We start from the raw sequence: 69,360 nt of genomic DNA on the forward strand, positions 1-69,360 counted from the left end.
AAGGGGCTAGGAGTGCGCCCCCCACAGGAGCTAGAACGAAGACTTCTCTAGAGAAGAGGCAGAGGCAAAGCCAGGCCATTGTTGATTGGCTGTAGTTAGGCTGTTGCTTTATTTGGAATGCTCACCACTATACCACCAACGTGCTGTTGCGTCATTTGGGAAAGCCAGCTTGGCTGTAGGTGATTCATGGTCCTTACGTTTCAATCTCTTAACCTTGAGGCATTTACAGGCTTGGGTTTGCTTGCGCAGGCTGCTGAGGCCTTAGAACCACCTCAGTTAATGGCCTCCTTGTGTAATTAACACTCGTGTGTACCAACTTCTGTGCTAGCCTTGTCCAGTTGATGCATTAGTGAAGTGTTCCCAACTACTTCGTATATTTGACTCTAGCCATTGTCACAGCGTCATCACCTTTCCATCTGTGTCCTCTATTAGATACCGTGAGTTTCTCAGAGCCAGGACTGTTATCATGATCATCATACTCCCAGCCGAACTTAGTGCCTGGCACCAAGCAGGCTCTTAATAAGTGTTTGCTAAATGAATGATCTGGTGAACGACTTTTTCCTGAATGTCTTGCCTTCTAGAGCCCATGGTGTCCTTTTCTCACCGTATCTAAATGACAAGGGCAGAACAGAAACAGTAGTAAATCTGGCTCTGGAAGATCTGGATTCTGGCCCTGTCTCGTGTACTAACTCTGACTGTGGGCAAAATGCATATATTCTGAGACTTAGGATTCTCATTTATAAAACCAGAATTAAAAAAAAAATCCTCATGTCTCAAAATAATGTGTGAAAGTATTTTGTAGCACTGCTCAAATATAAGTTGTTTCTATGTTTCATCTTTCTTACAAATTAATCTGTGCTCAGTCAGGGGGGAAATAGGTTGAGCCCAAAGTTATTGTTCCAGGGTGGTAAAAATGCTAGTGTAAAATGTATTTTTCAACTAGCATTCATGTTGTCCTACTGTATGCTGTGAATTACATCTTGTTTGTTCCTTACTCACTCCAACTCATTATACTCACCTTCTTGCCATATTTTATTTTTTTAAATGTATTTTTATTGACTTCAGAGAGGAAGGGAGAGGGAGAGAGAGATAGAAACATCAGTGATGAGAGAGAATCACTGATTGGCTGCCTCCCACACACCCCACAATGGGGACCGAGCCTGCAATGTTGGGCAATGTGCCCTGACCGGGAATTGAACCCTGACCTTCTGGTTCATAGGTCGGCACTCAACCACTGAGCCATGCCAGCTTGGCCTTGCTGTATTTTAAACATGCCAAGCTCATTCCTCTCTCAGTGCCTTTACACTGTTTTCCATCCAGCAAGGTATACTCTTTCCCCCGGATAGCTACATGAATATCATGTCTTCACTTCTTTTCGGTCTCTGCTCAAATGCCACCTCACGATGCCTTCCCGAAGTACTTTATCTAAAATAGCATCCACTCCTCTCCTGCCATCGCTTTCTACTTCCTTCGCTTGCCTTAGTTTTTCTTTATGACAATCATCACAATCATGTATTTGCTCATCCTTTGTGTCCCATAAAACCGTAAGCTCCATGAAGGGAGAGTGCCTCACAGCTGTATCCAAAATACCTAGAACAATGCCTGGCACATAGAAGATACAGCCTTTTGCTAGGTAGTTTCCTAAGTAACATTTGGTAAATGTTTTTCATTGTAATCACCTGTCATCATATGGAATTAAGGACTTGCAAAATACAGTAGAATTGTTAGATTAGTCTTGCCATTTACAAGGTATTTGCCCTTGGAAAGCCATTTGTTTATGAGCCTCAATTTTCTAACCTGTAAACTAGTAAGAGTATTATTCTCTACTTTGCCATTTTACAAATCACATTACTATTGTGGAATAGGGTCTCATATAGCATTTTATTTATTTTAATATATTTTTATTGATTTAAGATAGGGAGAGGGAGAGATAGAAACATTGATGAGAATCATTGATCGGCTGCCCCCTGCAAACCCCCTATTGAGGGTCGAGCCCACAACCCAGGCATGTGCCCTTGACTGGAATCGAACTGGGACCCTTCAGTTCGCAGGCCAACACTATCCACTGAGCCAAACCAGCTAAGGTATAGCATTTTATTAATAAGGTATGTTAGTCTTTAGTGTTAATTCGTCAAGAGCATGTACGTTATCTTACTCATCTATTACAAGACTCAGCACAGGGCCTAAATCTATAAATAATTGCCACAAGAATGGACAACCGAGAAGGTTGAAAATTTCCTTTGTGAAATGAACTGAGCTTCAAATATTCATACTCTTATTTTTAAATAGTTGCTATAAGTGTCATTTTATTTTATATAGCAGATATAGTTAGCAAAGTGTCTAAGCAGCTAGAAACATTCCCATTTAGTGTGGTTTTTGTTCAGAATAATGAATATGAATGCTTGTTTTGACTAAATCAATGGTTCTCCTGGGTCAGTGCTGAATAAATGCTTGTGCTACTCTGATGATTCTGATCCAGGCAGAAGACATGTGCTTCCATCAATCCCTGGATGACCCCTCAACACAATGGAGAAAAGAAATGCTGTGTAATTTGTGGGCATGAGCCAAACCTCCACTCATTAGAGTCAGCTAATTTATGGCAGGATTACACAAATACAAAATTGTCAAGACGGAACCAGACATCTGAGAATCTTTACAGACATCTTCATGTATAACTACCACCATTTCAAAGAATCAGATCGAGATCAGAAGGAATAAAGTTAATAGTAACAGGTAGTTAAAACAATTATTAGTACAAATCCAGGTTCTTTTCCTATATCCATTAGGTTGAGGGGAAAGGTTTAACTCTAGACTCAAAAAGGAGTTTTTTGTGTTTTTTTTTAAATATTTGTATTGATTTCAGAGAGGACGGGAGAGATAGAAACATCAAAGATGACAGAGTCATTTGAATGCCTGCACGCCCCACACTGGGGATGCAGCCTGCAACTCAGGCATGTGCCATGACCGGGAATCGAACTATGACCTCTTGGTTCATAGGTCAAGGCTCAACCACTGAACCATGCCGGCCGGGTACTCTCTGCACCTTTTAAGAAATGCCTAGCCCTAGCTGGTTTGGCTCAATGGATAGAGTGTCGGCTTGCAGATTGAAGGGTCCCAGGTTCGATTCCGGTCAAGGGCATGTACCTTGGTTGCAGGCACATCCCCAGTGGGGCGTGTGCAGGAGGCGGCTGATCGATGTTTCTCTCTCATCGATGTTTCTAACTCTCTATCCCTCGCCCTTCCTCTCCGTGAAAAATCAATAAAATATATTTTTTTAAAAAGAGAGATGCCTATAGTTCTTTGGTAGAGAATTTCTTGCAGGGCAGGACCTGGAATTGAAGTTCCCTTCAAAGACCCCAACAGAACTCAACTGACTTCTAAGAATGTTAAGGGAATTCTCTAAAACATGAAAAATGTTAAGTCTTATTTAGAATATTAAAAGTAATCTTAAAGGTCTCATAGTGTAAGAATGATGCATTTACAAGGTTAACTTCCTTGTAATTTCAATGTAGTTATGAAGAGTAAGCCACAATAAAAATGTTGAAGAAAAGAAAATTAATAATATGACTATTTTTAAAAAGGTTGGAATACCAAAAAGATAATTATATTAGGATGTTAAACTTCTGTTACCCACCCCTTTCCCTGCCAGTTCTACCAAAAACATTTTAATTATTATTATAAAAGAATGAAAAAATGAAGTTAAATGACATGGCTGTAAGGTCACTAGTGAGCAGTCATATACCAAGAGACTACAAGATAATACCTAACATGGGATATAAGGAAGTCACAGTCCTCAGTTGTCTGTTATTTTCACAAAAACAGCAACCCATGCAAAGCCAACATTCTTTCCTTTTTTCTAATAGCAGGTCTCAAAAGATATCCATCAAAACACTGCTAGTAATAGCATTCTTAGTTACGATAGCCTACAGACATCTTGTTCTCAGAGGCATTTTTAGGCATGGCCTGACATACAATATACTACTCTGGAGGGATTTTGTTTGTTATTGTTGTCTACTGTGAAAGAACAATGTTGTTCAAATACTCATCTTTTGAAATCACAATCAAAAAATCAAACTCATATATTACCATTGCAAGTTAGTGTTAGGGAATCCCCAACCTAATGGGCTATGTTAAAAAAAAAAAAAAAAAACACAACGTTTTAAGGGTGATTGGTTGAAACTCAGAAAGCATTTTTACCCCAGAAATACTGTAGTAATAAGGGAAACGGATCTGCAAATCCTCATTTCCACTATCTGTCCCTTAATTTCCTGGTCTGAGATTAATGGACACTTAGGATGCTTCTTACACTTTCCAGGAGCCTCTCGTGCAGGTCTCTATTTCTATTATGGAATTTTCATAATTGGGGTACTTTTAAGCTGGGAAATGTCTTGCTAACAATCTGTTTTTTAATCACCTAAAATCTACCAACGCTCATTTTTACGATATAAACACTGAAATTCTAAATGAAAAATATTTTTAGTATCAGAAAATTAAAAACAAAGGGTCAAATGTCCTAAGTTTATAGACCTCAAACATCAAAAGCAAAATGCTATTTTAAGATATGTAATAATTCAAATTTAAAAATGGATGAATTTAAATGTAATCCCTTTGGTATAAAACCAAAAGGTAATCTAATACCACTGGGACTAAGTGTTGAAAAACTAAGCTATAAAAGAAATACCTGTACATGAAACATGATTATAATTTAAATTCTTTGGATTCTTTATCTTCTAAGCCCCCATTAATACAGAATTAACTTTGCCAACCTAAACACAGTACTGGTACTTAACAATTCATATCTAAAATCTGTACGTTAGGAAAATTTTGTGGGTTTTCACAGCTATCGTGAGAGCTTTAGATGGAAAAAGTGAGGGTTAAAAGATAAGACTGCTTCTGGCAGTAGCATAGTATAACTGGAACAAATACTGGCTTAGACCTTATGTGTCGGACCACATTCCTGTATTTTTCTAAAAAAAACACACAAAAAACCTTTTAACATCTGAAAGTTTACTCAGCCCTTCCATTTTCAAACAGCCCTTCCACTTCCTAAACGTGGGCCCCAATTTCTGAGTCCCCTTTATACATAAGTAAACATTTATCTTCATTCGTTGGAACAGGTAATAGGCTCCAAACTGAACTTTCACGGGCGTGCTTAGGATGCTCAGCATTTGTCCAAAGCTCTCTTCTGGTCCATTCAGAACCACCAGCACGTAAGAGATGGAAGTGGCAGACGAACCGGAGCATACACTAGTCATGTTTGCGTCTCTCCGCCCGGGGTTCCTCCTTGTAATGGGAAATGATCTGAATGAGGATGCAACAGTTGATAAGAAGGAAGAACAAGCCAGCTAACCAGATAAACAAAAAGGTGTTCTTTCCTTGAAACTCGAGCACATAGGCCGGTGCCAGCCACAGGGCCTGCCCCGCGAACCACAGCACCAGGAGCACCACTGCCCTCCTCCAGGGCATTCGCACCAGCGGCATCACCAGGGGCAGCAGGCAGAGGTACCACAGGAAGTACTGCGAGGTGCAGACTTTGTTAAACGTCACAAAAATGGCCGTGTGAAGAAAGCAGCAGAAGGCAAGGTCCCTGTGGTAGGCGAAAGACGCGGCCGCCAGCAGGACGGCCTGGGGCAGGAAGGCCGCCAGGCCCAGGGCAAGGCCGCCCGCGCTCTCGGCGGTCAGGTACAGCATGTAGAAGTACGGGGAGAAGTTGTGGCGGATGTCCCGCCGGGTCAGGTGGTAGAGGTAGGTGTGCTCCAGGAAGTCCCAGCCGTATTTACAGTAAAAACCGACACTCAGGGCGGCGAAGGTGAGCCCGGCCACCGCTGCGAAGAGCAGCACGGCCCGACCCCACAGCCGCGTCAGGACGGCGCGCAAACCCGCCCGGAGGGAACGCCGGGAGGCGCGGGGGCTCGGGTCGCGGCCGCGCTCTGGGGGCAGGTGGAGGATTATGGGAAGGATGTAGGTCACGGGGTAGATCTTCACGTGCACGGCGAACCCATAGGTCACCGCGGCCGCCGCGACGCGCCCTTTCTCCAGCAGGTACAGCGTCGTCAGCACCAGCGAGGCGACGATCGAGTCCGCGTTGCCCCGGCTGGACACCGCCATGGGGAGCGGGTTAAGCAGCCAAAAGGCGCAGTAGCCGCACGCCTGGCGGCGCCCCAGCCCCCTGAGCAGCAGCAGGCGGTATAGGAGGAAAGCCGTGAGCAGGTCGCAGCTGATGAAGAGAAACTTCCCGAAGAGTTGGCTGAGGTAGATGTTGGGGGTGAGGAGCCACCCGAGCAGGGGAGTGTAGCGGTAGGTCGCCCGCAGGTACGGGGAGCGCCCCTCGGTGACGAAGCGCGCGGCGTCCGTGAAGACCTGGTAGTCGATGTCCGTGTACCTCACGAGCAGCGTGCGGTCCTGGAAGACCCCGTAGAAAACCAGGGCGACTCGGGCGAGGAAGGCGACGCCGAACACCCCGGCGGGGGTCACCCGCAGGCTCAGGAGCCGCTCTCCCCACGGCTGGGTCGGGGCCATGGTCTGACGGCGGGCAGCCGCTCCTCCCCACAGCCGACCTGCCTCCGGACTGCGGACCTCCGACCCGGCTCCTCGCCTGCGGCCGCCCGCGCATCTCCCACCACCTAAGCGGTGGAACCAGCCTGGCGGCGAGCACTTCCAGCGTGAGGCCCGCCCCCAGGCTGCTTCCGGTCGCGAGCCCCAGGCCCAATTCCCTGTCGCCTCAGTCGGAGTATTTCCTTCCTTTGGATTGGCTGTCTTGCTTTTAGGCCCTCCTCCGGAAGGGGCGGGACTTCTGGTCCGGGGAAAGGCGACTTCCGCTTGCTTGCCGGTCTGTGCGCTTGCTGGGCTGTCCTCTGGCCGAGCGGAGTTGGTGTTTCTTGTGTGAGAGAGCCCTTCTCTCTTCCCGCCCTGACTCCGTCGGCGGAGCCAGACCACCGAAGCGGAGCGAGCTGTGAGCTAAATTCCTCGGGCCTGGGCGGAAACCAGAGCGTGAAAGATGGAGTGAGGGAGAGTTAAACCTGTGCTAGTTCCTCGTGCTTTCCTCCGCCCGCTCGCGGGTCCCAGGGGTTGGTGAGCCCCGGGACGGGCTAGGAGGAGGTGAAGGGAGCCCGGAGCGTTCGTCCCACGCAGTGTTTGGACGTACTTATAAGTATTTTGAAATTACCAGTTTTTTTAAAAAAATCTAAATCCGAACTTAGGCAGCCCTAGGCGGAGGGATGGGAAGGATGGGGAGTCCTAGTCCTTCCTAAACTGTCAGGCTCTTACCCGCCACTGTATTTGCTCTTCTTTCCGCCAAGATTGCCTTCCCCTCCCCGTCCCTACTCCATCCTTCAGTCCTCGGCTCCAGTGTTGGCGCCTAAAGGCGTATCCTGGCACTCCGCCGGGTGATGTTTAAAGGGCAGGCCCCTCCGTTAGCTGAGGGTAGATGGACAAGGGCAGGGGGCGCTAAGCTCTAGAAAATAATTTGCACAGAAGGGCCTGCCCTGCTCCATGAAAGCCTGCTGTCCTGTCCCAGTGCTCCAGAACTCCACGTTGGAATGACCGTCCTTCATTGTATTTGTCACATTGCTTTGTGATAACTGGTTTTTTGTGTTTCGCTTTCCTAGTTTTCCATCGGGGCACCTTGAGTTCTTTGAGGTCAGAGGTTGTTTTGTCCTTTTCTGTCCCTCAGCATCTAACACACGTTCCTATTACCAAAATCCTTCTGGAGTGGCATCCTCGAGGTGCTCCCAACTCCCAGTCCTTTTCTCGGAAATATCCTTTACCTAGCTCCGGTCCTGCCCCCTTCACCCACCCACTTCAACCCTACTTCTGTGAATTTCTCACTAAGGACTTTAATCCTGTAGCTGTTTCCCTTCTGGGGGCACTTACTCCACTTAAAGTCTGTATTGTAGAATTTCATAATTTACTTCAGATTGTATTCATAACCCTATCAATGAGATTGTAGGGGTTTTGAGGTTAGAAATTATATCTTATCCTTAATTTTTCAATTAATCATTACCGTCTCAGGCATATGGTCAATGTTCAGTGAATACTGATTTACTTGATTTTACAGGCATCCTATTTCCTAGGGCAAGTCTTCTAAACCAGGGTAAGGAGAATAGAAGATTCTATCCAGTCTAAGCATGCAGCTCCCAGGAGTACCCTCCATTCATCCATCATACAATTTATACTTTGGAAGAGCCATGCTACTCTTTCATATTCCATATTCATATTCTTATTTCTCTGCCCTTTTACTAGTATGTGCCTTTGTGTAATCATATGCCCTATGTTGATAATTACTTTTAACCATTTTTTGCTTTATAATAGCCATATCTATGAGGACAGCACATCACCATTTAAAGGATAATAATGCTGATGATGATTTCTAATAGCCAGGAATTATTTGCAATGTGCCAGGCATTGTGCTAATTACTTAAAATGTATGAAAGATATTTTGGCCTTTACAAATGAAGAAATTAAGGCTTATGGATATTAAGTAATGTCCCTAAGTCACATAATGAGCTAGTGACAGAGCGGGGATTCAAAAGCAGGTCAGTCTGGCCCAGACTTTTTTTTTTTTTTTGCCCAGACTATTTGTAATCAATATGTAGCTAACCTGCAAATAAAATGTTGATGAATTCTGATTTTCTTCACTGCCTCCTCTCATTGATCTCTTATCTGAATCTTTTTAATAGTTTCTCTGTGACTCTATCTCTGGTTTATTCATTTTCTCTGCCAGAAAAATGGGACTTAGTCCCAGAAAGTAGAGGATGTGGAAAGTAGATGTCTGAGGGTTAAATAAGTAAGGGTTCCACTGGCTGGGTTGGTTAGGTGGTATGGTAGAAAGGCCCCCACCAATTTGTCTCTCTAGAGCTGACAAAGAGTTGGGAGACACCTAATTTGGGCAGATAAGGAAACAACTAATCAGAAGAAACTAAATTTGGGATCACTGAAATCTAAAGATGTGAGTTGTAGATAGTAGTGGGAATGAAGAAGAGACTGGAATCCAATTAAATAAATTGGACAGGGCAGCTTGATTTTCATTACTATTCCTAGGTAAGAGACATTCACAGAGGCTAAGGACCCCATATTAAGCTTTTTGCATTGGGCTTAGAATTCTGTTTTCTTACCTCTCTCTGAAAAAGCTACATTTTTTCGTATGCTTAACTGTTCATTGGCTCTTCCTAATTCCACCTTCACTGTCTGCCTCTAGGCTTCCATTCATTTAGAGTGAATGGCTAGGGAAAGCACAGACATGGATAGCTCACCCCTAGCACCCTTAGCCAGGACCTTGACCTTGGTCACTGCTGTATATGCTCTCATTACCTTTTCAGATCCACTCTCCATCCTTCTGCCCTCTCTGCTCTACGTGGCTAACCTCTGTGGGCAGCATCACATAGGCTTCCTTGCGCTCTGGCTCCCTATTAGGACAGGTCAATCAATGGGAGGCACTAGCAGATCTTTGTTAGTGGCTGAGTTCTCTACCTAAGGCCATGGCTTCCACTGTGGCTATAGCCCTCTCCCTTGGCTACAACTCTCACTCTTCCAGTAACTGTCCCTTTAGGTTTAAAACAGGAAAAGGCTTCCTACTGTTGTGAGTCCCTGCATGCTTCACTATTCCTTTTTTGGTTTATTAACCCAGGCCGCACCTTTGTAAATAATCCCTTCATTAAACCATGTCCAGTTAGCCCTTTGAGTGTGCCATCTGTCTCCAGCTAAAATCCTGACTAATTAAATCTCTCTCTTTTTTTTTTTTTTTTGCTAGATCTTGCTTACATTTCCTACTTTGTAATTTCTTTTGAATCTATTTCTAATTTTTATGCTCAGCATCCTTAGTCCAGGCCTTGCACAACTCAATGTAATGATTGAATACCTATACTGTCGTAGGATCTGTGACAATTACCTTTCCCCCCAATCTTTTGCAAGTCTCTTAACTGGCTTAGTGTCTCCTGTCTCTAAATTCTACTGCCAGATTGATATTCATAATCAATACTTTAATAAGACTCCATCCTTTCTCAAAAATCTTCAATATCTCCCAGCTGCCTATGAATAAATAATAAACTATGTAGCCTGACATTTAATCCTTCCATTATCCTACCTTTTCAACCTATTCATCTATAAAACCCTTAATTCTAGGTTTATTAGCTACCCATTAAATATGCCTTGTGCTTTCTTCCTACAGTACTTTTGCTCATGCTGTACCACCTACAGGGAATTGTATTTCTCTTCACTTATTTAAATACTATTTGTCCTTTAATGCTAAACTCTAACCTCAACTCCTCTCTAAACTCTTCCCAGACCTTAACAAGTGGAAATGATCTCTCTCCCAAACAGTGGTGTTATTGTCTGTTCTATTTTTTTAATAGCTGATTATGCCATGCCTTATGAAATATATAAATCTTTTATGTTGTTTAACAAATATACTGACTCTGTGGTGTACTAGTTGTGTGCACTTTAGGCAAGTTCCTTTCCTCCCTCCTCTTCTTTTGCTGCTTTTGTTGAGCATCATACATGGCAGGTGCTGTGCTAAGTGCTGGGCTTGGTCACTACTAGGTTCATGGTGATCAAATACTGACATGAATCCCAGTTACATGGCATTTAATGTCTGAGCAAGACAAACATCAGGCAAATAAATTTATAAGTAATATAAAGTTGCAGCTTTGGTAAGAACTATGAAAGAGGAATACAGGGTGTAATCATAGCTTTTTTAATGGGTTTGGTCTAAGATGGGCATAGTAAGAGTTACCAAGGTTGGGGGTTGGCAAGCAGTAGGGATCATTCCATAGAAGCAGGTGCAAATTCTAATATGATTATACATCCATTTATGGTGTGTATCATGTCTTTTATTTATTTATTACTTGAATGGTACCTTCCACCTAACAGTAACTCAGTATTTGCTGATTTTTCTTGAATCTTATGTTAAATGTATTCTAACCAGAACTATTAGATTGATACCATCTCTTTCCTAATACCTGTCCCTGTGAAATGTTTTCCATAGAGATCTCACTATTTGGAACATGTTGTTAATGGTATATCTGGCCCTTAGTATAATGCTACTTGCTATTTTAGCTTGCCCTCCTCACAAGTTTGTTAGTTTCTTAAACTTTAAGGGATTGTATTTCATATATCTTATATATCACATATGTCGTATGATTCATCTGTGAACTAGTGTTTTCCAAATGTAGATAAGTATTTTATTGATGATGATGATAAGAGTCCCAATTTTCTCCTCGGTCTTTCCATTTCTGGGGAACAAGAGTCAGTGACTGGTATCTGTTGCTCTTGTCGGAGAGAATTTAGGACTAGATATTGAACCAGGCCTTTTTCAGGTTAGTGACAAATAGGAATAGGAGGGAAATCCATTCCTTTGAGAGGTGGGGGAAGAAATACCCAACAATTAATTGATTAGACTTATAGAGCCTTAAGGAATGTCTCTGTGGTAACATGGAAGGGAAATTGGGCATGTGATCACTGGCAAAGAGACGATGCCCAGTATCCAAAGCTACTTGACTTTCCTAGATTAAGCTGAGCCAATTTTCAGATTTCTGGGTCTTAAAAAAATCTTGTCCTTTAAAAACTGAATTTGAAAGGTGTTTACTAAAGGACCCTAAAGTTAATGAGGGAAGGTATAGGAAAGGTGTAGCAGGAGTGGATACTAGCAATGAAGGGAACAGGTGAGACCACATGATCATAAGTTCTTCCAGCACAGCCAAATTCAGTCTTCTTTCCAGGTAGGCCTGTGAGTTCAGGCCTTAATCATAGATTGGTTTGGATTTCCAAAAGAAGCTAGAGTGAAAAACAGAGATTCATCCATTTTATTTAGTAGCTTGTTCTGAACAGACAAAAATAAACCAAAAAAATCTCACACATCTCTTTTCTAGGTAAATTTGACCTACTTTAGTCTTGAATGCAATGGCTGGGAAAACTATCCCTAGATACTTTTGCTTCAGTAGAGTTGGCCATTACTGAGCCTGGAGGCCCATGCTAACTTTACCGCAAACATCGTGTGTTATTTTACAAATAAATTAGGTTAAATAGCACAGGTAAAGGACCAGGGTAGCAGCCTTGGGGAGGGGGCAGTGTCCCTGGCTTGTAGCACTAGTAAAACTGTCTTCCTTTCTTTGCTAAGGTCTTACGGAAATCCCAGGATGGTCTTATTAGCTGACAGAGATTGAGAGAATAATGAGGTGAAGCACAGAGTAGGGATCTCAGAAGCCTCTCATGTAACTGCACAATCCCCTAGGGCAGCTGGTACCCCACTCATTTTCATACAGAAGCATCAAAGCCAAAACACTCTGCCCCCATGCCCAAATGCCAGGACCGGGACTCAGGGTACCTCTACCACAGGCAGCATTCTCTTTGGGCTTCTCGCAGCCACATAGAGGGCGAGCCTCTGCCTTTGGAATATCTTGGACCCAACACCTCTTTGATCCTGGCCTTTAGATTCTAGGGTCAGGGCTCCTCTTTAGTGTCTCCACACACCAAAGGGTTCAGCTTCGCAGTTGAAGAGCCATGGCCTCCAGGGACTGGAGCTGCATTTGCCCCACTCTTGTGGAAAAAGAGGAAATTCAGTGTACTTCAAGAGAGGGAAACAGAGGATGCTTTTATTTAAAAATTTTAAAAGTGCACAATGACAGGACACTTCTGGGGATAGGAGCACACAGTAAAAGTAGGGATTCGCCTAGATTTCTATGGATGGAGTGTCTCCCTTTTCCTCCTGTGTCCCTGGTCCTATCAGCAACACAGGCTTTATGAGAAGCCTCAGTGGATGCCTCTTATTTCTGAAGAGAATCTTGCATCACTCTGCCATAATCACACCTGAAAGCCTTCTTCAGATCACTTTCATATTAAAACTAGCATCACTGTTAAGCTTGGAAATCTGGGGAGCCCTACCCCAAAACCAGAGCAAGATATTTGCCCCGTGCTAAAATCTCTGAACATTTCCTTTCTGTACATTCAATATATTTGGTCCTATATACATCTCTCTATATACATATATATATATATGATCTGTTTCTCTAGATAAACCTTTCATATATATCATATCCTAATTCCTGAGCCTCCACCTGCCCCTTGTTTGCTAGCTCACGTAAAACTCAAGGGTTTCATCAGTTTCACTAAGTTCCTCAATAGTGCACTTTCTCATCTTTTGTTTTGCTCCCATCAGTTGTTTTGCCCATCTTCTGAAATCTCCCCCCTTAACATCTGTGCCTAGTGCTCTCCTGACATGCCAAGTCCATGGTTGGTGTGGTTAACGGCTTCATTTCTCACCAGACCTGGCTGCTTCTAAAGCCTAAGAGAGGATTTCAGCTCAGAAGAGAGGGGGCTATAGTCTGAAGAACTATTTAGGGTTAACCATAGGGGTGTTGTTCTGGAGGGCAGAAGAGGGGGGCTTATGGGAGAATAAAGCAGGTTGTATTAAAAGGACAGTATGATTTAAAGTGCAATTTAGAGCAAAGTCTGGGATCATAGAGGAGAATCAAAAAGTCAGAAAATATTCTCATTTTGTTATCCAATGAGAGGAGAATCTGGGGGCTTAGAATAGACATCCGGGGGTGGGAAGAGAGCAATTCCCTCAGAAGGGAAGCAGCTGTGTGCAGGAGAAACTGGATGGAGGCTAACTTGCTAATGGATAAGAAGACATATATATACACACGCAGTACTTTTTGCCCTTACCCATTGGAAGAAAGCCAGTAAGTCTAACATTGAATAAAGTTGAGAGCCCAGAAACTGGCTCTTTGCCTTCTATTCTGTTTAGACTTTCAAGTTTTTCTGGTTCTTTCTTTCTTAAGAACAAGGGAGGGGGAAGGGGGGAAGGGGGTTTACAGTAAATGGAGAACAAAGGGTCTTCATTTTCAAGATATAATTAGAGTTCAAGAAGAGATCAGTGTAAGAGAATCTTGTGCAGTTGTAACTGGTGACCATAAGTCCACCTCAAAATTTTATGAGTTTCTCTGCAAGGCTCTGCACATAGATGTATATACATATTCTGTAGAAGTATGTAGCTTGTACAGTTGGCTGAGTCCACCTTAAATAAACTGCCACTTGATTCATACAGGGATTCTATACCAAACCATTGGGGTTGGGGGTGGGGTTCCTTTGTACCTAAATGAGACCAGGAAGCACTCTTGGGATTTGGGGTATTAGAAAAAGTTCTGGTGCCCTTATGCCCTTCCTGACCCCTGCCACAGTTCCCAGCAGGAAACAAGGAATGGCCTGAGTCTGATCTCTGAAAGTAGGCCTTTTAACTTGTCTGAAACTGGCCTCGTAGCCAGGAAAGTAGAAATGAGATTGATACTCATTTTATAACACGTCTCAGGAATGACTGAGGGAGACCGTGGTTATTTAACCAGGAGGTATGATTTCCTTTCCCAGCATTACCTAATGAAATAGTTGGCACTTTGCAGATGGGAACTGGGAGGGGTAACTGCCAGCCAGAGTTGTGCTTCTGTCCAGACTTAAACAAAGCATCCCCAATTCCCAGAGGCTCTATACAACAGTCTGAAAATCTGATAATTTACTCATCCTTCTTGGTCTGGTTGGCTTAACTTTCCTGGGAACTCTGCTCTGTGAGTGTAGTTTTAGTCAAACATCAGTGTTAAGAGAGGGAGGCTCTTGCATTTTCCCTCCCTCTGAAGTGCTGGGGTTAAGGGAAGAATGGGTTGGGCTGGAAAGGAGAGAAGCCAAGGACAGTGTAATTTGGAACACCATTTCCAGACCTACCATGGAGTCTAGGCACTGGCATTTTTCAGGGGAGCATATTGGTGAGGGGCATCCCATTCATAGGACACAGAGAAACCAATCCTCTTAGGGCTACCAGAAGGACAGGTTCAAGGATTTGGACAATAGCTTCGCAGTGGTCACTCCACACTGAAGAGTTCAGAATCCAGGATGGGTGCAGGTGTGGTGGTTGTGACTATAGGTTTTCTCTGTCCTGGGTCATCCCAATTCCCTGGGAGCAGAGGCATCTATGAAATAACTGGGTATCCTGATGGTCCACTTTAGAAACTAAAAAAAGCAAAACGGTTGTGACCAAGGTCCTAGGTTAAGGGAGGAGTTTCCAACAGAAATTCACCAGGAAAAACCATGACCTCTTTCAACAGGTTGGTGGAGACCCCATTATAAATTGATTCCAGATTCCTATATTTCTGAGGACACAGACCTTAAGGGGACCATCAGAGTATTGCCTTGAGGAACTTGTTAGATAAAAGTTAGAGAAGGAGGGGACTCCAGCCTCAAATGACCAAAATCTCTGGTGGTGGTGGTGGTAGGTCAGGCGAATCTGTCCATCCAACTGCCTGGTCCTTCTGATGTGAGTCTCCAAGCATGCCAGAAGCCTCTAAGCCTTTCAGCCTAATCTTCCCTCTCTTTCCTGCATCCTGGCTTACGGAGGGTGGAGGGGGCGGTAATAATGCAGTGGGAGTGGGTGAGGTGAAAGGGGACAATGGAAGGAAAAATTGGACTCCAGTTGGCCAAGACTACCCACAGGCCACTGGGTTAAAGGAGAGGGAGTGGAGAATGGGTGCTTCTGGAACTCTTCAGTAAGCCTGGGTAATATCCTCACCCAGAGTGCCAAAAAAGGAAGCGAGACTAGAGGGATAGGGAGGTGGGAAACCAAGGTATCAGACGTTGCTGATACGCACACTAAGGGCACTGCCCTCCTTCTCAGCTTGTTCTCTGAATGACTCCTCCAGCTTGAGCTTTTCAGGGTCTCCATAGCATACAGTGCTGTCACGTAGGCCACTAGGAGGGGCCACTTTCACAACTTGGTCAAAAAGGCTGAAGTCAGCTATATATTTGCCACTGGCTGACAGCGAGATAGCAGGTGTGAACTCATAGCCCCAAAGGATCTCCTCTGGCAGGTAGGAAGTGCGCACTTGGCAGGTGGCACTGGTGGATTCCACTGTCCCACTTAGGATCAGCACCAGCTCGAAGTCGCCCTCACCACTGCGGAGGGGGAGGTCTTTTAAGGGACTGGTCTCATCTACCACATGGTAGAAGGTAAGGGGTAGAATGAGGAAGGGGCTGTCAGAGGCCGTGTCTACTTGAAAAGTCACATTGACCTGGTTAAGCCGGATGTTCTCACCCTCCTTGGTCTGGTGGGTCTGAAGCAGTTTGCCTGTCACCTGGCAGCCAATGAGAAGGCTCTTACGCATATTGGCAACTCGAATCATAAGGCAAGGCTTCCCATTGTGGGCAGCTACAACCGCATGCTGGCTGAAACGGATGGTCTCAGCCCGCTTCTTGGGCCGAGCAATCTTTGCCAGGAAGGTGCCTGTGATGAAGATTTCCAGGATGGTGGTGAGCACTAGCTGGGCAATCAGGAGTACGATGGCCAGTGGGCACTCCTCACTGATGTAGCGGAAGCCGTAGCCAATGGTGGTCTGGGATTCAAGGGAGAAGAGGAAGGCCCCCGTGAGTGTGTGCACCTGAACCACACAGGGGGTATGATTAGCTGGGGGGCCCAGCTCCAGCAGGTCCCCATGGGCCACAGCTACCAGATACCACACCACGCCAAAGAGGAACCAGGTGCCTGCAAAAGTCGCCGAGAAGAGCAGAAGCTTGTAGCGCCACTGCATGTCGATGAAGGTTGTCCACAGATCCTTGAGGTAGAGGAAGCGCTTGTCAGCAATGTGCTCCATTCTCACATTGCTGCGACCATCTTTTGTCAGAACTCTTCGCCGCCGTATCCCTGGGCCCATTAGGGGCCGGCTTTCTGTCTGAGTGGTCTGACTGTAATATACCTTGGCAACTGATGTCATCTGGAGGGAGCAAGACAGTATAATGGAGGTTACTGCAGCAATCCAGCCAACTCCTAGCCACCACCCCATGGGAAGGAAGAAGTAACATTTGGATACCACTGATTTGTTGTCTTATTAGCAAATATTTATTGAGCACGTGCTATATGCCAGGCACTGTGCAAGATGCTGGTAAGCCAAAGGTGAAAACAACATCATCCTTGCTCTCCAAGAACTCGCAGTCTAGTGAGAGAGATGTGTTCAGTAAACAATTACAATACAGTCTAATATTTGTAATTCTTAGGGAAGACAGAGAGGAAAGAGTAGTAAGTTCACAGTTCCTCAAAGATGGGGCCAGAGTAAAGAGGGCCTCTACTGGTCTCCATCACAAAACCAATTCTGTGAAGGTGTCTAATTTTGAAATCCCTCCTCACCCTCATGAATAACATCAGCAAGAACAACTACTCTGTTGATCCTTGCAGGCCAATTCCCCTTAACACACACCCTTAATCTCTCCATTATTTTTCTCCTAGCCCCAAGTCAATATTGATACTAAGATATTCATCTGCCTCAGAAAATAACAGAAACTGCCCATTCTTCTACCCTTCAAGATGTTCTCTAAGCACCAAGCCCATTTCACTATGTATTAGTTACTAGTATCATCACCACCATCATTTATTTGCATCATCTGGGGAACTTTAGTCTGGGCTGGGGTCTGGGGTAGTATTAGGAAGAACACAGGGCAGAAAGAGTAGAAGAAATAAGCAGTGGCGGAGGAGAAGCAACAATCCATTTTTCCAAGGACTGGGAGAAATGCCAGATTGGAGGTGGCAAAATTGCCTTGACTGAGTGAGTAGGAGGATTAAGAGTGTGTGTTAGTGGCTATGTCTGCACAAGCTTAAATTCGGGATTACTATATGTCCAATAGTAGAAAGTGGGGCAGGCTCTGAAATGAAGCTAGCTCACTTAATTTAAGGCGTCTAGCACCCCTGCCCCAAAACTAACTTGGGCTTTTCCAGCACAGAAAGAATTTTTTAAAATACATTTTATTGATTTAAGAGAGAGAATTTTTTAATCACATGAACCCTTTGACTCTGAAGCTGATGACCAGATCTTCTGGAATGAGAAAGTGGTCTCTGCAGAGTTTGGTTCTTCTTAGAGAACAGAGAGACTCATCACATTCTCCTCTCTGAGAAGTCTGAGCCATTGCATTTTATCATTCTTCACTACTCTATCTTCTCCATGGTCTTATGCCTTGAGAACCAATTACTTGGGTCCAGTCATATATCCACCTAAGTAGGCACTAAATTAGAGATTATAATGAATGAAAATCCCAGAATGTTCAGAAGCAATCAGGAGCCCATTTTACCAGCCCCCACTCACTTGACACTTTTGCCCAAGTGACACTACTCAGCAAGACCTGCATGTCACCCACTTCCCCAATATCCTTAGCTACTTTGGAGCAAAAGGGAAGCTCTATAATTCTGAAGTTTGAAGAATTCTTATGTAGAGCCCCAGTAAAGTCCCATTCAGTACTCAGTAGTAGTAATAATAAACAGTCATGCCCTAACTGGTTTGGCTCAGTGGATAGCGCGTCAGCACTCAGACTAGGGGTCCCAAGTTTGATTCCAGTCAAGGGCATGTACCTTGGTTGCAGGCTCGATCCCCAGCAGGGGGCATGCAGAAGGCAGCTGACCGATATTTCTCGATGTTTCTAACTCTCCCTCTCCCTCTCTGTAAAAATCAATAAAAATATATATTTTTAAAAAAAACAATTACCACAATGCCTGCATCTATATATTTTAAAGTTTATACATTAGTATGCCTTCTCATTTGGTCCTCAAACTCTCAAAAAGATGGGAAACCTCTATAAGAGATTTTTAGGAACTCTTATTAAAGAACAGAGGAAGTGGTGGAAAGCTGTGGATGAGTGAACATTTTAATTTTCAGTAAGAAAAATGGGGGGTAGGGGGAGGATGGCCAGTGTGGCTCATTGGTTGAGCATTGACTTGTAAACCAGGTCATGGTTCAATTCCTGGTCAGGGCACATGCCCAGATTGCAGGCTTGATCCCCAGTAGGAGGTGTGCAGGAGGCAGCCAATCAATGATTCTCATTATTGATGTTTCTATCCCTTTCTCTCCCTCTCTGAAATCAACAAAAAAAAATGTATTTTAAAAGACAAATGAGGTACATTTCACAAACTACAGACAAACAGGCGAGATATTGATCCTAGACAAGATTCTAGATGGAGCATTAAGATTGTGAACACTTGGGTAGGGTGGAGGAAAGGCAGTTATCAGTAGGACCCACCATGGGTCACTAAGAACAAGTTACATCAAACCAACAATTTCCTTCTATAGCAAGGTTACCAAATTGGCAAATTAGATCAATGCAATAGATAAAGCATATCTAAGCAAGATTTTTTACAAGATCTCTCATGTCCTTGGGGATATGACAGAGAAAAATGAACAGTATACTAGTAGGTGAGTTAAAAATAAAAAATCAAATGGTACTGGTGAGTGCATTATGATAGCCTGGAATCAGTTTTCTAGTGATGTACCAGAAAACTTTATCTTTGGACTTGCCCTTTTACACATGGCCATCAATTATGTAGATGACACAAAGCTGGGACAGATCTCAAGTGCAAAGAATAAGGATCCAAAAGAAGACAGATGAGTGGGCCAAATCTAACAAAAAGGATAAGTGTTGGGCTACATATTTGTGTCCAAAATTACCTGCACAAGTTCTGGACTGGAAAGCAGAACCGTGGAAATAAATTTTGGCAGAAAATAATCATGTATGAACTACCTATGTGTTTTGGTTGCCAGAAAAGCAATGCAATCTTAGGCTACTCTCATTGAATTAAAGTATCTAAAATAAGGAAGTAGATGATTCTGCTCTGCTCTGTTTATCCCACACTTGCACTATCGAGTACCAAGGAACAGTCAGGATAGGAAAGGATTCAGAACTGATAATGTAAGAAATGGTTAAAGGAAATGGAGGTTTAATTAGGAAAATAAATTATCTGAGGGATATGATGACTGTGCAAATATTTTGTTTGAGCGGCTACGTGAACGGGTTTGGAGTTTTCTTTGAGCTCCAAGAGAAACAACAGAAGCAGTGAGTTCAGACCACAGGGGGAAGGATTCTATATTGGTATGACAAAGAACAATCAGTGCATCCAAATATGGAAAGGGCTTCTCAAAAGGTAGTGATTGCACTATTCCTGGAGGTGTTCGAGGATATGTTAGCTGAGTGCTTTAGAGGAGATGAAAGCTTTTGTTGGGAGATTGAAAGATTGTCTTTAAGCTTCCACTCACGGAGGATCAGGATGCCTGCCCATCTCTACCCAGACACTTCCTATGGTGACATTTGGGGATTCTTTATCAAAGTCCAGCTTTATTTGTGCTGAGCAGAGATTCTACGTATCTGGGGGAATGGAAGCTCCTGGAACTCAAGGAAAGCCTTGCTTATTACCAAAATAATGGTCTCTGATTACAGAGCACTTTGCAATTTATAGAATATGTAATTTGATCCGCCCCCCACCCCCCACCATGAGGTAATGGGAAAGGCCTCATTAGAAACTAAAGCTCAGAGAGATTTGCCCCAAGTAGGTTAATGGTAGAGTTGATCTTCTGGCTCCTGGTCCAGAACTTTGTCATAGCAACTGCTTCTGCGTTCCCCAGGCTCACTCTTATGGGTCTGTGTTTTCAGGAGGTGCCTCTGTGGTACCCTGTATGGATGATCACAGCTGAGATAGAGAAGACAGGGCCTGGAGCTTCTAGAGCAGCCGTGGGCAAACTACGGCCCACGGGCCAGATCCGGCCCGTTTGAAATGAATAAAACTAAAAAAAAAAAAAGACCGTACCCTTTTATGTAATGATGTTTACTTTGAATTTATATTAGTTCACACAAACACTCCATCCATGCTTTTGTTCCGGCCCTCCGGTCCAGTTCAAGAACCCATTGTGGCCCTCGAGTCAAAAAGTTTGCCCACCCCTGTTCTAGAGGCTAGTGTTAACGGCCACTGACTTGTGGGCACTGGAGATGTGGGCTACTGGCTAAAACTGTTGTGATTGCCACCTCCAGCTTTGTGCCTGCTGTTGCCAGCCTAAGATCTGCCTCCTCCAGCTGTTATCTGCAGCTGCCAGCTGTTGTGCTGCCAGCTGTTGTGCCACCACCCACAGCCAAGCATCTTTGTTCTCAGCAGTGAGAAGCGTCAGAAGCAGATAAACAGTCAGCTACACTCCACTCCCGGCTGGCCAGACCCCTGGGCAGGGAGCAAGCCAAAGCTCCGGAAATGGTGGTTACTGTCCCACCTGAAACACCTGTACTCTTTCCTCTAGAGCAGTGGTTCTCAGCCTTCCTAATGCCGCGACCCTTTCATATAGTCCCTCATGTTGTGGTGACCCCCCAATTTCATTGTTACAAATTGAACATAATTAAAGCATAGTGATTAATCACAAAACAATATGTAATTATATATGTGTTTTCCGATGGTCTTAGGCGACCCCTGTGAAAGGGTCGTTCGACCCCCAAAGGGGGCGTGACCCACAGGTTGAGAACCGCTGCTCCAGAGGGTGCTGTTTCCCCCAAAAAATGGTCCCTGTCAGATGCCAGAGACAGATCTGAAGAATTCTAAAGACAAAGACAAAAAGAGATTAGTTCTTCCTCTTCTACAAAATGAATGAATGCGTCTTTCCCTGAAACAAAGGCCAGTCATGTCTACAGTGATATCTAGCATGTTCCCTCAGCAGATACCATCCCCACCTATTGCTTCTCACCTGTAGATAACCCAGAGCTCACTTTCTTTACCTGAGAGCTTGTGAGTCATTTATGTTCCAGCATGAATGGGTTAATCAACCTTTCCTGAGTACAGGACTGCTCTGGGGTAAGAGCACTGCTCTCATGCCTCGTGACTAAAAGTGACCCAAGGCTCTCCACTGCTTTTAGGATAAGCTGCGAGCCTCTGAGCATAGCATCCAAGGCCTTCTTGATTCCGTCTGTACTTTCTGGCTTTACCACTGTCCTACATGGACCCTGGACTCCAGCCCTGTAAAGAGCATCACTTTCATCCTTTCTGCCTCTGGACCTGCTTTCACATTGCCCCGGTTCCTGCCTATCTGATGACCTCCAATTCATCTTTCAAAACTCAAGTGTTAGTTGCCCCTTTGAAGTTTCCCCTGAACATCAAAAAAAGAGTTTGTCCTCTCTCTCCTCACCTCCAGCCCAGCATGGATTTACTAAGCAGGGTCTTGTACACATTCCTATTTTAAAACATCATCATGGACCCAGCAGTTCCACTTCTGGGAATATATCCAAAGACACATGAAACACTAATTCAAAAGAATATTTGCACCTCTATGTTCACTGCAGCATTACTTACAATAGCAAAGATTTGGAAGCAGCCCAAGTGTCCATAGGTGGATGAGTAGATTAAAAAAACTGTGGTACATTTACACAACGGAATACTACTCAGCTGTAAAAAAGGAAATCTAACAGTCTGTGGAATCTCAGAGGGAAGGCGGGGGAGGGTGGGCGAGTGGGAAGTGATCAACCAAAGAACTTGTATGGATATATGCATAACCCATGGACACAGACAATAGGATGGTGAAGTCCTGGGTGGGGGTTGGGGGCAGGCTAAAGGGGGCCAATGGGGGAAAAGGGACATATGTAATACGTCCAACAATAAAGATTTTGTAAAAAAATGAAATCTGGCCATGGTCTATGGTGCTCAGTGGTAAGAGCATTGGTCCATGCACTGAATAGTTGCAGGTTCAATTCCTGGTCAAGGGAAAGTGCTTGGGTTGCGAGTTCACTTCCCTACCCCTCAGTCCTGGCGCTTTTGGTTGATGTGTCTTTCACATCAATGTCTCTCTTTCTCTCCCCCCCCTCCCAACTGCCCTCCCACCCTTCCACTCTCTCTGAAAAGCAATGGGAAAATGTCTTCAGGTAAGGGAAAAAAAGAAGAAATACATTTGACCCTTGGACGAGAAGTTGAATTGCATAGGTCTACTTATGTGTGAATGTTTTTTCAGTAAATACTGTAAATGTAATTTCTTTTATGATATATTAACATTTTCTTTTCCCTAGCTTATTTTATTGTAAAGATACAGTATATAATACATATACAAAATACGTGTGAATCGGCTGTTTATGTTATTGGTAAGGCTTCCAGTCATAGTTCAAGGGTCAACTGTATATCCAGCTACACTGTTTATGGCATATCTATTTGGCACATCAGGCATCTTCTACTACAAATAAGCATATTGAAATAAGGATTCATGTGTACGTTTTGATTAGCCTGATGTATGATTAGCACTAATGTATGACACCTAGTAGGTGCTCAAGTAGTATTTTTTTTTAATATATTTTATTGATTTCTTACAGAGAGAAAGGGAGAGTTAGAAACATTGATGAGAGAGAAACATCGATCAGCTGCCTCCTGCACACCCCCCACTGTGGATGTGCGCAACCCAGGTACATGCCCTTGACCGGAATCGAACCTGGGACCTTACAGTCCGCAGGCCGATGCTCTATCCACTGAGCCAAACCGGTTTCGGCTCAAGTAGTATTTTATGAGTGAATGAATGAGCAGAAGGGGGCTCCCAAATGACTCCAGCTGTAGGGGCCAATCTAAGAGACTTGAGAATGGACTTTGCCTCACAATCGGGCAAGGGGGTGTGGAAGCTCTTGTCCTGGGGAGGACGAATCAAACTTCCCTCTAGTCCAGGGCTGCTCTCACTCTGGGCCTTCTCACTCCCCCTTTTTGTGTGTCTTCTCTTGATTTTTCTTACAATGTTTTCTCTTTTTCCTTATATACACGGAAACCCAATAATTAATTATCAACACTAATAGATATACAAATGAGCCAGATGTTCTCATTTGTCATGATGTTTCCTACCACAAGGAAAGACCCATGCAGTTTCAGCTGTGTTTTCATAAACTTTTTTAGCACTTACTGTTGCCAGATTCGAAACAAGACACTGGAGTATGGAGATGAGTTAGATATAGATTCTGACCTTGAGGACCTTCTAATCCAGTGGTTCTCAACCTTCTGGCCCTTTAAATACAGTTCCTCATGTTGTGACCCAACCATAAAATTATTTTCGTTGCTACTTCATTACTGTAATGTTGCTACTGTTATGAATCGTAATGTAAATATCTGATATGCAGGATGGTCTTAGGCGACCCCTGTGAAAGGGTCGTTAGACCACCAAAGGGGTCTCAACCCACAGGTTGAGAACTGCTGTATCTAATCTAATAAGGGAGGCAACCATGAAAGAGGCATGAAGTGATAAGTGCCGTAGAAGAAGTGCTAGGGAAGTTTGCAAATGGAAAGGCGACATCTAGCTTAAGGGGGAGGGCTGGGAAGGAAATTAACATTCCTTCATTGGACACCTATTTTGTGCTAGGCACTGGGCGAGGTTGTTGGTGATTTTTTTATGCTAATTCATATAATTCCCCAAACAACCCACTACTTATACCAGGAAACATGGTAACTACCAGGAGTTGAGTTTTTCCTGCATATCTGACTGTCTCACGCAGGGAAGACTTTATAGAGAAAAGTGGCAATGGGACTGGGCCTGAAGGAGAAGCAAGATTTGGACCCTTGGAGATTGGGGCTTAGGGGTCAAAGAGAAGGCCCTTCCAGGGAAGAGAGCAGTGTGAGCAAAAGGGATAATGGAGAAAATCCAGGGCTAGTCAGGGGGCATGAGAGAGAAGGCGGGAAATGCCATTTACTGATGTCTGCTGTAGACCAGCACTTCATATTTCATTGCTGCAACAACTGTAGAACAGTTTTACTCTTCGTGATTACTGATGACATCGTGGTTCAGAGAGCCCACATGACACAACTTACAAGTAGCAGGGCTGAGATCCCTACCCGGTTCTGGCTGCGTTCCAAAGTCCTTTACTACGCCTTCAGGTGAATCCTATGGTGAACTTGCCTTCACTGAGCAAATCCAACACTCAACAACCAGAGATGACACCCAGCACTCAGGGAGGGGAGCGGGAGCCAGCCCAGTGTGAAAGCTCAGCAGCAATGCCGCCAGGCTGTCTGATGGTTGTGGTGAGGCTCTTTGCCATTGCTTTATCCCGAGTTCCTTCTCCTGGGTTTGCATGGCATGTCTTTATCCTCCCTATTTCCCTCCCTTGGGCTCAGCTCCCAGCTCCCTTCCCACATCTCCAGTCATCTGTGCTGCCCAGCTTGCCCCCTCTGATAGTTCATGCTGTTACTGAAGTGTTTCCCCCTTCTGTCCTCCTTTGCAACTTCCTCTTTGTCTTTTCATTCCCTACTACACATTGGTCTGGACTGTCCCTTCTTATAGTTTCCTCAGTCTCCTGTGTTGCATCCTGGAGAGCTGATTTTTGAAGATGGTGATATGGAGGAATAGTATGCTATCCATCTAATCACAACTCTGACCTTCAAATCCTGTACCAAGCTGTATCTCCATCCGTGTGTCTACATCAATAGAGGCATTCTAAGCCTTGCAGCCTTCTGTTCTCCCTAATTCTTCCCTCTAGCAAACAGCCTCTCAATTTATGGTAGGAACTTGGAAATAGAGCCAGATAGGCAGTTTTCACTATAACTATTAACTAATTCAACCATTGTAGGCTGGAAGTATTTCTGAACCAATCACTGTGAAGGATAGATAATGAATAATAGGTGGATAGAAACAGGGATGTCCCAGCTCACCCTCTGTGCCAGTGTCTGCCCATCCTGCTCAAATGCTATGTGTTGGGAGAGCCCTGTGTACAAACAGAGGAGTCTGAAGGACCATCAGCCTCAGAAGCTGAGGCCAGGCTGGTCTCTGAGCCCACCCTCGTCTTAGACAGCGGAGCAAGGTACATGCCCAGCATAACATTCGAGATGGAGTGAGAGAATCAGGCACAAGGATGTTTGAGGACCCTGCCAGGAACTAAGAGGCAGCATTGCCTGGTGGAGAGTGGGCTGGACTAAGAAGCAAGAGTCAGGAGCCAATCTCAACTCTGCCAGGGTCTAGCAATGACCTTGGGCAAGTCTCTGAACCTCACAGGCCTTTGTTTCCTTACTTGTGGGTTAAGGGCATTGGGTTAGTTTCACATGCCTCAAACTAGTGTGCCAGGACGTACTCAGAGCCGCAGGATTCAATTTCATGTGTTCCAGAAATGTCAATTTTACTCAAAGATTTTGAAGTAATGCCCTAACCGGTTTGGATCAGTGGATAGAGCGTCGGCCTGCGGACTGAAAGGTCCCAGGTTCAATTCCGGTCAAGGGCACATACCTGGGTTGCGGGCACATCCCCAGTAGGGAGTGTGCAGGAGGCAGCTGATCGATATTTCTCTCTCATCGATGTTTCTAACTATCCCTCTCCCTTCCTCTCTAAAAAATCAATAAAATATATTTTAAAAAAAGATTTTGAAGTAGAATCTTATTTTAATATTAAATGATATATGATGGAGTAAAATAAAAAATTGCATAATTTATAAGGCGAAACAGATTCTAAAGATGTCCAGTTTGTGGCGCACCTCTGTATCCTTTCGAGTATAATTCCCTCCCCTCTGCCTTTCAGAACGAATTGCTGGGTCAGTTTGGGAGACACTGTTCAAGGATTATCAAGGTCACTTCCTGCTTTAAAACTCTATGCCCAGCCGGGCCAGTGTTGCTCAGTGGTTGGGTTTCGACCCATGAACCAGAAGATCACGGTTTGATTCCCAGTCAGGCCACATGCCTGGGTTGTGGGCTCAATCCCCAGAGGGAGGTGTGTAGGAGGCAGCCGATCAATGATTCTCGTCATTGATGTCTCTATCTCCCTTTCCCTTCCTCTCTCTGAAATCAATAAAAACTTATTTTTTAAAGATGAAAAATAAAACACTCTGCCCAGCCTGGGTCCCTCCCTCTGTACTTTGGTCCCATCCTTCCCACTGGCCCCAGTAGAGAGAGGAAATGGCTACTCAGCCTCTCACCACCCATGTATCTCTTCTTTAGATATGGAGCCCAACTTGAACAGCAACCTTAGAAGCCTCCAGAAGGAGGTCAGCTTGCATTGCAGACTGAAAAGAAGCATTTCTGGGGTTTCAGGTGTTCTCAGAGAGAGGGGGGGAGGAAGAAATGAGAACGAGGGGTCTAAGAGGAAGGCGGTAAGAAAAGCTCTGCAGGATTATGTAAGCCCTCAAGGTTGGAAGATGAATGGAGTTGGGTTTGGGGTTCTTTCCAAACTTGATGTCTTTCTTCATTAATCTCCCTCCTGTCCTGCCCTGAAGAGAAACAAACAAATAGAAATAAGGCCAGATGCACACACATCTTGAGGTGGGGAAACAGGGCAGTGTGTGTGTCCAGGGCCTGCCTTGCCAGCTGAGTCACTGTTGCCTCTGCCCCCCACCCTCAGGTCTCCATCCCCGTCCCTCCCGTCCTCTAGCCTCGGCCTGACACCAAGGCCCTGGCCCAGGGAAGAATAGGCTTTTCTTTCCTTGTGTCAACGTTTGGAAAGTTCTCATAGTCTGATCAAAAGAAAGGATAAAAGCCTTCAGAGCATTTCCTGGGAGCCGTGACCTCCATCTGGCCCTTCTGATCCCCCTGCGCATTTTCCAGCCATGCGAGGGAGGGACACAGCGATGGGGCCATGTCAGATGTTCTCCTCTGTCCAGAAACCACGCCTGCCTGTCTGTGGGCTGACCAGGACCACTGCCCCTTCCTCTGCCCCAATCCCAGGAGTGCCTTCAGAGAATTGCCCAGAGGGGCATCTCAGGACCCCCCCCCACCCCCCCCACCCCCCCCCACCCCCCCCCCCCGTCCCCAGCAGAGAGAGAGGATGACTTCCTGGCACATGAGTACTGCCGCTTTGATGCATCTGCCCACTCCCTCCACCCCACTCCCAGCAAACCCCACCCCGAGTCATCACTGGGCCACGGTGTCTGCTCCTACCCGCTGTCTGGGGCAGCGGGCTGCACATCCTGGTCCTGTGCGAGGCGCTTGGCACCGGGCAGAGTTCAGCTTAGGACAAAGGATGCACCACGGCCTCCCTAGCCCCAGCTCTGACGATTCTGAGAGCCTTCTGACCTGGCCCCATCTGGGTTCTCACCTCAGAAGAACATCTGCCCGATGTTACCCCATCCCTCCTTCCCTCCACTGAAGAGCTAGGAAAGTCCGTATCAGTGCTATGGTATCGCTGGAGGCAATGACATGAATAGTAACAACCTCTATTGTCATTGTTATTCTATTGTTATCAGTAAGACAGGAGACACTGAAGAGGTTCCCAAGGACACGGGGAGACCTCAGAGGGTCTGGGCTGAGTTAGGTGGAAACAAGGCGATGACCAAGATGTCTATTCAGGATCTCTTGTTCGTGTGCCAGCCTTCCCTGGCCCTCTAATCACGCGTCATCTGGCCTCAGCTCCTGAGACTCTCCGTAGAGGAAATCTATATCCAACGGATCCCCAAAGATACTGATGGAGGGGCTCATACCAGTTTAGAGATTAAAAGTATTCTTCCGGACAGAGCCCCCTGGAGAGAGCTCACCCCCGTCCAGCTATTACGGCATAGGAGGCTGATAAGATTACAGATGGGGCAGGGGTAGCCAGGAGATGAGGGGAACTCCTACAAACTTGAAGCTTCATCAGGTACCTGCCCCTCTCTGCTCAGCTCTGAAGATTTACCTCCCTACCACCAGGGGGCAGGGCTCCCCAGCCCCACAGGGCAGGCCTTGGCTCTGTAGCTGGCCTTCTCTCATAGACTCCCCCACCCCAGCCTACTCCTTTTCCTATTAGGTTGAACCACATGAAATTGCCAATTTAAAAACTTGTATCCCACATCAGCGATATCAAATGGTTCGATCTGCTAATATTTAATAACAGTAAAAATAGGAGTACCAGCCACTTGTACACCATGAAGCTCTGCAGTCTACAGAACACATCGGAAATAATTCCACTTGATGCACACAGCCAGGTCGGGTGGCAGTTGAACAGCACAGAGCTCTCTCCAAGGTCACAGCTGACCTTCCAGTCATTAAATCCAAGGTTGTTTTCTCAGTCCTTGGTCCCAGCAGGCTCTTTACAGCATTTGAAACTGATGACCAACCGGTCTGTTCTTGACACTTTTATTTGGCTCATCCTGCGATGTGGGGGATCCACTGATTTCGTAGAACTTGAATAGACATTACGTAGCCCTGCCACTTCGAGGCTGCGTGATTTGGGGCAAATCACTGAGTTTCCATTTCCTTCGTTTGTAAAAAGGACCTAATAATACCTTCTTCACAATGGTACTGGGAGAATGCCTTGAGAGCATATATGTAAGAGCTTGGTGAAGCACTAAATATGAGGAGAGTGTCAGTGGGACTCTCTGACCTTGTCCTCCGCGTTCCCTCTCTATTACTTTTTAATTTAAATATGTTTTTATTGACCTTTTAGAAAAAGAGGAAGAGAGAGAGAAAGAGAGAAACAGTGATGTTTCTCCATCGGCTGCCTCCCGCATGCAGAGCCTGCAACCTGGGCATGTGCCCTGAATGGGAATCAAACCAGTGACCGTTAGCTGCACAGGACAACGTTCAACCAACTGAGCCACACTGGCCAGAGCCCCTCTCTATTACTTTTGCTCAATCTCTCTTGCTGTGGTCTTTCCTCTGACCCTTACCTGTTGGTATTTCTCAGGAATCCACCCTTGGCTCTCATCTCTAACTACTCTACTCTCCCTTCCTCAGCTGTTTCAGCCCCACCTCACCTCTGCCTGTCTGTCCAAGTACTGACAGGCTCCCTCTATGTGAGTCATTCCAGTTTGAATGTGTTCAGACTCATGTCCTCTCTCCTCACATCTCTTCTGCTTCCCTTCTTGTTCACAGCATCACCATCCGTTCAGTTCCCTGGCTTTCCGTCTTGCCCCTCATCGAGTTGGTCACGAGGTCGTGTCAATTCTGCCTCTAAGGGCTCCTCTCCACCTCCTTGGAGGCTTCCCTCGTCCAGCCTCATCTTCTCTGTCACCTGAAATGTTGCAATGGTCTTGCGCTCGTCCTGCCCCCGCCTCACTTTCCTCACCTCCACCCACTTCAGCTGCCATAGGGCCTTTCCACTGCTCTTGCTTTATATCCTTTAATGAGTCCCACCGCTTTTGTGATGAAACCCAGACTCTTGGCATAGACCCCCCCACCCTCTGATTCCAGCCTAATTTTCACGGCCTCTCCTTTGATACTTTCATTTGTTCTTCCTACGTCGCTGCACTCCACTTGCGTGTCCCAGGGCTCCGCTTGCGCAGTTCCCTTTGCCCAGAATGCCCTCCGCAAGGACTTACTCTTCCTCTGTGTTGCTAGGACATTTTGCCACATCATCAGGATAGCACCTTTGTCCTTCTCGAAAGACTGTGAGCTCTTTGAGGGCAGAGACTACATCTTAGTTTTCTTTTTAAGCTGGTACCTTTTCATTTAGCTTGATGGATTAGTATTTAAAAAAGGACTTGGGCCCGGTCGCTGTGGCTCAGTGGTTGAGTGTCGTGTCCACCCATGAACCGAGAGGTCCCTGGTTCGATTCTCAGCCAGGGCACATGCAGGGGCTGCGGGCTCGACCCCCAGTAGGAGCCAGGCAGGAGGCCGCCAGTCAATGTCTCTCTCTCATCGACGTTTCTATCTCTCTATCCCTCCCCCTTCCGCTCTCTTCAAAATCAATAAAAACATTTTTTTAGAAAGAAAAGACTTGGATTTGAAACCCCTGCTGTAATTATGGGCTAGGAATGTCTAACAGACAGCACATGGGCCACCACTCACCCTGTCCCTTGCCCTTTACAGATATCACTAGTTCATCACAGCCCTTGATTTCTCACTGAGCCTAGAATCTTTCTCACTGTGGTGATACCGAGAGCCATTTTCAATCAAATGGAGTTGGCCTAACAGATGAAACCTGCTTGTTATCCTGGCATGTCTGGGTCACAGCCAAAGGTCCCTATCTATTTTTCTTTCCCACTGTTTGCCATCCTGGTCTGTGTCATTTACTAGCTATGGGAACTTCAGTCAATCTCTTGATCTCTCTAGGGCTCAGTTTCTTCACCTAAGGAGGCAATAAAACCTCCCATTGTGTGGTCAGGGTTACAGGAGAGAAAGTATGTGAAATCTGCAAGGCCCTTAGACAAATATATGATATTACTATTATCCTACTTTGCAGATGAAGGAAAGTATCTACTAAATTAGAGAAACAAGGGCTCGGACAGGTAAAGTGACCTGCTGACAGTCATTTAACAGCTGAGCCAGAACCTCTGTCTCAAATTTCGTGGGTTTTGTCATGTTGCTTTTCCACACCCTAGTGGGATTGATGATGCCTTATTTCTCCTTTCTCTAGGGGAACAGTGATTTGTGGGGTAGGGTTTACCATAGCCCCAGAATTGGAGGAAGCTTCCAACCCCCTATGCTTCAATCCACCTCCCTATAATTCCCAAGAGGAGGCCCCCTTCAAAACTCCCTCCCCCCCCCCCCCCCCGCTGAGAGGGGGTGAACAGTGAGGGGAGCTGCCTGGAGCTAAGTTCCTCTGCCACTGCCCTTTGGCCCTTGCCCTCCTTCTTGTCCCCAGCCTCGGTGGCTCCAGGCAGCTGGCAGGCTTCTCAAAGCCCTGTATGGCCAGGCCTCCGGAGATAAGGTTTTTGGGGTGGAGGCCAGTGAGCCACTGAGCTGTCACCAGATATGCTACCAGAGTCTGAGAAACCAGAGAGGGGCCAAGCTGATGGGACCTGCTCCTTAGGGTCCTGGGACTAGCGGGGTTCCTTACCTGCGAGAAGAGAGGCAGGCAGACTAGATCCCAGCTCAACACCTCTTCTCTATACACTTTCTTCTCTGTGATCCTATAGGTTGCACTGGCTAGGGGTGAGGGAGGGCTTGGGCTGTTGGTGGGGGTCCAAGATGGAGTGTAGAGGGGAGGCAGGAGAGTCACTCCCCCACCTCCCCCCCCCCCATGTGGAAGGACCCTCAGGAGCAGCTCCCATAGGAGTAATTTCATCTTCCCACTCCTTCCAGGAAGAACCCTGCCCATCTTCCCAAATAGAATCTTTTCTGAACTGGTTCTTAACCTATGTTTTGTTCATCTTTGTATCCTCCTCAGTGCTATATATATATATATATATATATATATATATATATATATATATATATATATTTTCCCCTTAAAATAATCTATAGGGTTGGTCTACATTCCTTTTTCCTCCCTCAGGCCCCTTGTTGGTGTGTAACATGCTTCCTCCCTGGGAAGTTCTCCTTCCAAGCTTCCTATTGAAGTGTCAACCTCGCAACAGTTGGGGGCACCAATTTGGTCTCCCCATCAGCCTTTACTCCAAGCTGAAGAGCCATCTTTTCTCTGGTGTCCCACAGTCCTCACTCCACACTGCCCTCTCCCAGCTCTCTGTAATGAGGGGTCCAGATGGGGAAACCAAGGCACCATACTTAACAGTAGGGCCTCAATGCCAGAAATCCAGAGTCTTCTGTGGGGATAAGTTCCTCTTTCATAGTGTCAGAGAGACAGAAAACTTCAGGCAGGGGCCAAAAACTGTTCCAGGGCAGGACGACTTTGGACTTGAGCTTCTCCCTGGACCATTGAGGTCCTTCTGAGGAGCCCGGTGGTTCTTTGTGCCCAGTGACCAAGGACAAGAGGACTGAGACTTGGGAGAAAAGGAGAATGAGGAGTAGGGAAAGGAAGATGGAGGGGAAGCAGAGGGGCACCAGCTCTGAAGCCCCTGGGATTATAGGTGGGACAGAGGCCATAATAACCTGACCTCCGCTGGCCTTTCCAGTGCCCGTGTTCTCCGTCCTCTACCCACCCCTCACAACACTGTCCTCCAGCCTCACTGAGCTCTCTCAGCTCTCGACTGGGCTCTGCTTTCTCTTACCAACCACAGTTCTTGGCAAATGACAGGCCTCGTCCATGGAGCTCTCTTCCTCTTCCCACCTTGCTTGGTGAATTTCTACACCCACTTTAGGCCTCACTTCCTTTGGGAGGCCCTTTCGGATGCCCACACCCCCAGAAGGATGTGAGGCCCCTCCTCTGTGCTGCCACAGTGCCAGGGACCCCCCCCCCCCCCCCCCGCAGGCCCTACATTGAGCCGGCCTTGTGCTGAGAGTTTGTGCACCACATCGTCCTGTCCTCCCTAGGAGTTGGGTAGTGCCATTCCCCTCGTATTGTTGGTGTGGAAACCAGACTCAGAGACTGTAGCTGACTGGCCCAGAAGGACCACTAGGAAGCTGAGCCCAGGTCTACTTAAACAGCGGTCCGTGCTTTTCACCTTGCCAGCGCACTGACAAAGGACACCCATGCTGGGAGGCACCGGGGGTCATCCCATTCAACCCCTCATTTCACTGAAGAAGCAGCCCAGGTCTGAAAAGATGAGTAACTTGCCCATGACCACACAGCTAGCGAGTAGCACATGTGACTTTAATCAGGATCAGGGCAGTAACCTTGGCCTTTGTCCTCGTCCCAGTCTCCCTCTTCCTACAAGATCCTTTCTTGGCCCTGGGATGCTGAAGGGCCAGGTGGTGGGAAGCCAACCTTGGAACATTATCCATTGAACTCTTCCCCTGTCCAACCACAGCTACAGCCCAGGAGGTGTCCAATGCGCCCCACCCATCAGCAGGTATCAGGAATCCTCCCCACGCCAGTAGCAGCTGGCCCAGAAACACGCCATCAAGATCATGAAAAAATGGCAAGTAGCTGGCCCATAGAGAGGGGCAGATTCAATGTTGCTCTCACCTGGGAGTGTGGAAATGGGCAGGAGACGTCTTTGAAACAGCTGGAAATCCCACAGCCTCCAGGGGCTCTGAGAGACCTTGGGACTATCTCCCGCGCCCAGCCCCCAACCTTTGTTCAATAGGACACCTCTCTTTCTCATCAGAGGCTGTGAGTTCTCTTTCCATCCTTCCCCTTTGCCTAGTAATACCTGATTCCCTGGACCCGCTTCCTGTTATGTCAAAAGCTACCTGCTGCTGCCTAAGCAGTGTCTCCTGATCTTTACCCTTCGTGGAGCTAGAGACCCACAGGGACCTTATACCTAGGGCGCATATTCAGGAAACTGAGCCACCTTCCCTGAGCCAACTTCCTTTCCTTCTCAGGGCTCCTGGTTCATGTATGGGGAACCACCTCTGACCCTCAGAGTATTCTAAGGGGGTCACCCTGGTAGGAATCTACCCCCTCCCCAACTTTCTACTTATTCCTTATCCAGTTTCCTTGTTTTCAGAGAAGGATGGGGTAGGGGTGGCGTGAAGACACTGACTAGATGCAGAGTAGACTCAGAGGTGACCGTATCCCTGCCCTCCCGCTCTCAGTAGCCAGATCTGCACGCCCCTGGGTGCAGCTGGGGAGGCTGAAGTTATATTTCAGGTGGGCTCTTTCTCCGACAGGGGACATTGGAAGGGGCAGTTGGAGGCAGAAGAACCACACTCGGGTATGAGGGCGGGGGCGGCGTGTTCTGGAGGAGGCGGCTTCAGCAAAGTCCTGCAGCCACAGAGGGAACATTCCAGGTGAGGAGCAGGGCTAAGGAATGGAAAGGCCCTGCCAGGGTGTGTGCCATTCTGATGTGAGGAAAACACCCCGGAGCTGCAGCTCAGTGTTCGATGGGATTAGCAGATAAGCAAACCAATATCAGCTTAGCTCTCCGCCTGGCGGCGTTTCTGCAGCTGTGACCCACCCACCACCCAGGTCCCCGCGCAGCGTGGTGCAAGCAGCCTTCAAATCCTTGGGGTCCTGGTGGGCCCTCCATCTACTCCCTTTCTAGGGCACCCGCTCTGGGCTTCCAGAAGGTGCCCCAGACCAGAATGGGAGAGGCATGGACACCCCCTACAGAACCTTATACAGACATAGGATGTTGGCAGGGAGGGTCAGAGCCAGGCACCATGAAGGCCATGTGATCAATAGAAATCGCAGACTCTTCAACCCCAGTAAGAAGGCAGTGGGGCTTTCTCCCCAGCCATCCCGAGCCTGGAGAGGAGTGGGGTAGGGGGAGAGTCAGGAATGAAGAGATCTAGGTCACCCTGCCTAGAGACAGTGGAAGGGTCAAGGTGACCTTTTGAGGTTCTTTCTAGACCAGGATCCTACTTAAGGTTCCTCTACCTGTTGTTCTCCCTACTCACCACCTCTCCATGCCCCCCACTCCTTCCCAAGAAAGGTGGGTAAAGATAGCTCAGTGAAAACTCCACAGGGGGTCATCTGAGTGAAGCCAAGAAGCAGATAACGACCCTCAAAAATCACTAAAAACCACCTAGAGGCAAGGAATTTCCATTCTCGTTCCAGGCTTTCCACCTGGACACATCATGTCATCTCTCACAGGGGACAGGACAACTGTCCCATCCACCTCCCAGGGCCATGAGGGGCTGTGACCTATGCACATGCACTGGGCCGGTGCGAGGGTGGCCCCCCTGGGCCTGCGCTGTAGCAGCCAGGGTCCAGTCATGCCAGCAGAGCACCTCCTGCCTGCTTGGCTCAGCTGGGGGTGGGGGACGGGGCCCTGCCCACCCACCTCCTCCGTGGTCAGATGAGGGGCACTGTGCTCAGAGTTCAGCATAGGCCGTGTCTGTGGTTAACGAATAAGCAAGTGGGTTTGGGGCAGCCGGACATTCCCCGCCCCAGGGCCACATTCTTGAGGTCACAACAAGTGCAAACTTGTTATAACCTGTGTTGGAGCAGCAGGGGCCAGAGAGGGCATGAAAGGGGGGCGGAGTGGTGCTGAGCTGGCTGAGGCTGGTGGAGGGGGTGCAGGGGGAAAGGAGGGGTGGGTGGGGGTGTGCAGGGGCATCTGCGAGTGGATGGTGGCGGGCGTGCAGGTCTGTGGGCCTGGGGCAGCTGCTGTGTCTGGGCACGTCGCCCCCCCCCCGCCCCCCCCCTGCCCCATGCCATGTGTGGGGCTGCATAGATGAGTGTGTGCCTGTGTGCCTCTGCATATATGAGTCCTGTGGTGGGTGGAGGGGGAGAGGTAGCAGCCAGGCCCAGCTGGGCACGACGAACCAAGGAGCGGGCAGGCTGTGTCCCTTCTCCTCCTCTCCGCTGGCTGCACAGAACCTGCATTCCAACTGCATCCACAAGCTGTCCTTGCCCTGCCAGCTGGGCCTCTCCCCTCCATGTGCCCATTTCCCCAGCCTGGGGGTGGGGGGTGGGGACTTCCTACCCTTCCCCCCACCCAGCCCTGGGCCCACTCCCCCAGGCTCTCTGGGCCCTCCGGACACTGGGGCGTGTGGGGGGGGGGTGTGGGGGGAGGCTCTGAAAGCAGGTGACTGTTCGGGGGAACTTGGGGACAGAGCCCCCATTGTGCCCGCCCCTGAGCCGCCTCAATGGAGCTCTCGGGCACAAAGGGGCTTTGACAATGGGCAGGACATTAGTATGCAGGGCCAGCCCCTCAGCCCTCTCCCTGTCCCACAGCCCGGGAGGGAGGTAGGGGGCTGCTGGCCACGCCAGGGGAGGCAGGGGGTGGGGCAGGGCTGAGACTGAACTGATCTTAGCCCACAGGGGTTGGGGGGGGGGGGGGGGGCAGGCACTACCCAGGAGACAGAGCAGGGAGACTGGACCAGGGTCCTCAAACCTGCCACTCGCCAGAAAGGATCTTCCAAGTGGAAAAAGCTACGGGGACTGGTGGGATCGGGGAGGGCCGTGGGAAGCCCCTTGGTTCCAGGCAGGCCCCGGAGAGAAGCGGTGGGCATCTGAGGCCACCCACTTTCTGCCTCAGTTTTACCCTTTATTCAAGGGAATTCCGTGGGCAGGAGAAGAACGGAGCAGCAGACAGCAAGACCTCAATGCTCAGCCCGCCACGTCTAAGAGTTGTCAGCTTGGGGGCTTCGGGTGGGAGCTGAGCCTCCAGAAAGTGTGTGCGTGGGGGCGGGGAGGGGGTCCTGGGCTTCTAAGGAAGGTGGGGCGCCTGCAACCCAGCTTAGGGCCCAAGAGCCAGGACTTCTCTTCCTCAGTGTATATCTGTCTGTCTCCCCATCTGCCTCAACCCCTCCACCCCACCCCACCCCCATCCCCCGCTGTGGGAGAGGCCTCTTCTGCCCGGGACCCCCGCCCCTCTGCACCCCAGGATCACCCCAGCCCCACCAGCTGCCTTTCCCCAGTGCAGTGCCTGCCTTGTGGTGCCTCAGCACTGAGGGCCAGGCCAGGGGAGCCTGGGAAAGAGTGGGGTCTGGAGGGGGGACCGCTGAGAGCAGACGATGCCCTGGAGGGGCTGGGGGCGCCATATGAGAGGTAGTATTGCCCAGTCACAGACGCCCTGTCCCTAGGGCCAGTGACCCCCAGGAGAGAGGGCGAGGCCACTTCACAGAACTGTTCCCCACAAGGTGAGCCAGCAAGATCTCTGGGCTAAGCTTGCCTGGCTCTCTCCTCTGTAGGTTGCTGGATGTCAGGAAGTCCTCCTGCTCTCTGCCCTCAAGGCTCCCTGCTCTCTTCCCATGGGCCCTGACTGGCTCTCCTGAATTTCTGGGGGAAAGGTAAGGTCTGCTTCTTTCCCCGTCTCAGGACCTGGGGTTCCCCTCTACCCCCTGGAAAAGTCTGGTGGAAGAGCACAGGGCTTGGAGTTAGAACTCGGGGTTCAGGGCCCAACAATCCTGGTGACTGTCCCTGGGACCTGGCACAGGTACGTTCCCTCTCTGGGACAAGAAGCCCCATCTGGAAGGTAGAAAGAATCACCTCTGTAGCTCCCTGCTCTCTGGGCCAATGGGCAGTGCACTCAGGGGTAAGAGTTGAATAAGAGCTAACATTATTCCGCACTATGCTAAGCCCTTTTCTAGTGTTCTGTCATTTAGTTCTCAGCAACTCTACAAAGCAGGCACTTTTTTAAAGCCCTAGTTCATAGATGAGGAAACTGAAGCACAGAGATGTTAATAATTTGCCCAAGGTCACACAGCGTGTGAGTGGTAAAATTGAGATTCAAGCTCAGGTAGGTAGTCTGCCTCCAGAACCCACATGACTAACTTGGCCCCCTAATTCATCCCTGAACACCCAAATGGATTTTTGCAAACGTTCAAAAGGCCATGGCAGCTGGGGGAGACCACCCGGGACAGCCAGGTCGGCCAAGGTTCCTCTCGACTAGGAATTCTCCAAGTGTGGTCTGCAGCCCCTGGAGGTTCCCGAGACCCTTTCAAAGGCTCTCTGAGGTCAAACCTATCTTCACAACAATGGTGTGTTGTTGGCTTTCTTCACTTATTCTCTCAGGAGTGCTCAGAGTTTTCCAGAAGCCACATGACGTGTGATAGTGCAACATGTTGAATTAAGATACAGACACGAGAAGTCACCTGTCTTCTATTAACCCTTAAAAAGAGCTGTGAACATGTGAAACAATGCCACTCTTACTAAACTTTTTTTAATATGGCTGTTTTCATTAAAAATGGCATTTACATTGACATGCAATGGTTTTGTTGTTATATTTACATTAATAGCTATTTAAGTCTCAGTTTTTTTTATATCATGCTTTTTATTTTATTTTTAATATATATCTTTATTGATTTCAGAGAGGAAGGGAGAAGGAGAAAGAGATAGAAACATCAATCATGAGAGAGAATCATTGATTGGCTGCCTCCTATACTTCCCCTCCTAGGGACCAAGCTCACAACCCAGGCATGTGCGGGAATCAAACCCATGACCCTTCAGTCTGCAGGCCAACACTCTATCCACTGAGCCAAACCGGCTAGGGCCTCCGTTCTTATTTCTAACATATCAATGGCTGTAACCCACATAAGCAAAAGCTCTTTGATATCTTTGATAGGTTTTAAGAGTGTGAAAGGGTCCTGAGGTCAAAAAGTTTGAGAATCACAGCCCTCAGCTCAGACATACCGGCCCTCTCTTCTTGACAGTTACCTGTGACTTTCTTTTTTAATTTTTTAATATATTTTTATTGATTTCAGAGAGGAAGGGAGAGGGAGAGAGAGAGAAACATCAATGATGAGAGAGAATCATTGATTGGCTACCTCCTGCACTGGGGATCAAGCCCACAACCCATGTGCCCTGGCTGGGAATCGAACCGTGACCTCCTGGTTCATAGGTCGATGCTCAACCACTGAGCCAGGCTGGCCAGGCTGTGTCTTTTTTTTTTTTAATCAGAGGGTCAAACAGGGAGATTTGGATGTGGGGAGGAGGTATGTGCTGGGGTCCCATGGTAAAGGTAGAGATGAGGGACAGTCCCAGGGGTAATGTAAGACAAGGGCTACATCCCACTTCCCCACATGTCTCCCAGCTTGCAGGCCCCTGCTCAGAGGGACGCTCGAGACAATGGGCTGTCCAGACTGGACTCTGACCTTGGCTCTTGCTCCACTTCGTATACCTGCTGACAAGCCCAGCGTCAGGCAGAGCACACCTCCCTGGTGAGGAGAGAAAGGCTCTGAGGGGCCTGAACACCCACATGGATTTTTGCATTGGGGCCAACAGTCTGAAAGGGCTGGAAACGGGGGGCTCTCGGGTCTGCCGCTTATAATCTTCAGATGATGCTGTCTCCACGGGACCAGTGGTTGATAAATTTCTCTTGCGGTTCCCTTGAGAGTTGATAATAGGGTCTTACGGATACCCTCCTCCAAAACTCCATGGCCTCTGAAGCCAGGGTCCTGCCGCCAGAAGCAGCAGTCAGAAAGGTTTCCTAGTTAGAGCCAAGCTGGTCAGCAGGCACTCTGGGGCCAAGGGTCTGAAGCAGAAAGAGAGGCCTTTGTTTCAGGGAGCCTGCTATCTGACAGACAGAGGCCTAACCCTAGAGGAGCCCCCATGTAATGAGGGCGAGAGGATGTCCCCTCCAACATCACCACTGCATCGGGTATCCTGGGCAACGTTACACAAGGGACAAGGGACAAGCAGGATGCTGAGGAGGAGGGCGTACACGATGGCAGAGCCGATAGGGACACAGGAATGGAGAGCAGCAGGAGGGTAAGACTCGGAATGGCCCGTGTGAAGGCCCAGAGTGGAAGAAAGAGCGTGGCTCAGAATTGCCATTGAGTATATTCCCCTGGAACAAGGTCTGAATGGAGCAGTGCCCCAAAATGGGGGTGCTGGAGGGGACTGTGGGGAAAGGCTTACTGAAGTATCTTGAAGACTGTGATTGGGAGTTTTCATCTGAGAACCAACAGAGAGATCTAGGGAGGAAAGGAGCAAGATAACACGGATGCTTGATGGTGATGATGTCAGGGACAGTTCTGAGGTGGAGAGGGAGTCAAGGGGAGAGACTGGCTGAAGGGAGGTCATTTCAGGGGCATCCGGGCTGATGAGGGGGACAGGCTGACAGAAGAGGAGTGAGCACACACCTGAGAGAAGGTGCGGGGCAAACCTAGGCAGGGAGAGGGACAAGCAAGGTCATGTGGGGTCAGGGGTGAGAGGTGGGAGAGAGAGAAGCTGAGGGAGAGAAGTTGCTCAGAATGGGGAGATGGACTGTCTGGGGCAGAAGCTCAACAGTTATTAGGTCTGAGTTGAAGATAGGACATCTGCCTGGTGAAAACATCGGGAGGAAGGGGCTATGGGGGTGGGGACCCAGGCCCTGGTGCTGGTCAGCCTCATGGAATAAAGACAGGAACCTCATCTTAGATCAAGCGTGTTCAGGGACTACATGAAAATTCTCCCACCTTCCCAAACTCTAGAAGGGTGGAGGGATGGAGACCTAGAACCTCAGAAAAACCACAGTCAAGGGCTGGGGCAAGGCCCACGAGCCAGCAAAAATGACAGAGTAGAAAGAGCCAGAGCCCTTTCTCCAGGCTAAGCGCCATGCCAAGCCCTTTACAAATACTGACTCCTTCACTCCTCGCCCATTGTTAGCCCCATCGCAAGGATGAGGAGGCTTGTGTAGCTAAGTGCTGAAACCGGGATCTAAACCCAGAAGTCTGACTCCAAGGCTGTGCTCTTAACCAGTGCCGACTGCCTCCCAGGCACAGCCAGGACAGAACGGAGCCAGGGAGCAGCCCTGGGCATGGGAGGCGGTCCCCCTGGCTGCTCAGTAAATCCCCGTGCCTATCGTGCCTATCGGGGCTTCACGGCGCCTCTCAGAAGTCTTCACCACGGGCTTTTTTGTTGGTGGGTTTTTGGGTTTTTTTGGTGTTTTTTTGTTTGTTTGTTTGGTTGGTTGATTGGTTTTGGTCCAGAAGGTAGTCTCCCTTTCTTTCCCAATCTTTATTTTAGATTTCTTTCCTTGTATGAGACGTGCTTCCTGAACTCTACCCCAAGTCCTTCCAGCTGCAGCCTCACGCCATTCCCAGGTCATGTGCCACTGGAAGGGGAGTGGATGGCCTTACACACACACCCTTTCTATGTCACTCCGTTTAGGGTCCTGCTTCTCCAACCTCTTTCTGCCAACCACGCAGTTCATTCAGCTCTTCTCTCCCACATTCCAGAGCCAGCCCCTCCCGCCTCCCCACCACCTCAAATTCAGCTCCGAGCTAGCAGACACCCACGGGAGAGTTTTTCCCACAATCCCCTTCTCTTTGCCCTTTCAAGGTTCTGATGGGGGAGGGGATGAAGAGGGGCCACCTAGATGCACTGTCTCCATGAAGAATGGTGGCAACACACATATTAAACTTGGGATGAAGGAAGATGAGCATTGAACTCAGCCTGTGGTAGAACGAGGTGACATGTAAACGCCAAAAGCTCTGCTTCCCGGGACCTGCCCCAGCCACCACCCTTCGCTGGGTGCTAAAACACTTGGATCCCAATCTTCTCCTTCTCTCCAGTCTTTCTGCCGTCTCATCTCCACGGTGTGCCTCGTATGAGCCCTTCTCTCTACCCCTTCCAGGGCCTCACCACTGTCCTGGACAGCTTGGCCTCCGGCTGGACAGTAACACTGACCAGTCAGGCAAGAGGAGAATCTAGGCCAGGGAGGGGAGGGAGAGTGGAGGTTTTTTCTTCCGTCCTAAATAACTCTTGGCAGGAAAGTTGAGGTGCTCCATTGCCCGATGTCTCTTTTCCTCCCACCAATGCCTGGGGCCCAGCCTATCTTCCATCTTGTGCACATTTCGCTAGGAGACCCAGAAGGCCTTTTTCTTTGGAGGAAGCGCGTGTTCCTGCACAACTCAGAGCCCTAAACCCCTTACCCCACCACCACCCCCTGGATGACCCCAGAGGACATCTGAGCCCACTCAGACCCTCCTGTCTCAGCCTCTCTGGTCCCTGGGGACAGCAAGGGGAAAAGGCCTCTGGGTCTTCTGCCAGACTCTTCCCTGTAGCCCAATCCAACTGAGCTAGAGCTATAAGTGCGCTCACGCACAGAGGGGCACGGGGCCATTCAACAGGGCACAGGGAGGAAGGAGCTGGGGGATGCCAGAGGGCAGACAACGAATCCTCCCACACAAACACGCGTGGCAATAGACTGGATGTGGGGGTGCTGCTGGGAGACGAAGCTTTTCCGCAGGGTAGGGGTCCGCAGTGGGATCCGGCATTAGAACCACAGGAGGAATGGAACCATAATCCAGCCTCCCCCCGCCACTCGGTAGAGTCATTGCCATTTGATATCCACTGAGACAAGTTGGCTGCTCGGGCTCCGGGTGGGGGCTGGGGGATGGCTCAGAAAACAGCAGCTCCTTTCAGGACCCAGGTTGGCAAGGGCTTTGGGAGGCTGGACTGGCCCAGATCACCCCCCCAACACCCCCTCTCTCCCTCCCTCGCCACCACCACCAAAGGACTGAGGGGGCGGGGGGGGGGGGGTTGACACTGCCTAGGCCATGCCTACAGCCTCGGAAGACCAGCCCTGGCTCCTCTCCCTGGGGTGGTGCCCTCCCTCCCTCTCCTTCCTCATTTCCTCCTCCATGAAAAACCAGCTATGAGCCAGGACACCTGCTTCCTTCTGCACTTGGTCCCCCATACCCAGCCTATACCCTTAGGAAGGAAAAAGCCCTACCCCTCAGCACAGGATGGTGCCCTCCATCATGCCAGGAACATGTTCAGAAAACCTTGGAGATTAGAAAAGGGTTTGGGGATGAAACTAAATGAAAGCCGGCAGTGGCTGCTGGCCCCTCCGCAGGCTGGCCTAGACACCCACTCCAGGCCCTCCTCAGCACCCCTAAGCAAGCAGCCGTCCTCACAGAGGGCCCCAAATCTCCCACCATCATCTCCCTCATCCAGAACTGCCTAAAGGGGTGGGGGGGGGAGGGAGCAGGAGGGGGCAGGAGGGAGGTGCGGATTCAAACCCCACAGCTAAGGCATACGAGCCAAAAAGCTTTAGCCACAATTGGTATTGGTGAGCAACATAATCAGGCTCTACGCCTTGGCCTTCTTTGGGTCCAAATTTGTACTGGCTTCTGCAGCAACCCCAGTTCCCCATCTCCCTCCCTCCACCTGGGGCGCTTCATTAACAAGAATGAAATCTCTCCATCAGAGTGGCCCTGCTTCCACTTCTGTCCAGTTTTGTCCTTGTATCCATCCCAGGCCTTAGCTCTCCTCCCCAAATCAGGGAGTTCCCTCATTTCTTTCCTAACACAGGGGCCCTTGGTGAGTGCCTGACGGAGAAGGGGTGGGATGGGAAGGGAAGGGCGTCTCCCTGTGAAGGTGAAGGTTAGAGCCCAGCCTGCCCTTCTCCCTCCAGCGGGAGCGGCCTTGCGGCTCTCCTCCTGGGGTCTCAGTGGGAAGCGCTGGGGGAGAGGAGCCGTCACCAGGAGGTTGTGTCTGAAGTGGATGGCAAGTCCAATGGAGGGAAGAGGCGGGTGGGCAGGGGTCCCAGGCACACCAGGTTACTGAGGATCCCCAACCTAAGCTGTGTGTGTTCTTCTTCCCATGGTGCTAAGTGGGTGTCGCTATGTGGGTAGGGGGCAGGGACAGGGCTGGGCAGGGAGTGGGAGTAACCTGAGGATCCTGGGAAGAGGGGGCGCTGTCTGGAGGGCCAGGGTGGAGGTGCATGGTTCTATTTGTTGGAGGAGCTGTGATGTAACTGCAGGTCTGCCCAGTGGGAAGGGGCACCAGGAAAGCCCCTTCCTTAGCCTGAAGGGCTGAGGTGACCACGTTGGCTTATCTTCTAGGAGCCCTTTCCAGGGGTTCCCTGTGGGGCCGCCTAAAAGGGGGGCTGAGGAACAAGGCCATACCACGGAGACCAGCCAGGGTGGGGGCCAAGTCTTGCCCCCCACCCCGACGTCTATGGAAGGGAGGTGGACAGCATCCGGCCGGAGCGGCAGCCCTCCCTCATCAGGGCCAGGGGCTTACCTTGGGTCCGCGCTGAGTGGCCCTTCGGATGCGCAGCAGGACTGACGGACAGACGGGGCGGGCGGGCGGGAGTGAGGACGGAGCTGTGCGACGGCAGGGCCGGACTCTTAAACCGGAGCTGGGATCAGATAAGGGCTGGTCTGGGGGCCGGGGCCGGGGTCGGGCCGCTGGGGGCAGAGCTGGGCCGGTCCGGGCCGCCCCCTCCCTCCGCAGCTCGGGAGCCAAACTTTGTGTGAATGGAGGGCCCGGAGTGGGACCGGGTGGGCCGGGCGGGAGGGGGCTCCTGACCAGCCAATGGGAGCGTGGAGCGCCAGGCCCGCGCTGCCCGGATTGGAGAAGCGCGGGAAGGGGCGGGGCGGAGGGAGCGAGGGAGCCGAGCCCAGACGCCGGAGCAGAGCGCAACACCCAAAGACAGAAAACCAGACAGGCTCGGGGGGAAGGGGAGACGGAGACGATCCGCGAAGTGATAGAAGCGGCGCTGGCAAGATGACAGGGAGAGGGAAGGAAGGAGGCGGCCGTGTCCGAGTGGGGAACGGCGCGGGAGCCGGCGGGGCGGGCCCGGGCCGAGTTACGGAGGTGGGAATGAATTCAGGGCCGCCCCGAGGGGCGGACAGGGGCTGCGACGGGGACTCCGGGTTATAGCTTTCAGCAGTTTCCTAGCCCTTCGCCGTCTCTCAGCACTGGGTGTGGTCCTGATGCCGGATGGATGCGCAGAACACCATCCCCACCTGCAGCAGCTGGGTCAGCTGGGTCAGGAAGGAGAGATGGGGCGCTGGAGGCGGCAGACAGGGAAAGGTCACTCTATTTAGGGGGTCCCAGCAGACGGAGGAGGACCAGGTGACATCTAAAGAACGCGGGAGACGCCGGTACTGGGCGGTGATGGCACTTAAGGCAGAGGGAACAGCATTCACCTGGAGGCACAGGAAAATGCAAGTCTGCTTGGGATCATGCAGCAACCGGTCCGCTGGCCTAGACGGGGTGGTGGTCCTCAACCTTTTCATCGCCGCCATCTTTCATCATCTGGATTCATGGTTTTTTCCTGGGTGGGTTTTTTGTTTGTTTTTATTGAGTTTATTGAGGTGACATTGGTTAATAAAATTGGTTATGTAGGTTTCGAGTGTACAATTCTATACTACGTCGTCTGTATAATAATTGTATTATATGTTCACCACCCAAAGTCAAGTCTCCTTCCATCACCACTTAACCCTCCTTTACCCACTTATACCTGCCCCCACCCCCCTTTCCCTCTGGTCATCACTGTGTTGTTTGTTGTCTGTGTCTATGAGTTTTGTTATTTTTTTCACCTTGCCCCCCTGAATTCATGTTTTGTTTTCTTTTCTTTTCTTTTAAAATATATTTTATTGATTTTTTACAGAGAGAAAGGGAGAAGGATAGAGAGTTAGAAACATCGATGAGAGAGAAACATTGATCAGCTGCCTCCTGCACACTCCCTACTGGGGATGTGCCCACAACCAAGGTATATGCCCTTGGCCAGAATCAAACCTGGGACCCTTAAGACTGCAGGCCGACGCTCTATCCACTGAGCCAAACTGGTTAGGGCTGAATTCATGTTTTGAGAGGTTTTTATTTCAATGTCCCACCCTTGGCATTTATTAAGGAAAAAAATAATCATCTCCCCATATTCGTTCATCATAGATATTTAACTACTAATCAGTAACCAGTATTACCATATTGAGCTGATACACATCTTGGAAAAAATAACAACAAAGAAACTTCAAATTTTAGCTCAGTTCAGCCTCTAAAAGCCATATGATGGGTAAATGTACATTTCAAGTAGCGCCTCAGGGAGGGAGGAGGGTATGGGCTACATACAGGTCAGGCGCCTAGGCAGAGTGTGTTGGGCGAAGGCCTGGAGTAAACACAGAGTGGTGACAGTTCGTGGTCAGCTCTGAGCTCCTGAAGGCGGTGGAGAGCAATGGCTGGCTCTTGGGGGCGGGAGTGAGAGACACAGCCACGGCAGAAGTATAGAAAGATCCATGAGGAGGTGTGCAAGATGGTTTGAATCAAGGGGAAACACGGCAGCAATCCTAGGTCCTTCATTCTTCCTCACCTCATCTCCCTTATCTAATCAATGCATCTGCTTTCTAAATCACCTAAATCCTGCTCCCTTCTCTCTATCTCATCCTCATGGCTGTGGTCCAGGACACCATCACCTCTCACCAAGATTACTACCAGGATCTGGAAGGTCACGAGCAGCCCAGGACCCTAACCCACCCTTCACCCTTCTCTCCAGTCTCAAAGGAAGAGGCAACCTGTATTCACTATGTGGATCCCTATACCTTTGTATCAAAACCCTAAATGCCCCTTGCTTACTGGTCACGGTTCAAACTCCTCAGCTCAAGACTTAGGGTTCTCCTCTGAGAGGAGAGAGAGAATATGGAGCTGAAAGAGCTGAAAGAGATGGCTTGTAGTGAAGGAGAATTCTCTGGAGAATTTCATTTCAAATGGTTTTTACTTTTTCTGTAGAGCAGAAATGTCTTTTTTTAAAACTCAGGGTGGGGATGGGACTGGGCAATTAGAAAGAGTTTTGATGTTCTAGAACAGCAGGGGTGTAAGATTGTAAAAAAAGTACACAGATAGCTTGAATGGCACTGGATTTCTCTAATGCAAAAAGAGTGATGTAAGCCTGGCCAGCATGGCCCAGTGGCTGAGTGTCGACCTGTGAACCAGGAGGTCACGATTTGATTCCCAGTCTGGGCACGTGCCCGGGTTGCAGCTCAACCCCCAGTGTGGGGTGTGCAGGAGGCAGCTGATCAATGATTCTCTCTCCCTCTCCCTTCCTCTCTGAAATCAATAAAAAGATATCTTTTCAAAAAGAGTGATTTGAGTTTTTGTTCTTAAATTATGTTTTATAACAAATATACATATATCTGCCATGTAGATTCCTTTGTGCATATCAAACATCAGTTCTTAATTTTTAGGTCTTTCTACAAAAGAGAAGTCCTAGAATAGTCACCAGGATCTCAATAGGGAATCAATGATAAAGGCTTTAGGAAATTAGTATTTGTGAATGTTTACTGTGCATTTAAATATATTACTTGAGATGGGAAAACAAGTTCAGAGAGGTAAGTGGCTTGTCTATGGTAACATAGCTAGAAAGCGTTAGATTTGGAACTTGAATCCACGTATTTGTCTCAGTAAATACTAGAGTGAATCTGCATGGTTTAAACATAATCTTCATTGTAAGCGTGAGTACATGTTGGTAGGAAAAACTTGCCAGGGTTGTGATGTCCAGTGTCCTCCATACAAAATGGCAGTTAGGGGAACCGTCTTTCTTTGAGAACCTCCCTTCTCTTCTCCCAGTTTAGCAAGTTGTGTCTTTCTTATTCTTGATTGCTCCTATCAGACTCACTCCTTCCAATGTTAGCCTCATCTCTTCTTGCACCTTCTCTGTAATGAGACAGGGTTCCCTCAGAGCCCAGGAGTGAGCAATCTGTTCTGGAAGGAGGATCCATGAGTGGGCAGCAGTATGAGGGGCTTCTGCTGGGAAGAGCAGGTGTGGACAGAAGGCAGGGTGGGGGCTTTGGGTCAGGAGGTATGAAGAGGCTCAGAATAGGCAAACTGGCACATTGTACATGTGGAGTTGATGGAAAGAGCAGAGCAAGCATGTCAAACTCGCAGCCCGCAGGCTACATGCCTCATTTATTTGGCCTGTGTTAGCCTTTGAGTTTGACATGCTTGGAGTAGAGACACTGACAATGCTCACTCCAGAATCCCAGGTGACCCACAAGGCTGAACAATTCCCATAAATAGTGGGCACCTTAGAGTTGGGCGATTCAGCCCACAGAGGAGAAATCCCAGAGTGGCTGAGCTACATGCCCACAGTCACTAAAGATCATTATTTTGGTATACCACCTCCTTTCAGTAAATTCGATCTATACACACTTACATTTGTAAGATATAAATTAGGGCATACTTAATCACATTACTAAAGGATTCTTCCCAGAATTTCTTCAACTAAGTGGTTCCTCTAGTACCTTTTCAATTGAGTCCAATAGAGAAAATTTCATTAACAAACAATGCACCAAGGTAGAAGGGAGGCAACAGGAAATAAAGAAACGAAGGGCCAGGACATGGAAGGCCTGAGTCTGAGTCCTGTCTGTTCTCTTACAGCCCATTCCTTACCTATAAAGTGCTTGGGGTCCACCCCTTACCTGTAAAGTGAGGACTAATTCTGGGCCACCTCCAATGCCATGACTTTTTAAAAATATATATTTTATTGGTTTCAGAGAGGAAGGGAGAGGGGGAGAGAGATAGAAACTTCAATGATGAGAGAGAATTATTGATCAGCTGCCTCCTGCACGCCCCATACTGGGTATCGAGCCCACATCCTGGACATGTGCCCTGACCTGGAATCAAACATCAAACCGTCACCTCCTGGTTAATAGGTCAATGCTCAACCATTAAGCCATGCTGCTCGGGTGACTTTTTTTTTTTTTTTTTAATACTCACCTGAGGACATGCTTAGAGACAGGAAGGGAGAAAAAGAGAGTGAGAGAAACATTGATGTGAGAGAGAAACATCAATTGGTTGCCTACTATACATGCTGCAACCCACCCATCTCACCCCCACCCCCCATCTCAGATATGTGCCCTGAACGGAATTGAACCAGCAACCTTTTGGTGCACAGGACAATGCTCAACCACCTGAGCCCCTCTGGCCAGGCACCAATGCCATGAATTTTAAACTTTGATCCACCTCCACCCAATTCTATAAAGCAAGATAGACACGTGTACGAGAAGTCTTCTCACCCTCTAGCTCTGCTGAAAACAGCCCAAAGGCCAGCAAGCCCTCGGCCTCAGGAGCCCCACCGGGCACCCTCTGTCCTGGGTTGTCCTGGGCCTCTTCCATTTCACTCTACTCTCCAGCCACATTCAGTGCTTCAACCACAGCCGCCCTCTGCTCAGAGTGTTCTAAGGTCCCATCTCCTTTGAATTTATAGACATTGTTCTAGCCCAGCTGGTGTGGCTCAGTGACTAAGCGTTCACGTATGAACCAGGAGGCCACGGTTTGATTCCCGGTCAGGGCACATGCCCGGGTTGTGGGCTCGATCCCCAGTGTGGGGCGCGCAGGAGGCAGCCAATCAGTGATTCTCTCTCATCATTGATGTTTCTCTCTCTCTCCCTCTCCCTTCCTTTCTGAAATTAATAAAAGTATATTTTAAGAAAGGAATTGTTGTAATCTACCATGTCAGCCTCTCTGCTCCATTAATCTCATATCCTCAACCATCTCCTGTTCCCCCATCATGCTTCTTCCCCCATCTTTGAGCTTTTACCCAAGAAGTCTCATGCTCTCACTCAAGGAAACTTCCCAGATGTGTTGACCCCAGGGCTGCCCACCCAGCTGTACAGTTTGTGGGCTGCACAAAGGCACCCACTGAGGGGGCAAGTTGAGAACTGAGCTGCATTTTGCTTGGCACTTCTTTCACCATGGTTCAGAGCTGTGTCTACTGGAGGGATTCCCATTATTATTATTATTATTATTATTATTATTACCCAAAAGTACCACTTGATCTCCAAGCTCCATGCCATACATGAGGAACGCATCTGCTGAGAGAGGTCTGTTCCAAGGTTCTTCACACACCAGCAATGTGGCCCCAGCTGTGCGCCCCCTGCCCTCCATATTCTCCATTTCCAACCCCAGCTTCCCATCATCACAACTGTACAGACATAGTTCATTGGTTCCTTGTGAAGTTGCTTTCTTTATCTCACAATATCTGAAAGCTGAGCTCTCACCCATTTTTCTGAATCCTGGGGTACCTGAGAAAGCTATTTTCCTCTCACTGTGGTCAAGCTCAGTGGTGAACAGGAATTGAGGTTTAGAGAGCAGGTAACGTCCAGGACCTACAGGATCAGTAAATCAGGGAGTGGTTAATAGCCCCTTCCTGTCCACGAGGCCAGACCCAGGGCAGCCCGGACTGAGGCAGGGACTGGCTGGTCCTCCTTCTAGAAGGCCCTGCCAGCCCTGTGATGTCCCCCTCCAGGAAATGGGGCCAGTTCTATGCAAATGCGTTCTTGCCCGGGAGTTTGGTTTCTTCTCTCCCAGCTCCTGGCACAGCGGAACCAACATGAGCGGCCGCTTGGCAGGACAGAGAGAAGCAGGCTAGCAGTCCCAAGGCTCAGGTGACAGGGCCCGGCCCAGGAGACGGGGATGTTGACTGGGGCTTTAACAGCCCTCCTGATGCCAATCTCAGCCGAAAACTCGATATTTCCACTTGGAACAAGAAACACCAGCAGAGGGCTGGGGAGAGAAGGGCCATGTACCAGGAGTGCCCCCTGCAGGTCTCATTGGGTTGCACCAGAACAGAGGAAGGCGGCACAGGGTGGGTGGAGCTCTCAGGAGATGCCTGGGATGGTGAGGATCATGACCCGGAGGAGGAGGAAGAGGAAGCAAGAATTTACTGAGTATTTACAATGTGCCAGGCATTGCCTCACATAATCCTCATGACAACCCCAAGGGATGGATAACATTGTTGTTTTCATATCTTAGGTGAAGGAACTGTTCAGAGAGGTGAAGCAACTTGCTCAAAGTCACCCAGTTGGTAGTGGACAGCTTTGGGATTGAACCCAGTCACTGCCTCCAGAGAGTATATTATTTAGTACCATCTTCCCCATCTTGCCAGTTCACTCCAGGAACTTTTATCCTCTGGTGTCCATTTCTATCTCTTCCTGCTCTTCTTGTTGAAATCTGGAGAATAGCCCGGCTGGCATGGCTCAGTGATTGAACGTTAACCTATGAACCAGGAGGTCACGGTTTGATTCCTGGTCAGGGCACATGCCCAGGTTATGGGCTTGGTCCCCTGTGCGGGGCATGCAGGAGGCAGCCAATCAATGATTCTCTCTCATCATTGATGTTTCTATCTCTCCCTGTCCCTTCCTCTCTGAAATCAATTAAAAAAATATTTTTTTTAAAAAAAGGAATCTGGAGAACAGATTAATAATAATATAATAACAACACCCAGTGTTTGTATAACACTCTCTGCTTTTAATTATTTCCCTGGAGAAAATGAACATTGAGGTATTTCAATTTCTCCAAAATCTTTCCTTGTTTTAATCAGTATTCCTACAGCAATTTCTATACAGTTATGATCAACTTATAAGAATTTTCTATGTAAGTGTGTGCCTACAGGCACATTTACATATATAAAATAGTAACCAATTATATTGATATGCCACCAATATTATTGAGGCAGTGTAACTTTGTGAGAATAGCACGGGAGGGGGTGGCACAGGTGTGTGTTTGACTGTCATCTCTGCCGTTATCCAAACTCTGTGACATGTGGTAAATCATTCACCTTTTCTCAGTTTTACTTTTTCGTTTTTCATTTAAAAATGAAGCAAATAGCCAAAACCGGTTTGGCTCAGTGGATAGAGCGTCGGCCTGCGGACTGAAAGGTCCCAGGTTCGATTCCGGTCAAGGGCATGTACCTGGGTTGCGGGCACATCCCCAGTAGGAGATGTGCAGGAGGCAGCTGATCGATGTTTCTCTCTCATCGATGTTTCTAACTCTCTCCCTTCCTCTCTGTAAAAACTCAATAAAATACATATAAAAAAATAAAAAAAATGAAGCAAATGATACTTACCTCATTGGGTATCTCACAGGGTTCTTAAATGAGGGTATGTATCTACTTCAAGCTGATGCTCAACAAGTGATTAGCAGTAGTGTTAGTACAATGCATGGACGCATCTATCTCCCCCTGGGGCCAGGAGCTGTCCTACGTAGAGACGTTAATTTCTGTAACCAACCCCACCTAGCACAGTTCTTGGCACTTGGACTCCATAAACGTTTGCTGAATGAGTAGTTAGTAAGCCCTAACCTAGCCGTTTTTCGCGGTTGGACATCTGAATTGTTTCTAGACTTTCTAACAGAATTAACTTCAAAGGCCTGTGTATCTATTGCCTCATTCGGTCTGCACACCTGTGAAGCAGGGGAAAGGCCCACACCCTGTGAGAGATGGAACAGCTGTGGCTCGGGAAGGGTGGGGACTCCTATGGGCCACATCACAACTTAGTAACATGGGTTAGAGCCCCTGGCCCAGCTCCCCTTCCTTGGGGGAGCTCTTTCCCTCTCGCTCTCTCTTTCTGGATCACGGGGGCCCTCTCCAGAAATAGACTGTGATGCTCGGCCTGACCTGAGAGCAGCAGGAGGCCCCTTGGAAGTGATGAGCTGCCGGCTCCCACACGGCCCTTTGAGTCCCCAGGAAATCAAACACCTTATTCCCAAACGCGTCAGGGCCTGCGTTTTCCCAGAGCAAGGATCTTCCCAGGAAAGAGCAAGCACGCAGCTTTTTCCTTTTTCTTTCTTTTTCTTTCCTGAGGGGGTGAGAAGGCAAAGCTCTGAGCTGTCCAAGAGGAGGGACTTGGGCTAAAAATAACCACGGCGTGTGGCTCAGCCTCTAGTGGTACCCAGGACTGGGGAGGGAAGGGGGATGCTCTAGAGCTGTCGCCAGACTGGTTGCTGTGGAAACAGGAGAGGAGCAGGGGAGCCTGGGAAGTGGGTATGACACAGATAGCAAGTCCTAGTCAGAGCTGCCGCTACATTTAGGAGAAACAGCGTGTCCTCGGTGGCTCCCACCCTCCAAGGGGACGGGTGTGGGGCCGTGTCAGGGGCATGGACACTCCCCTCCAGGGGTCTTTGCTGCCCGCTGCTCTCCTCTCCACGGACTGTGAGTTGAGTTGCAGGGAGGGGAGGGGGGTGGGCCCCTATTTCCATGGCAAGTGGGGGTTTGGGGAGAGCTGATTCCTGAGGGAGTTTTTCACCAGATCTCCTTCCAAAATATAAGCCTCCTTGCTGGCGAGCACTTCCTAGGGGAAGAAAGCAAGATCCAGGAAGATGTGGAAAGGGGTCAGGGTATGCACGAAAACTAAAAGGCAGTAGGCTGGAGGAACAAGACTCTGGAGAGAAGGTACAGAAACCAGGTCTAAACCAGAGCACCTGGGATAGAGGGGATAATTCCACACCTGTCCTTCCCCACTGAGAATGCAGCCCACTCGGGACAGCAGGAAAGGGGACCCCATCAAAGGAGGGCTCACCTAGATCCCTGGGCAAAGGGAGTGAGAGTTCTGGGGGGATCACTCTGGGGCTCCTTCCCCGCCCCTGGGCTGAGAGGTCAGTCCCAGCAGGCCAGCTGGGGGTCAGATTACCTGAGAGAACACCTGGCCGTCCCCCTGAAGCTGGAATGAGTGGGGCTCCCGTACTTGTCTGTATGCGCTGGGGTCTGTGAGCCGCCAGGGCTTAGAGACCACTTCCTGCGGGCATCCTGGGCTGAGGGATGGGAAGGGAAGCCCATTGTTGGGGGAGGGGAAGACCCTGATCTGCCATTGCATTGGGGCTCCTAGACCCTGTGTCCCCTGACTCCTCCTGGAAAATAAAATTGGGGTTTCCTAAGCTCTAAGACACCTTGTGTTGGTTGCTCCTCTTGTGCCAACACACACACACACACACACACACACACACACACACACACACGGCCTCCAGAGGTCTAGCTGCAGAGTACCTCACTCCAGACCTTAAACTCCGGAGCGCTGGGTTTGGGGTTACATAGCCAGGCTGTTTCTCCTCGGGCCTGGGCGAGCATGCAGGCACCTGTGATCCTCATGCCACACTCCTCCCTCCAAACCCACCCCTGCAGCTCAGGTTTCCTTGAAGTGGGGGCAAAGGATGATCCCAGGAAGAAAGGCCGATGGAGAAGTCTCCAATCCTCATTCTAAGCCTTTCCTTGTGTGGTTCACATCTCCTAGGGGCCCTGGGGGCCTGGGGGAGGGCCCCAGACCTCTCTCTCAGGGCAGATTACAGCTCAGAGAGCTCCTTCCAGAGCAAGAATTTGAGGCAAAGTCAGGTGGAATGTGAGCTTTGGAGGATGGGGTGGGTGCAGGGATGTCTGTGAGGACAGTCAGTGGGAGGTAGGGTGTTGTGGGAAAGAACTGGAGGGGAGGGGGAGTAAATGTGGGTGCTCAGTGTTCACTGGCCCTGATTTGTGACATCTCACGGAGAACAGGAGGGCAGAGGGAGGCAAGCCTAACTCCGGGTGAGCTTGGCGCTCCCTCTGCCCCAGCGTCTGTGCGACGGCATGTCCTTGGCCCATTCCAGGCTGTCCCCGCTGTGGAAAGAACCCGGGAAAACGGTTATTCTACAGTAGCAACAGGCATGGTCAGTGCTCAGGGAGGTTTCCAGCGGGGATTTCCTGGTGTGGGGGTTTTCAACCCTTGCCCTGGAGACTGTCCCCTCCTCTCGGCCACTTCCCTTTCTCCTTTGTAAGCTTGTTGAGGATAAGATGTGGGTGGGGGTGGAGCGCGTGAGTGAGGTCCAGGGAGGCAGGACTGGCAGGACTTCCTGTGTCCGTCTTCAGGTGAACTTCAGAAGACCTGGGTATGGTTAGACCGTCAGGGTGAATTGTGGGGACAGAGGTTAGGGCACTGGCCTGACAGCAGCTAGGGAGGGGGTGCAGCAGAGCAGCGGTTTCCAACCCAGATGCCAGGGCACGCCGCAGTCTTAAGATGCAACATTCAACTATGTACTCAGGAGCACTGACCTCTTTTCCCTTAGATTGTCCAATTAAAAAATTACCACAGCCAACCCAACAATAGCCGTCCGGTGTGAATGAGTCAAAACTATACCTATTTTTCTGTCAGAAAAAGTTCCGCAGAATTTTGGTAATTAGCTTCTGTGTGCCACGGGATGAAAAAGGTTGACAATCGCTGCTGGAGAGGAAGATTAACTGCCCAAGGAGCCAAGGCAGCCACGGGCTAATGATACCAGGAGTCTGCTCCCCTGCCTGGGCCTTTCGCCCTGGGAGGCCCTGGAGGGCTGCACACCCTGGTCAGAGGTGGAGGGCCACGATCTCTGCACCGCCTCCCCCTGGAAATAATCATCACACTTGGATAGTGCCGTCCCATTTGATCCTCATGATTCTGTGAGCTGGGGGAGCAGCGGGGGTTGTATGTATTGTCCCATTCTACTGATGTGGAGACTGAGGCCAAGAAGCAGGAAGGGCCAGGCCAGCGTGGCTCAGTGGTTGAGTGTCAACCTATGAATCAGAAGGTCATGGTTCCAACCAGAAGGTCATGGTCTGTCCCTCCGCCCACCCTCCATCAGGGCACATGCTTGGGTCTCAGGCTCCATCTCCAGTAAGAGGTGTGCAGGAGGCAGCTGATCAATAATTCTCTCTCACCATTGATGTTTCTCTCTCTCTCTCTCTCTCTCTCTCTCTCTCTTCATCTCTGATATCAATAAAAATATATTTTGATATATTTTGGAAGGAGGGAGGGAGGGAAGGAAGGAAGGAAGGGAGGGAGGGAGGGAGGGAGGGAGGGAAATGAGGGGAGGGGAGGGGAATGGAGGGGAGTGGAGGGGAGAAGAGGGGAGGCGAGGGGAGGAAAAGACAGGCAGGAGGGCTTCCCTCTGGGCACCCAGCCCCGGCTGTCGCTGCCCCTCCGTGGCCCGGTTAACTCGGTCCATCTTTAAGTGCCTGCAGGAGCCGCGACGCTACCGAGAGGCGGCGGACCGCGGCGGTGCGGACCCCGGCGGCGCGCGTGGGGGCGCTGACCCCGACCCCGACGCTGCGGGGGCCATGGCGCAGGAGAACGCCGCCTTCTCGCCGGGCCCCGAGGAGCCGCCCCGACGGCGCGGCCGCCAGCGCTACGTGGAGAAGGACGGGCGGTGCAACGTGCAGCAGGGCCACGCGGGCGAGACGTACCGCTACCTGACCGACCTGTTCACCACGCTGGTGGACCTGCAGTGGCGCCTCAGCCTGCTCTTCTTCGTGCTGGCCTACGCGCTCACCTGGCTCTTCTTCGGCGCCATCTGGTGGCTCATCGCCTACGGCCGCGGCGACCTGGAGCACCTGGAGGACGCGGCCTGGACGCCCTGCGTCAACAACCTCAACGGCTTCGTCGCCGCCTTCCTCTTCTCCATCGAGACCGAGACCACCATCGGCTACGGGCACCGCGTCATCACCGACCAGTGCCCCGAGGGCATCGTGCTGCTGCTGCTGCAGGCCATCCTGGGCTCCATGGTGAACGCCTTCATGGTGGGCTGCATGTTCGTCAAGATCTCGCAGCCCAACAAGCGCGCCGCCACGCTCGTCTTCTCGTCGCACGCCGTGGTGTCCCTGCGCGACGGCCGCCTCTGCCTCATGTTCCGCGTGGGCGACCTGCGCTCCTCGCACATCGTGGAGGCCTCCATCCGCGCCAAGCTCATCCGCTCGCGCCAGACGCAGGAGGGCGAGTTCATCCCGCTGCACCAGACCGACCTGAGCGTGGGCTTCGACACGGGCGACGACCGCCTCTTCCTGGTCTCGCCGCTCGTCATCAGCCACGAGATCGACGCCGCCAGCCCCTTCTGGGAGGCGTCGCGCCGCGCCCTCGAGAGGGACGACTTCGAGATCGTGGTGATCCTCGAGGGCATGGTGGAAGCCACGGGTGCGCGGGCAGGCGGCGGGCGGGGCGGGGCGGGGCGGGGCGGGGCCGGGGGGTGGGTTAGACCGAGAGGCTGGTGGGGGGTGAGAATACGGAGAGACAGGGGGACCTCGGTTGGCCAGGGCATGTAAGCAGAGTGACCCCAACGAGAAGCCGGGAGAGCCGGGAGATCCCCGAAGCGACCCTGGCCTGGGCCCTGGCCGAGGGGTCTGCCCTTGGGCTCAGGGAGAGGGCTGTGATCAGTGCTTCTCTGTCCTGCAGCTCCCACGCACCTGACACCTCCGAGTTCATTCAATCTTAACGAGCACCTCTCCAAGGGAACTTGTTATTGTGCTCGTGTTTCAGAGGAGATTGCCCAACGGAAGGTTAAGCAAGTCGTCTGCAGCCACGGGCTATTCAGTGGCCACGCCTGGAACGGGCAGGCATCTGGCCTCGGTGTTTAGAGCTACAGGTTGGAAGGGGGCGGGTCTGAGAGTCTTGCCCAGGCCCCTGGAATTTGGTGGTGAGGGTGTTCCCTGACCTGAGAGGCTGGCCCAGGCTGGCCTTTAACGAGAGGTTGACACCTGGTCTCACTTCTGCCTCAGTTTCCCCATCCATCCAAAGAGTCTCAACTTCCACCGACAAAGGAACTAGGTGCTCTTAGCATTTCTAGTGGCTCCGGGAGGACTGGCAGCGCCCTGTGACGTCAGTGCCCCCAACTCAGGCTGCACAGTGAAGGCCCTGGAGGAAGGCAGGAGAAGGTCAGCGCCCGCAGCGGGGAGGCCCTTCGGGGCTTGAGGTCTCCGAGTGGGAGGCGGCTTCAAGAACTGCAGGTGGATGGCCGAAGGCCCACGTGGTTCCGGCCACTGTTGTCAGAGCTTTTGCACTCTGCCGGCTTCTCCCACAAGCCTCTTCCTGGCCCCTTCAAGCTGATCCTCTACCCACACCCTCTGCCTCGTGTTCCCCTTTTCTTCTTAACCACCCCCGGGGCCCCCTAGCTCTCTCCCTCCCCACTCACCCCACCCCCTTTTCTCGCTATCCCTCCAGCTGTTTTGCCAGCACCTGAGGCCGCCCCTCCCCTACAAGGATGTTCCTGCCCATCCCTCTTCTCCCTGGGCACCCAGCCCCTCCCTCTCTCCGTCTCAGCCCCGTCCCCAGGGTCCCTTCGGCCTCTTCTTCTCCCTCACTGGAAGCTTCCTATCCCCGCCTTCAAGGGAAGGAAGGCTGCCATGACCCTGAGGTGTCTCTGGGTGGGGCTTGCCCTGGTGAGAGCCAGTCTGGTCAGCTGGTGTTCACCCTGCCCCCCTGTTCGGAGGTGCAGGTGGGCTGAGGTGGAAAGGAGAGGCCCCGGGGGAGGAGAACCGCTTGCCCTAGAGGTGTGCCCACCCAAGAGGGAGGACCGGACACAGGCCCAGGGCCAGGAGGGTGGGGTGGAGAAGACAGGGATGGAGCTTGTCTGACTTCTGGAGCGGCAAAACTAGAAAGGATGGTATTATTTTGAGTGTGAGAGTCAGGATCCAAAATGCTTTTGAAAAGCAAGAATAATGAGCCCAAATCCAACAAGATGACATTTAAAAGGAGTAAATATAAAAGTCTACATTTAGACTTTAAAAAAATCACTTATGTAAGCACAGCATGGAAGAGCTCTGGTGAGAAAGAACTGGGGGTTTGAGTTGGCCACAGCAGTGTGATCCAGCTTCCAACGAATTATGTAATCTTGGGCCCTATTGGCTAGACTCGCAGCGGTTCTCAACCTGTGGGTCGCGACCCTTTCACAGGGGTCGCCTAAGACCATCGGAAAACACATATATAATTACATATTGTTTTTGTGATTAATCACTATGCTTTAATTATGTTCAATTTGTAACAATGAAATTGGGGGTCACCACAACATGAGGAACTGTATTAAAGGGTCACGGCATTAGGAAGGTCGAGAACCACTGCTCTAGAGCATCATGGCCAGAAGAGAGCAGTGCGAAGCCCTCTCATGCAAGGATCAGGCCTCAATTGGACTCCTTATCAGAGAGTGCTTAATGGATCCTCCTTGGCCATTCTGGTTTACAGTCAAGAAAGTAAAATTTTGGAAACCCAGGTCACATGAGCACTGGTGACGGGGATGTTCAGGCTGAAGAAGAGAAGATGAGATGGAACCTCTTTCAGATACTTGAAGGGGTGTCATACAGGAGGAATGAAACCAAAGGGTGGCAATCCAGGGAGGCAGATTTTAGCTCAACTATTACATCCATCGCACAAAGGAGCAGGCACCTTGCGAGGTGGTGAGCTCTCGATTCTGGGAGGTAATTGAGTGCAAGCCAGATGCCCACAGTTGGGAATGCTCCAGTGGGAAACCCTATATGGAGAGGGACATTGGACTAGATGATCCCCAAGGTCAATTTTAAGGTTAAGCTTCTCTGATTGGCATCTCCAGTGGAGAGGCAGGGAGAGAGCAAGTTGGAGATGAAGAGGGGCTGGACGAGAGATGAGAGAACTGAACAAGTTCAGGAGTTGGGAAAGGGAGAAAAGTGGGCTGGACCAAAAGGGGGTGGGGCCCTTGGGGAGGGATATGAGGCAAGGTGTTGGGAATCAGGTCATGGAGCGAGAGGCAGGAGAGAGAAGCCTGGGGCTGGGATCCCTCTGACCCATGCCCTTCCCCCCAGGAATGACATGCCAAGCTCGGAGCTCCTACCTGGTGGACGAGGTGCTGTGGGGCCACCGCTTCACATCAGTGCTGACCCTGGAGGACGGCTTCTACGAGGTGGACTATGCCAGCTTCCACCAGACTTTTGAGGTGCCCACACCCTCATGCAGTGCCCGGGAGCTGGCCGAGGCAGAGGCCCGCCTTGATGCCCATCTCTACTGGTCTATACCCAGCCGGCTGGATGAGAGAGTGGAGGAAGAGGGGGCAAGGGAGGGGGCAGGGGAGGAGGCAGAGGGAGAGGCTGGGGCTGACAAGGGGAAGAATGGCTGCCTGCCCCCGCCAGAGAGTGAGTCTAAGGTGTGACCAGCTTTGCAGACCCCTATGGCAGGATCAGACACAGGTACCTAGGGAGCTGGATAGTGGAGGTGGAGGAGTCCGGTGAGGTGCCTGGGAACGTGCTAAGGCTGGAGGGGCCCCTCAGAATCTCGAGTCCAGGATCCAATGTGGAAGGAGGCATCCTGATATCAAGAGAATGGAGGGCAGGGAGCGTGAACTTACCAGCCTCTCGTGTTTGACCTTCACATCTGCTCATGGGTGGATGAATGGACAGAAGGATGGACTTATGTGGATTGGATGGGAAGGTGGAAGCAGACAGGGAGACAGCTAGTGGATAGGTAAGAGGACCGACAGACAGGTGGTGCACTCGGGGCTGCTGCTAACCCACTGAGCATCTTTGTACAAATTCTAAACAGGCACCCTTTTCCTCCAGACTGACACCACCCCAAACCAGGGTGAGTGGCCTGGGGCACAGAACGTGGGCTGGATCTTAGCCCGCACTCACCTCCTCAGCCTGCTTCCCTGTGCCTGGCACACCTGTCTCACAGGATACAGTAGCCCAGCTGACCCAGAGGAGAGAAAACTAGATGGAGGTGGGCAGAGCTGAGGAGGCTGCCCTCCCAGCTCCACCCCTACCCCTGTGGCAGGCTGAATGGGAGGATGAGGGGCCATAGGCGTGGCTCAGCAGGTGTGAATGGCTTTGTCTGTTGCACAGGGAAGCAAAAAGTAGGGAGCTACCAGAGCTGGGGCCCTGGCAAAGGAGTGAAATGTCATAAACACCTTGGCGATGGTGGAGGGCAGAGAGGGGTTCTGAGGAGGAAGAGGGCCAGGGAGAGATTGAGGTGAGCTCACTAGAGCTGGGACACAGGGGCCCTTGGGAAAGCAGAATTAGTGAGAAGGAGTCACTCATACCATTCATAGGGTGCCCTTTGGGCTTAGAACACTGAACTGGGCACATAGGGATGGACAGTCCGAGACCCATTTCCTATCTCGGAATATAGTGCGCCTGGGAAAAACAGAAATACTCCCATGGCATCTGTTTCAAATGGAGAACCTGAGCAGTCTCTGGGCAGGGGTAGAAGGGTTTGGTAATCTGAAAGCTGGGGGTTGAGCAAGGCACGGAGAATGTCTAAGCCAGCCGTGGGCAAACTACGGCCCGCGGGCCGGATCCGGCCAGTTTGAAATGAATAAAACTAAAAAAAAAAGACCGTACCCTTTTATGTAATGATGTTTACTTTGAATTTATATTAGTTCACACAAACACTCCATCCATGCTTTTGTTCCGGCCCTCCGGTCCAGTTTAAGAACCCATTGTGGCCTTCAAGTCAAAAAGTTTGCCCACCCCTGGTCTAAGCCATCAGCTGTAATACTTGAGTGTGCATCAGCGTCACCTGAAGAGCTGTGGAAACTGACTGTGGCCCCACTCCCAGAGCTTCTGACTCAATCGGTCTGAGGTGGAGACCAAACATTTTCATGCCTAACAAGTTCCCAGGTCACGCTGACACGGCTGGAATGCGGACCACAGTTGGAGGGCTCCTGCTCTAAGCGAAGACCTGGAGAGGGAGCACACAAGCTGAGGAGAAGCTGGGGGATCTTGGGGTGGAGACTGAGATATACAGAGTGCAGTCTTGTGTGGGGAGAGGTACCCCGAAACCCAGGCTGATGAGTTTAACTCTGGGCCCAGGAACTCCCCCATCCGTGGAAACAGGGAGTGACAGCTAGAGAGAGTGTTTGGGGAAGATAAGCAGGCATTTCAGATAGGAGGGGGCAGTAGTGGCCCTGAGGGGGTTCCTGGGGAGGTGGTAGGGAGCTGCAGCAGGAAGTGGCAAAGGAGGGAACCCCCTGGGCATTCTTACTTTCCCAGTAGCATCTTCGCTGCAAGCATTTTGGCCGCAAACATTTTCGCCACATACCTGATTGGCTATAAGGCAATTCTGCCATTAAAAAGGAGACTAAAGGGCAGAGAGGATACATAGTGATGGAAAAAATAAAAGACTTTATTGCAAAATACAAGGTATTCGAGTACATTTTAAAAGGGTGTGGCCTCGCGGCAGTACTGCACAGGTCACTGATTTTATTTTGTGGTTGTCTGTAACTACTTGGCTTAGTTCTGTGGGAAATGTGGGTTCCACTCTGCGCCTTCAAAGAGGGACCTTGGCCTCTCTTCCTGCTTCCAAGGTGGTGTCTTTCAAAGTAAGAAACCAACTTTGGGGGCAAATCATCGTTATCTGGAAGAAATGCTAACTATTTTTTAAAATATATTTTTATTGATTTTAGAGAGGAAGGGGGAAGGACAGAGAGAGAAACATCAATGATGAGAGAGAATCATTGATCAGCTGCCTCCTGCACGCCCCTTACTGGGGATTGAACCCACAACTCAGGCAGGTGCTCTTGACTGGAATTGAACCAGAGACCCTTCAGTCCGCAGGCCGACGCTCTATCCACTGAGCCAAACCAGCTAAGGCTGAAATGCTAACTATTATAAGACCAGCATCTGTCTACTCATCACTGAACAGACCACAATGGAAACTAGCTAAGATTTATATGCAATTTAAAAATGGGAGTACTACAAGAACTTTATGAATGGAGAAATGAAACCAGAATGACAACTAGCTTAAATGTATGAAGTCTGCTGAAGGTGATTGGTTTGTCAATGGAAAAATGAAAACAAACAAACAAATACAAAAATACCCCAAACTGTCAAACAGTTTTTTTATCCCTCTCACAGCAAAATTGCCTTCTGGCCAGTTAGTTATACATTGAAAATGTTTCGGGCAAAAATGCTTGCAGCGAAGATGCTACAACGAACACACCAGATACATCCTTGTGGGATTAAATGTGGGAGAGAATGTCAGAGAAGTGAGACGCCCAATATCTGGCTGTGTCTGCGGCCTGCGGTCTGCCCAGCTGGGACGGGAGCCCCCGCAGGGCCATTCCCATTCCACATCCCCCTTCCTGGTTCATCCCAGTCTCCAAGGGCAGCGCCCCCCCCCCCCCCCCCCCGATGGTGAGGGGAGAGCAAGAGCAAGTGGAGAAGCAGAGCTCCCGGGACCTGAGGCTGGCCTCCTGCGAGGAAAGGTGTGCCCCGGCAGGCATGCCTCTGACACTGGCCACACCCCTCTCCTGTCCTTCACTGAAAGTCTCGGGGAACCACAGTCTGCTCCAGTCCAGGCTGGGAGGCCGAGGCCCTGTGCCTCCTGGAAGCAGACATGTGGGTCCCGGGAGTCCATCCCAGTTCGGGTCCGCTCAGAAAGGATGTCTTCGCCGCAGGTCACGGGGCCACCTGAGCCAGCGTCAATCACAGATGAGGTCCTGGAACCCTAGCGTCACCTGAAGAACAAATGAGGGCGTGCAGGATGGGCTGAATTCCATGAGAAAGCTGGAGTCTGTGCGGGAGGCAGGGCTGTCTGTCCACACACACACTCACACGGTAGTTAATCCACTGCAAGTGAATGGGCAGACACTGGGGCGGGATGGGCGGCACTGAGACCACCATACCTGTCCTCGCCACTCGGCACCGCCGGGTACAGTGCAAGGAGTCGGGAGACCTCGGTCTAGTCCCGACACTGTCACTGATGAGCTCTATAACTCTGGGTAAGTCACATCCCTTCTCTGGGCCTCAGTTTCCCCACCTGGAAGAACAGCACTTAGCAAACCAGTAATGCTCAATAAATGTTTAAATAACTGAAATGAGAGACTGAAAGAAAATTATATACATATGTAATGATTTAAAAAAAAGAAAGAGTAGACTGTGCCCTTACGGTGCAGTGTAGCAAGAATCCTAAGATTAAAGATCCCTTAGGCAGAGGGTAAGGCCTGGGGTGTCTGCAGGCTATGGGGCGGGTTTGTGCAGGGGCTATGGATACACAGGCCTGCCCTGGCTGCTGTGTACCCACCGCCCAAGCAGGCTGTGTTCTCGGGCTGCTGCTTCTTTTTTTTATTGATTTCTGAGAGGAAGGGAGAGGGAGAGATAGAAACAATGATGGGAGAGAATCATTGACCGGCTGCCTCCTGCACAACCCACACTGGGGGCTGAGCCCACAACCAGGGCAAGTGCCCTGACCGGGAATCGAACCGACCTCCTGGTTCATAGGTTGACGCTCAACCAGAGCCGTGCCCGCTGGGCCTGGGGCTTCTATTCTGTTGCTGTCAGACAGAATAATGAAGATCCCAGGAAACGTGCTGAGGCCCCAGGGCCCGTGGGAGGAATCAGGTCCAGGACCAGCGGGACCAGCGGGACCAGCAGAATGAGAGTGCAGGTGCTGCCGGGAGCTCAGACGGGGCACTGGCCCCTACAACCGAGGAGAAGCTGGGAGCGGGGGCCCCATCCCCTCTCTGTGCTTCCCTCCCTGAGTAGGAGTCCCAGGAGGAATTGGCAGCAGATGGGACCCAGGTGTCCCTTCCTGGGTGGGCGGCACAGCCTACGGAGGCCAGATGGTGTCTGTGGTGGGAAGAGAGACCTGGGTCACCCAGAATAGGCTGTCAGCCCCCGGCAACCTCCCTGCCACCCCCAGCCTCTTACAGCGCGATGCAGGGAAGACACGCCACGCCTGGATTTTATAAAACCAGTTTATTCACATCTTAGAAAAACTAACCAGGATGGGGAAGGCCTCCCTGCAGGCTGGGTGTGAGATACGGAACACGAAGCCAGAGGGAGGAATCGGGAGGCAGGAGTGGGGAGTGGAGGCCAGGCCCCCCACTGTGAGTGGGGGTAGGTCCAATAAATAAAAGAGCAAACAGAGGGAGAGGGTATCCGGGCAACCAGAGGTGGGCTTGGAGCTGGGCTGGAAGACAGTCAACACCTGTGAGACCTGCAGAGAAAGTGTGGAGTGGGCTAAGGAGGGCCCTGGGGGGGCTCCCTCCCAGCCCTCACCCCGTGAATTGACAGGGTCAGGCAAGGAGCAAGCAGCTCCTAACAGGGCTTGAGAAGGCAAGGCCGGGCTTCTTTCCCTCACCTGGGCCGGGGCAAGGGCTCATCGTTTTCGCAGCCTCTTCATGAAGCAGCAGGTGATGGTGCTAAGGATGGCGGCGCCGGTGACTAGGGCAACGGCTGCCCCCACCAGCAGGGGCATGAGCAGGGTGTCCCGGGCTGGGTGAGAGAGAATGGCTCAGCCTGGGGTGCCGCTGCCCCCCACGCACTGTCTCCCTGAAGTCCCAGCGCCTTCTTTATCAAGCTGTCTGCACCTCCTCCCCAATCACAGCCAGCCCTCCCAGCCCACCCCCTGCCCTCTCTGCACTCAGCAACCTCCACCACCGTGGACTCTGGGCAGATGGGCCCTGGGGGCAGAGAGCTGGATTTTCAGGGCTCTCCGTGTGAGGTGATGTGGGGAGAAGAGGGGAGAGTGGTAGGAGGGTCAGATGGAAAGGGAGGAATGAGAGCGTGGGGCTGGAGGGAGGTGAGGAGTCAGGAGGTGGAGAGGGAGGCACTCACCATGCAGGTAGGGGTAGACTGTGACAGGCCCCGATCGGGCACTGCCCACCTGGTACCAGCTGTAGTCGGCATGCTGCACCCAGGCGCTGGGGGTGCAGTGGTATATGCCTTCGTCCTCGGGCCCCAAGCTGTGCAGTCTCAGCCGATGGCTCCGGGGCCCCACCAGCTCCACACTCACAGGGCCTCCTCCGGGTCGGACCCCCAGCTTTGCCACACCATCCTGGCCCATGCCACCCACCAGCTGGGCAGGGGCGGAGCTCAGCTCCGGGTCCTCGGGTCGCTCCACCCACCAGCTGGTGGCCAGCCGCAGCCCTGCCGGGCCACCGCGCACAGAGATGTTGCAGAGCAGGGAGGCCGTCTCCCCGCGGTACACCGCGCCTCCTGCCAGCCACGCCACCGCCTCCAGCACCACGCCTACACAACAGAGACCACGGCAGCAGAGGGTCAAGGGTCGGGGGCATGCGGCCAGGACCGCTGTCCAAGCAACACCCCAGGGAATTCAAGGTGTCCCCACAATCTTACAAGAGGAGTGTGAGACTAGGGCCAGGAGGCAGCTGAGGAAGGGAGAGAGGCCTGGGAACAGAAGGAAAAGGGATCTACAAGCCCAGCTCGCCCCTCTTACCTTCCTCCCGCACGTGCACAGGGAGGGGCCGGGAGCGGGCACTGGCTGCTTCACGAAGCCGGACCCCAGACCCTCGGACATAGGCCTTGGCGAGGCAGCGGTAGGTGCCCGAGTCGCCAGGCTGGGCAGCCTCCATCCGTAGCCGGTAGGTTCTGGATGCCACCTTCTCCATGGCAATGTGCCGGCCCTCGTAGCCAGAGCCCAGGCTGCCCACGCCCTCTGTGTCCAGCTGGGCCACCAGGCGGCCAGGCCCAGGTGCCCCTGCAGGCGCCATCTCCCAGCCCACAGAGTATGTCGCATGATGGCCTGGTGGGGGCAGCGCCCCGGACACGTTGCACAGCAGTTCCAAGGGCTCCCCGGGGCCAATCCGACGTTCACCAGGCCCCACCGCCACGGCGAGCTGGCTGGCTGAAACACAGGAGGGGGAAGAGGCGTCACGGAGGCCGGGGGGGCACAGGGCACCTGCCTCACCAGCTGTCGTTCCCTTCGAGGCCACCCATCTGACCCTCCCGGAGTATGACATCTCCCCGCCCAGGGGCCTGACTCACCCCTCAGCCAGAGCCATCTCCCCGCCCAGGGGCCTGACTCACCCCTCAGCCAGAGCCCTCCTGTCTCCACTCCCACTCCAAGCACAGAAAAGCCCTCCTGGGTACAGAGGGAAGTGATGCTCACAGACTGCTCACTCTAGGGAAGGTGGGCTCCCTGGCCAGGCAAGGGCCATCTAGTGTCCCCAGTGCCCGCGGAGCCAGCCCCCGAGATACTCCGGCTCCCAGCCCCTGCCCTCACACAGGGTCTGCACGTCCACGTGGGCCAGGACCGCCCTCTTCTCCGCGATCTGGGCCCAGCTGCCGTCGGGGTCCTGAATCCACTCGGCGGCCGTGCAGTGGTAGGTGCCGGCGTCCTCGGCCTGGGCGCCCCCCAGCACCATGCGGTACCGCTCAGCCCCCTCCTTGCCCAGCCGCAGCTCCCCCGCGGCCAGCCGCTCGGCATAGGGGGCGCCGGCCTCCACGGCCAGGTCAGGCCGAAGTCCCACCACTTCCTGCAGAGTCGCTCGCCCCACGGGTGCCTCGGGCACCGCTCGGCCGAAGGACACCGCCAGGTGCGTGTGCTTCTGCGTGCTCGTCCGCGCCAGACAGCCCAGAGCCAGCTCCTGCCCCTCGTGCACCGTCAGGCGAGAGGGCGAAGTGGGAGCCTGCCGGCCTCGGGGCCCGAGGGCGGCCGCAGACACCTGCAGCACATCTGGAAGAACTGGAGAGAACAGCGGAGTGAAGGAGGGCTGGGGCTGGCCGCCCTCGTCACTGTTTCCTACCTGCAACCCCTTTAGACTGCGCGCTCCTAGAGGGTGAAGAGTTCATGGTGTCTGGTTTCTTCTGTAGCTCAGGGGTGCCAAGCACAGTGCAGGGCACACAACAGGCGCTCAATAAACACTCGCTGAATATCAGAACCAGCCCGCTGCCCACTCACCCTTATGTTTGGGACTGACCCCTGTGTGAAATACTCAGAGAAGTGGCTCTGTCTTCCTTCTCAGAAGACAAAGAATCTTAAGAGCGCGAAAATGTCACATGGTCTTACTCCTCCTACCCCACTCCTCCAGCTCTGGAATCTAGAAGCGCCAGGAATGGAGTAGAGTCACTCTGACGGGAATGGAGAAGGGATCGGACATTGTAAGGATGCTTCCCCTGTCCCAGGAGGCAGCGCAATAGACAAGGAGCAGTGGACTGGGAGGGCAGCCACTGACAGGTTGGGTGGTTTTGTGCAAGTCACTTAACCTCTTTTTTTAAAAAAAAAATATTTTTAATTGATTTCAGAGAGGAAGGAAGAGGGAGAGAGAGAGACAGAAACATCCATGATGAGCGAGAATCATGGATCGGCTGCCTCCCTCAAGTCCCCCACTGGGGATCGAGCCCACAACCCAGGCACGTGCCCTTGACCAGAATCGAACCTGGGACCTTTCGGTCCGCAGGCCGATGCTCTATCCACTGAGCCAAACCAGCCAGGGCTCACTTAACCTCTTTGGGCCTCAGGCTCCTCAGCTGCAAAGCCTAAGGGGTGATCTGACAAGCTCCTCCCGGCCCTGACTTTCTGCCTTTCTTTCTGCCCCCCCTCCCCCCAGGGCCAGTACCTCTCAGCTCCACCTTGCCGCTGTAGCTGCCCAGGTAGCGGGCGTCCGTGGAGGGCGTGTAGCACTCATACACACCGGCGTCCTGGGGCTGCAGGCGCGCGATGTGGAGCACCGCGGCGTCGTCCCGCACACGCTGCACCTGCACCTCGCCGGCTGCCACCCGGGGCCCGAAGACAGCGTAGGAGAACCGGGTATCCCTGGTACTAACGATGCCCAGTGCAGCCTCTGGGGCCTCAGGCCGGTACAGGAACCACTCGAAGTCCTGCCGGGCGGGGCCCTCATAGCCAGTGACGTTGCAGGGGATAGAGACGGCCGTGCCAGCCACGCGGTACAGCGGCCCCTCAGGGACCAGCACCTCCCGGGCACAGCACCCGGCTCCTGTAGGGGAGAAGAAGGGGAGTTGGGCCGGCCTGGATCCCCAGGTGTCCCCCCACTACCAGCACCATTCTCGGCCCCTGCCCCTGAAAGGAGAGGACGCGAGGGGACAGGTGGTAAGCCGGTGGGCTGTGTTCTGAGGACAGGCAAAGAGGACACCTGGGCCGCAAGGAACTGATGACACAGCCAGGCTTGTCTCAGAGCCCAGAAATGCCCCATTTCTGGAGGCAGAAGCAGAGCGTCTATGAGCAGAATGAACATCTGCCCCGGTTTTAACACTTCCTGATTCCAGCTCCACCTTGATCCCCGCCCCCGGCCCACCCCCCTCACTCTCACCTCTGGGGCTCCTGCTCTGGCCTGGTCAGCAGAGCCTCTAGCCAAGAGATGGTGAGACCACATGTCCCCCTCCTTTGTTTGAGAGGAGCTGGCAAATTGTTGCTCAGAAGGGCTGGTTGGCTCAGCTATGTCACCTGGGCCAGGGGACTCCAGACAATGGAGCCAGTGGCCCAAGCTGGACAGGGCACAGACCCGGTCATTTCTCACCACACAATGCCCGCCCCCCCCACCCCCCTCCAGCTGTGCCATGAGCTCACTGCTTATCCCACCCCACAGGGCTGCAGCTGAGGCTTATGGGGCAAGGGCCAGCTTCTGCCCTGGCCTCTGGGGACAGAAGTTCCCCACCCCCACCCCAGTGCCTGCCAATCTTAGAGGCCGGTCCAGCTGATGCACAATTCCACCCCCCCCCCAACTCCCTAACAAAAGCCTTCATTTGCATATGATATGCATCCATTTATATATGGCTCCCTTTTCATAGAGAGACAGGAAATCCCAGCTGTCCCTTCCCACTTTTCTCTCCTAGGAGAGGCCAAAACATTCTCTTTCTTTTTCTTTTTTGATTTTAGAGAGAAAGGAAGGGGGAGAGAGAATGATAGAGAGAGACAGAGAGAGAGAAACAGCAATTTGTTGTCCCACCTTTTTACGCATTCATTGGTTGAGTCTTGTATGTGCCCTGACCAGGGATAGAACCCATAACCTTGGCTTATCGGGACCACACTCTAACCAACTGAGCTACCCTCCCGCTCTCCCCAGGCCCCACACTGCCCCAGCAGATACTCCTGGGGGCTTGGAGGGCTCAGCTTCCTCCTTCCCTCTCATCCTAGCCCCACTAGGTAAGATCACAGAACCCCAGCAGGTAAGGGGGGCTGGGGCAGACCCATGAGAAAGGTAGGGCAGAAGCCTTGGCCAAGATCCCACTGTCCTTGGATGGTTTCCACCTGTCCCTGCAGAGGAACAAAGCCAGAGAGGAAGATGGGGAGCTCCAGGCAAGCAAGGCCTAAAGGGGCGACCTCACCGACCAGACGGTCCCTCCCAGGGGCATCCCCACAGCTGCTGGCCTGTCCGCAGGGCAGGGGCTGAGTCCGCTGTCAAACTCCGTCTTCCAGCTCCTCCCAAAGCACTCCCCTTGGCTCCCACCGGCGCAGGCTTTTCGCCTCCCCGTGGCTGGGTCACCAGGAGAGCCTGTGGTAGCTCGGAGCTTCGGGAGCAGAGTGGGACCCAGCCCATTCCTGACCCCAGCTCTGTGGCCTGGGCCTGACCCCTCATTTCCCAGGCCTCAGTTTCCACGCTGGGG

At 50.8% G+C, this 69,360-nt stretch overlaps 4 protein-coding genes across 5 annotated transcripts in view; 1 reads left to right on the top strand and 3 right to left on the bottom strand.

Moving 5' to 3' along the window:
- Positions 1 to 4,989: 4,989 nt before the first annotated feature.
- PIGM (phosphatidylinositol glycan anchor biosynthesis class M) lies at positions 4,990 to 6,738 on the bottom strand. The gene has a single exon (XM_059674883.1). The coding sequence runs from the start codon at positions 6,517 to 6,519 to the stop codon at positions 5,248 to 5,250; it is 1,272 nt and encodes a 423-aa protein (XP_059530866.1). The 5' UTR covers positions 6,520 to 6,738; the 3' UTR covers positions 4,990 to 5,247.
- Positions 6,739 to 15,605: 8,867 nt separating this feature from the next.
- KCNJ10 (potassium inwardly rectifying channel subfamily J member 10) lies at positions 15,606 to 44,003 on the bottom strand. Its single transcript, XM_059674884.1, has 2 exons — positions 43,791 to 44,003; positions 15,606 to 16,745 (listed from the first exon to the last, which is right to left on the bottom strand). The coding sequence occupies exon 2, from the start codon at positions 16,743 to 16,745 to the stop codon at positions 15,606 to 15,608; it is 1,140 nt and encodes a 379-aa protein (XP_059530867.1). The 5' UTR covers positions 43,791 to 44,003.
- A 7,621-nt stretch (positions 44,004 to 51,624) lies between these two features.
- On the top strand, positions 51,625 to 60,314 carry KCNJ9 (potassium inwardly rectifying channel subfamily J member 9). The gene is made up of 3 exons (XM_059673408.1): positions 51,625 to 52,476; positions 55,276 to 56,230; positions 58,864 to 60,314. Exons 2-3 carry the CDS (start codon positions 55,381 to 55,383, stop codon positions 59,205 to 59,207), a joined length of 1,194 nt encoding a protein of 397 aa, XP_059529391.1. The 5' UTR covers positions 51,625 to 52,476; positions 55,276 to 55,380; the 3' UTR covers positions 59,208 to 60,314.
- A 3,421-nt stretch (positions 60,315 to 63,735) lies between these two features.
- The window catches only part of IGSF8 (immunoglobulin superfamily member 8), a 7,695-nt gene continuing 2,070 nt past the window's right edge, over positions 63,736 to 69,360 (bottom strand). For both annotated transcript variants that reach the window (XM_059675555.1, XM_059675556.1), the window contains exons 3-8: positions 67,356 to 67,733; positions 66,020 to 66,481; positions 65,234 to 65,641; positions 64,612 to 65,025; positions 64,136 to 64,269; positions 63,736 to 63,991 (exon numbers count right to left, since the gene is read on the bottom strand). In XM_059675555.1, the coding sequence (XP_059531538.1) occupies positions 64,154 to 64,269; positions 64,612 to 65,025; positions 65,234 to 65,641; positions 66,020 to 66,481; positions 67,356 to 67,733 (1,778 nt within the window). In that variant the 3' untranslated portion in view covers positions 63,736 to 63,991; positions 64,136 to 64,153. The remainder of the gene's footprint in view (positions 63,992 to 64,135; positions 64,270 to 64,611; positions 65,026 to 65,233; positions 65,642 to 66,019; positions 66,482 to 67,355; positions 67,734 to 69,360) is intronic.

This window comes from Myotis daubentonii, chromosome 18 (genome assembly GCF_963259705.1).
Source record: "Myotis daubentonii chromosome 18, mMyoDau2.1, whole genome shotgun sequence".
Lineage (NCBI taxonomy): Eukaryota > Metazoa > Chordata > Mammalia > Chiroptera > Vespertilionidae > Myotis > Myotis daubentonii.

What these genes read in the sequence shown, in the direction of transcription:
- PIGM (XM_059674883.1), bottom strand. Translation starts at nt 6,519, where the DNA reads ATGGCCCCGACCCAGCCGTGGGGAGAGCGGCTCCTGAGCCTGCGGGTG.
- KCNJ9 (XM_059673408.1), top strand. Translation starts at nt 55,381, where the DNA reads ATGGCGCAGGAGAACGCCGCCTTCTCGCCGGGCCCCGAGGAGCCGCCC. An exon ending in GGGCATGGTGGAAGCCACGG is followed by an intron (nt 56,231 to 58,863) that starts GTGCGCGGGCAG and finishes CCTTCCCCCCAG; the next exon opens with GAATGACATGCCAAGCTCGG.
- KCNJ10 (XM_059674884.1), bottom strand. Translation starts at nt 16,745, where the DNA reads ATGACATCAGTTGCCAAGGTATATTACAGTCAGACCACTCAGACAGAA.